This window comes from Nicotiana sylvestris, chromosome 4, assembly GCF_000393655.2.
Source record: "Nicotiana sylvestris chromosome 4, ASM39365v2, whole genome shotgun sequence".
NCBI lineage: Eukaryota > Viridiplantae > Streptophyta > Magnoliopsida > Solanales > Solanaceae > Nicotiana > Nicotiana sylvestris.
Window position 1 is genome coordinate 139,978,596 of NC_091060.1, and position 72,089 is coordinate 140,050,684.

General features: G+C 37.4%; 1 protein-coding gene and 1 long non-coding RNA gene across 25 annotated transcripts; one reads left to right on the forward strand and one right to left on the reverse strand.

Moving 5' to 3' along the window:
* Positions 1–4,400: 4,400 nt before the first annotated feature.
* Positions 4,401–46,483, forward strand: LOC104217711 (uncharacterized). 19 transcript variants are annotated; one of them, XR_011406955.1, is made up of 9 exons: positions 12,958–13,128; positions 13,524–13,598; positions 20,055–20,146; positions 20,635–20,885; positions 34,219–34,574; positions 34,729–35,126; positions 38,026–38,088; positions 40,666–40,747; positions 46,213–46,483. It is a non-coding gene; the product is annotated as an uncharacterized lncRNA (long non-coding RNA). The 19 variants fall into 19 exon arrangements; XR_011406951.1 differs by lacking the exon at positions 12,958–13,128 and adding an exon at positions 37,377–37,517 and having other exon boundaries at positions 13,141–13,598; XR_011406943.1 differs by lacking the exons at positions 12,958–13,128; positions 20,635–20,885; positions 34,219–34,574; positions 34,729–35,126 and adding exons at positions 4,401–4,538; positions 4,970–5,038; positions 10,250–10,353.
* LOC104217712 (MADS-box transcription factor 23-like) lies at positions 8,665–59,939 on the reverse strand. Of its 6 annotated transcripts, XR_011406937.1 has the most exons (12): positions 59,676–59,939; positions 59,344–59,563; positions 37,646–37,724; positions 27,078–27,139; positions 26,140–26,202; positions 21,326–21,425; positions 21,203–21,244; positions 21,068–21,109; positions 20,732–20,883; positions 20,461–20,641; positions 14,153–14,260; positions 8,665–9,588 (listed from the first exon to the last, which is right to left on the reverse strand). XR_011406937.1 is itself a non-coding variant. In XM_009768018.2 (10 exons), exons 2-10 carry the CDS (start codon positions 59,523–59,525, stop codon positions 20,626–20,628), a joined length of 738 nt encoding a protein of 245 aa, XP_009766320.1. In that variant the 5' UTR covers positions 59,526–59,563; positions 59,676–59,939; the 3' UTR covers positions 20,168–20,625. The 6 variants fall into 6 exon arrangements, 4 of the variants coding, with proteins under 4 accessions (XP_009766320.1, XP_070028367.1, XP_070028368.1 ...); XR_011406938.1 differs by lacking the exon at positions 8,665–9,588 and having other exon boundaries at positions 13,940–14,260; XM_009768018.2 differs by lacking the exons at positions 8,665–9,588; positions 14,153–14,260 and having other exon boundaries at positions 20,168–20,641.
* Between the last annotated feature and the right edge of the window lie 12,150 nt (positions 59,940–72,089).

The window sequence follows — 72,089 nt, forward strand, 5'->3', positions numbered from 1 at the left end:
AAATATTAAGCATGTGCCCCAAAGTGACCTCTCGACCGGCGAGCTCCGCGTACTTGAGCAGCATGCGGAAGAGTTTGTACATGTACGATGACAGTTGAGCCAGGCACACTTCGTAGAAGCGGCAGAAGTCTATCACTAGAGAGGGGACAAGAAGTGTGTACCCGACAACAAAAGGGTAAGCGTAGAATGCGCAGTACCTTGGGCGGTGCAAATTTACAATGTCCGTCCCCGTCGCCGACACCATTTTAATGTGGTTTGGAATTTCCCACTTGGTCTTGAGCGCAGCAATCGCCGCTTCATCCATGGTAGAGGGTGTAGGATCCGGTTCTTCTCCGGCAGGAGTGTTGAAGTTAGACCATAATTTCCCCGGGCGGGGCAGTATCTCAGCCGCTGTTGGAACTCTCTCATCTTCCGCCGCCTCCACTCCCTCTCCAAGAACATGTGCGTCATTTTCCAGCACCGGAGCTTCGATGAACCTGTCAGTCTGAGAAGAAGTACCAGCCATTTGTCTGAATTGATCAGAATAAACGAGTATGATGAATGAAAAGAGAGGATGGTAGCATCAAGTTCTGACGTTCAGAAGTATGAAATCAAGAGTATAAAATCAGAAGTATGAAATATTGAAGAAGGTAGAGGTTTGCAAAATTCTTCAGATAAATAGAAAAGTGTAACAGTCAAACGGTAACATAAATGTCCTCAGTGGGAAACCTAAGAGCCGCCAATCAAAACTAATAGGGCACGGGAAACGATACGGTGCCTGGGAAACGTGCGCCATAATAATACATAGTGGCTATTCATGGAGCATCGAATCAATGCAATGATTCAGCTCCGAACTGACGTAATGATCCGATGGTACCATCGAAGCGTCACGTCGCCACCTCGACCCAAAGATCTCGCTCAATGCGTAACATTCAGATTTCTCCTAACTTTTGAATCAACAAAGTCCATCCGCTGAGCCCGCTAAGAGGCGACCTCGACGGAAGGAGGGACTAACTGTATAGGTCAAAATCTAAGTAGGATGGTTGTCCTTAAGAGAAATCATAAGGGATCGACCAAGCCATAATCACGCTCATGGGGCGAGATAGCAAAGAGCACCTCGGCCATCGCCGGGGTCAAATAGTCAGAAAGCTTGCATCACAGAACAAACGTTATGTTCGAGCAAACGACGATTGGTACGGTCGTAAGAAAGTACGTCGGTCAAAGACCATTGGATAAAAGGAAAAGTTGTTAATATATATAGGGGGAGTTGAACCTAGAGAAAAAGGGGGGGGGATTCCAGATAGCTACCATGATAGAGTCAAAAAGAGGAATCTCTTCATCATCAACAATTCCCTCTCTTCCCCTTCCTTGCTCCCATGATTATGGTGCAAATCTGTCCTAGATGTAAGCTTATCTCTCATGTTTGATGTACGATTATTACATTAATAAATATTACGCGTTCTTATTCTTCTATTTTCGCACTTTGTATATTTGGATCTGAAATTAATTATGTTTGGCTAAGATTTACCTTCTATGTTACTAATAATAATTTGTCAAAAGAGTTTTATACTCTTTGGTCAAACAGTTCTGTTGGGTATTTGTGATAGTTTTTAGAACTTATGGGTATAAGTCATGTTTCATGTTTTTTTTTAAAAAATGAAATATATTTTGAAAACTTATGTCCAAACACATTTTCATCTTCAAACCAAACTTTATTCAACTCAAATTTTTCAAAACAAATTTAAAAATTTATGGCCAAACGCCTAGAGTTCCATTCGATTTTATACTGCTTTTGTAAATAATCACATTCTTTTACATTGTAGAACGGATTACAGTTTGCCACATGCCATTATTTAGAGCATTTTCATCCAAAGGAACTTAATGAAATAATAAGAAAAGAAAAAGAAGAAATAAAAACATAAACACAAAAGTTCATCTCAAACTCTAACACGTAATGTTCCCATATCCACTTTGCGAAACCCTATTTCCTTAACACGTAATGTCGTCAAATCCTCCTTTTTAACTAACACGTTAATTGGCAGCAACACACCAATCTCCCCCACTTTTGCCTCATCCTCGGCTTAATCTCCACGAGTCCATTTCTATATTCTCTCCTACGAATTCTACCGTACTTATTTTCAGTCAATCAATATGAACGTAGACTGATTATTATCCATCAAAATCCATGCGACACTTTTCCCATTGGTTTACTTTTTTCACCTGCCTAATTGTGATAGGTACAATGACTTCGTGGCCTTCGTAGGTTTCTTATATTTATTTACTGTCCTAATAACCTTGACATATCCCCTCACCACCCTACAACTTTTAATTATTAGTCCCCCTAGAAAATAAACTGTGACCAAAGATCTTATACTATAAAAAATAATTTATTGTACAAATCGTACAGAATCTTATTTTCCTCGCAACAATAAACAAATCTTAGACCAAATGGGATTCAAACTTCACTTAACATTGTCGCTCGCTTGACATGAAAGAGAAAAAAATATCTTCGTGCTTTGTATTATTTTACTATGTACGTAATTGATTTAGAAGGCCATCGACTTGACACGTCGCACGTGACAGGTGGACAAGGAACCTCTTTTTCTTTTACATTAAATAAATTAAACAAGTAAACAGCTAATGAACCTTTTCTTTTAACTTTTCTGTTTTTGTTTCGTTTCATGTAATGCTTTGTAATAATAATACTACGTGTTGAACTGTGACTTGTTGGAGCTCCTGTGGTCAGAGACCTAAACTTCAGCTTGGGTGTAGAATATAGAGGAGCGTACGTGGTTCTTTGTGATATTTACACGTGGGATTCTTTAATTAAGGGTTTGGTTAATTTACGCAAGAAAAGATTACACGTTAAACGGCTTTGGGTCATTTTATGGTTGTTAAGCACAAAAGAGATGCATGTTGCTGCTTGGTTGCAGACAGAGAAACAGCTGCTAGTGGAGGGGTTACTTTTAGGTTCAGTTAAAATCTTATCTTTCCTTTCGATATAATCGAAAAATTCTAGTGACTTAATTAGTTCAATCATAACTCATTAATTTTGGTCTAAATTATGTATATTTTAATTTTTTTATTAAATATCTATAAATTATTAGTTTAGAATCCAATAACTTAAAACATTTAGAATCCTGAACCAATAAATTTCAAATTCTGGTTCCACTCCTGTCTCTACTCACATTAAAATACTGGTCTGTATATTAGGGGCATAGTTCAAAATCATGATATACGTATATCCGCACATCTCATTGTGGCTTCGAACAACAGTCAGTAATATAGCACTTATTATTCATGTATAACAATGACGTGAAGTTTATATATATATATATTTTAAATTCTATGTATATATTTTGAGTCAAGTACTGAATGCAATCTTGCTGCCTAGCATTCGCCCCGGAGCATACCACTTCCACCACATTTTGTTTTGAAAACTATGAGATCAGAAATATGTGAATTTATTGGGCAAGTTTGAAGTTTCAAATACTGCTAAAATTAAAAGGAAGTACTATCAACCATGAAAAATACATGAGAACTCCGAGATTGACAGTTTTTGCTTCTGACATTGTTTTGAGATAAATGAAGTATATACCTAAAAAAATTCTAAAAATTACTTACTTTTGATTTGGGATATCAAATTAGTAAATTAGTAAAAATTTACTCTTGTGATTGCAATGTGTTATGTTGATGAACCGCACATGGGCACAAAACTCCGAACCATTTGTCTAAAATCTACTTCTATATGAATTTTGCGACTCTCCAAAGTGTTCGTTTATAATTGATGACAAAAAAGTTACTCCACTAAAAATAAAAACTAAAAGAAAAAGGGCTGAATCTGGTTCTAGTCAACAACGTAACCTTGTGACCCGAGATGGAAAGCTCAACTGCCCAAGACTCGTCTAGTTAAGCTAACTCGCCAAATGACAGGACCAAAAGAAAAAAAGAAGAAGAGAAATTGTAATTAAGTTTCATTTATCTATATAACAAATTTTCTTACGCTATTAGTTCTAACAGGCTATGAACTATATTTTCCTTTTATCTATCTGTTATATGGTGAAATACTTGTTCAAGTTACTTTAAAGTAATACGACTCTGTAAATGTTTTTATTTCGGTAATACCCATGTCCAAAATTAAATATTTTGAAGAGTGAGAGTTTAACAAGAAAAGATAGAGACTTGTTTAACTGGAAAATTGTCTACAGTAAGATAGTTCACGTCAAATGAACTCAATAAGAATAAGAAAAAAAAATAGAATACTAATAAGTATTATTTAATACTCACAGCCAGCTGTCCCGGAAGTCATAAAATAATGAGCAGTTGGCCACATTGAAACAGCAGCAGGTCCAAGAGAATCACATCACAGAACCCGTCAAACCCAAACCACAATATACGTCCCAATCTTGTTGGCCGTTCCCTCCCCCCGTTTTGTAGGTGGGGGTTCTTTCCCTATATAAGGTCCTCTATTCTCCACACAGATAGTTTTCATTCTCTTCCATCTATTCCATTCCCCTTCTCTCCTCTCCCGTTCCATCTCCGTTGAACTTGTGTTACAGGTACGTGTTCAATTATGTTATCTCCCTTTTGCATCAAATGCCACATTAATATCTCTCTCTCTCTCTCTTCTTCAATAGTTAATCATCTCCTCTTCTGGATTGTCCGATAAAAAATTTCGATGTTTTTTTCTAAAGATTTTCTACCTTTTTTTTTATGAAATCTCAGTGTTTGTTCTTGCGTTTAATGGCGTTGATTCATTCACCGCTTATCTGTTTGGTTCTTTAGCGAGTCACAAGAAAGAGAACTAAATCTTGTTGCGTCATAGTATGAATTTCCTCTTTAGCTTAATTCTCACTTTTTCTTTGTACAGACTTCGGTTTTTGATACTTTTGCGTCATATTTAATTTTTCTTCCATCGCATAATTTAGTACAGCTTGTTGATCGTAATCATATTTTAATTGCTTTTTCGTTTTTCTATTGGAATTTTCAGATCATAAAAATACATGTCACGTATAATCACGATCCAGCATTGAGGAAAAGCCGTTGCTTGTTTTCTCAGGTGCGCTATGCTGTTTCTTTTGAGCTGAAATCTAGGCTTCAGTTAGTCTTTTGTCCTAAAATTACTTTTGGCTCACAAAGCGTTATTTTGCCAAGTTGTTGGAGTCCCATTCCTTTTTCGCCGATGTCTAGAGACCAGAAGCATCTTAAGTTAAACTTTTTAAATAACGTTGTTAATAAGTTTTGCTTAGTCGAATCTGTGGTGGCTCCATATTTGTTAGGGCATGTACACTTTAATTTTCTTTGTTTATTTGCATCGTCCTTTTGGTTCATCACACTAGTTCAAAGAAAACCAACAACAACAACAATAAACTAAGTAATTTTCTACAAGTGGGATCTGGGGAGGGTAAGAAATACCCAATCTTACCCCAATAAGATAAAAATAAGAACGAAACCAAGAAAATAGATAAACTACACGTAGTAATATCAATCTATCAATAAAAGGATATCATACTAACGCTAATGCTAGCGAATTGAGTAAGACCTAGAGAAACGCTCGACTACCTACTAGCCTTCTACCCTAATCTTCGACGTCCACACTCTCCTATCTAGGTCATGTCCTCAGTCAGCTCCAGCTCCGCCATATCCCGCCTAATCACCTCTCCCCAAGGCTCCTTAGGCCTACATTTACCCCTCTTAATACCCATCATGGCTAATCTTTCCCACCATCTAACTGGGGCTTCTATGCTTTTCCTTTTAACATGCCCGAACCGTCTCAACCTCGCCTCTCGCATCTTATCCTCCACATGGGCCACTCCCACCTTATTCCGATTAACTTCATTCCTAATCTCATCTAACCTGGTATGCCCACACATCCACCTTAACATCCTCATCTCAGCTACTTTCATCTTCTGGACATGAGAGTTTTTGACAGGCCAACACTTTTCTCCATACAACATAGTCGGTCTAATTACTACCTTGTAGAACTTACCTTTAAGTCTCAGTGGTACATTCTTATCGCATAAGACACTGGAAGCAAACCTCCACTTCATCCATCCTGCTCCAATACGATGTGTGACATCCTCATCAATCTCTCTATTACCTTGTATTATCGATCCAAGGTACTTGAAACTTTCTCTCCTTGGGATGACTTGTGTATCAAGCCTCACACCTATGTCCGCTTTCTAAATAACTTCGTTGAACTTGTACTCTAAATGCTCCATCTTGGTCCTGCTCAGCTTAAACTCTTAGACTCAAGAGTCTGTCTCCAAACCTCCAGTCTGTCGTCAACACCTCCTCGTGTCTCGTCAATCAGAACTATATCATCCGTAAATAACATACACCATGACACCTCCTGTCGAATGTGTCGCTCAATGTGTCCATCGCCAAAGAAAACAAAAAAAGGCTAAGAGTTGATCCCTGATGCAACCCCATCATAATCGGAAAGTGTTCTGAGTCTCCTCCCGCTATCCTCACCCATGACTTAGCTCCATCATACATTTCCTTAATTACTCTAATATAGGCTATAGGCACACCTTTAACCTCTAAACACCTCCATAGAACCTCTCTTGGGACTTTGTCGTATGCTTTCTCTAAGTTTATGAACACCATATGCAAGTCCTTCTTCATTGTCCTATACTGCTCCACCAATCTCCTTACCAAATAAATTGCTTCTGTAGTCGAATGATCTGGCATGAACCGAACTTGTTCTCGAAAATATACACACTCTTCTTCATCCTCCCTTCCACCACCCTCTCCCAAACTTTCATCGTATGACTTAGCAGTTTGATACCTCTATAGTTATTGCAATTCTGGATATCACCCTTATTCTTGTGCAACAGAATCACCGTACTCCACCTTCATTCTTCAGGCATCCGCTTTGTTCTAAAATTGATGTTGAACAACCTACAGAGTTATTCTAAGCATGTCTTACCCGCGCTCTTCCAGAATTCTACCGGGATCTCGTATGGTCTGGTCGCTCTACCCTTGCTCATCCTACGCACCGTCCCCTCGACCTCCCCCACACTTATGCGACTACAGTACCCAAAGTCCCGATGAATCCCGACGTACTCCAGATCACCCAACACATATCCCTATCCCCCATCATTCAAGAGTTTACAGAAGTATGATTGTCACCTCCGTCTAATCTGAGCCTCATCTATCAGCACTCTACCCTCCTCGTCTTTTATGTACTTTACTTGATCTAGATCAGCGGCCTTCCTTTTTCTCACTTTGGCCAGCCTGTACAGCTTCTTATCCCCGCTTATCTCCCCAAGCTCGTCATACAAACGTCCAAACATTGCAGTCCTAGCCACAGTGATCGCTAACTTTGTCTCCTTTTTAGCCTTCTTATACCACTCTCTATTGGTCCTCTTCTCCACCTCGTTTATGCTCTCTTCTAGATTTTATATTAAATTTTTTAATTATTCCCATTGCTAACACAAATATTCTTATTCATATTTAATATCGCCACTCAAACAATACATAAAGTTATACATGTATTTTCTTTTTTCTTATAGCACCAACCAAATGCTTCATAAGTTATCCAGTAATTACTTGTAGCTTCTTCAAGGAGCTGGTCTTGGATGTTAAAGATAAGTTAAAGGACAATACCTAGTTTGAAATACAAGTTGTAGTTTTCAAAGAATAGGTAACTTAACCTTTTAAAATATCTTTCGAAATTCAAACTCTAATTAACTTGTTTGTCGTTCTACATAGATGTATTTATTGAGGGAAAAACTCCTCAATAAGAATATGCAAGTAGTTAGATTCGTTAGCTTCCAAGAATTTCATGTCAACAACAACAACAACAACAAACTCAGTGTAATTCCACAAGTGGGGTCTGAAAAAGGTAGAGTGTAGACCTTACCCCTACCTTAAGAAGGTAGAGAAACTGTTTCCGGTAGACCCTCAGCTCAAGAATGATAGAGAGGAAGGAGTAACAGCAAGCAACAACACCAGCAAACCAATCATAAAACCGAAGCGAAAGAAATAATAAATAATAACAAAAATCTAATAATATGAAAATACAAGACTAACACTAAGGAATGTATTAGAACTACTGGAACGAGCAAGGACAACGCACTACTACCTAGCCATCTATTTTAACTAGTTACTAGTACGCGCGTTGCGCTTGTACCTTGTCTAAATGAGTAAAAAAATATTTTGAAAAAGAAAAAATCATCTGTCAATATATAAAGATTAAACTATACTAATTTATCACAATTAAGTGACAAAAAAGTTAAAAATATATATATATTAATTAACTATGATTCAGTAATACTATTAAATACAAAGACAAATATCATAAATATAATATGTGTTCTAATATTATAAAGCATATTATTTTTATGCTTAGTTACCAGATTTTATAGTAACTACGTAAAAGGAAGTTCTTGTATACATAGACTAACGTAGAATATATGAATAATACTGTTTTAAAACAAAAGGGATCCTTTTCTTATTTGAGGTAAATTATCAAGTGAATTTAAACTTCTAAATATTAGGATCTAATTCAATAAGGAAAGATATAATAATTAAAATTTAGTTGATTTTAAATTCTTAAATATTAGGAAAATAATTTAAATGACAATTTTGTCTAGTGTGAAATCTAATTTTAAAGGGTAAAAAAAGCGAATGACATTTCGCTAAGGCCTTCGTGCTTTTAATATAGTATAGATTATCATCTTCCACACCTTCTTATCCAGGGTTATGTCCTTGGTAAGCTGGAGAATCGACATGTCTTTTAATAACTTCTCCCCAATATTTCTTCGACCTGCCTCTATCTCTCCTTATAGGCCCTTCAATACCAACTTCTCATACCTCCTTACTGAGGCATTTGTGGCTCTCCATTTTACATGCCCGAACCATCTGAGCCTCGCGTCCCGCATGTTGTCCTCTACAAGGGTCATGCCCACCATGTCACGAATAACTTTATTCCTAATTTTATCTAACCCGGTATGCCCGCATATCCATCTCAACATCTTCATTTCTGCTACCTTCATCTTTTGGACATGTGAGTTCTTGATTGGCTAACACTCAGCCCCATATAATAGTTGGTCTAACCGCCACTCTATAGAATCTACCTTTAATTTTTGGTGGTATATTCTTAATACACAAAATACCTGAAGCGAGTTTTTGTTATATCCATCCCGCCTTAATACGATGTGTGACGTCCTCGTCAATCTGCCCATTTCTTTGTATAACTAACCTAAGCTACTTGAAACTTTCTCTCCTAGGGATGACTTATGAATCAATCCTCACAGCTTCGTCCATTTCCTGAATCGCTCTACTTAACTTGCACTCCAAACATTATATCTTGGTCCTTCTCAACTTGAAACCTTTAAACTCCAGGGTCTGCCTCCAAACCTCTAACCTCGCGTTCGAGTGATGAATCACTACTTAAGTTTTTTTGAACCCACTTTACTTAACATGGAAGAAACATGTCACTACTCTTAAGCTGGCTCCTTTCCTCATTTGATGATAATAATTCGTTGTGTAGATTGTGGGTTGTGTGAGTGTTTACCTCTCAATCTTGTATGAGCTATGCTAATGCAACTCGGGATACAATTGCAAAACACCAAAAGTGTAACCTCTTCCATGGTGGATTACCTGCAAAAATGGACATACAATTATAACCTTGCTGCAGCTACTCAACCAGTCTCTGATGGAGGTTTGATTCTCTACATTTTTAGAGGTTTATACCCTTATTATGATGGATTAGTCGCGTCCGCCACTTTGACCGTGTCTCTGTATTGGGAAAATCGAGTTTACATATTAAAGTAATTGGAAGATGACGTGTCATGACACGAAGGCTGGTCAAAGAGTGATGATTGACAAAGAGGCACGAGTTGCAATAGATACGAGCAGAAGGTACAAGTAGAGGCACGAACAGTTATTCAAAATATTCAACGCTCGTACCTATTTATACTCAAAAGTCAAGGAGAATGAATCTAACAGCATAAGAGAGTACAGATACAATATTTAATAAGCAGTAAATACTAAAAACATTATAGAATATAAATTACAATGATTATGTAACGTAGGAGGAGGATGTGGTTAAGGTACACATATAGGGAATGCCTCCCACCGCCAAATATTCACTACCGCCTCCCGCACTCCTCCTTTAACCAACCTATTTTTCTCAAGCAAGTAAGATTGCAAATTAAAGACATGCTATGCAAGAGGAATATATTGCATTCATTTTGTAATGCTTTCATCTAACTTGTACTTTGGTACCTTCCTCGGGTGCTAAACACCTTGTTGGGTGTAGGTGATCACTTCAAGTTGAAACTCAATGTCGATGGTTCCATTGAAAGCTACAGAGCGAGAGTTGCATCAAAGGATTTCAATCAAGAAGTTGGACTAGACTGTCAGGTCACATTTAGTGTTGTTAAACCTACCACAATAAGAATTGTCCTCACTTTTTTAAAAAAAATGAAGAAGGGTCCATACGGAATCATTGACGAGACGAAAAAACTGGTTGGGGGGTACTAACTTGTGGTCTAATCTATAACAATGTGGGGACTTATGAAAGGAGCAAAGGAAGATCATGGCAGGTGAGGCTAGAAGAGACGCAATTACCAAAATCAGTAGGGAAGGAAACTTCGGGTTAAGACAAATTTTGGAGCTATCTTTCCATGGTTTAAGGAGGCATCAATGAAATGTGCTTAAATATGATATTATGATGATGGAAAGTGAGTCGTGAAGAGGATATAAATAGAAAAAATTGAGAGATTAAAGAAATTTAGAGATACAAGTTATGATCCATAGCCCTACGGTGCTGATTCAATTACAAAAGTATTATAACGCAAGATGTGTGTAAGGCACATGTCATGAGTTTGAGTTTGAATGAAGGATGATGTTTGGTGTTTAAGTGAAGAAGGATAGAAAAAGAGGGAGGCAGCTAAACTAGGTAAAAGAGAGACGAACACGTTTCTTATCTCAATTGGGTGAGAAGGAATTTTGTTTAAATTTCTCCTACTCAACTAGTATCACCCATTTGTCCCAATTCATGTGAGGGTGGTTGACAGGACACAACAAAGTTTAAAAGACAAAAATGATTTCTAAAACTTTTAGTCTAAATAAAGAGATAAAAAAATTTGTAGCTAAAAGCAATATTCTAAAAGGCAGGGACGTGAGGCGATGCGTTTTACCTCTGACGAGGCGAGGCGTAAGTTCTGAGACATGGGGCGTAAGTCCCACGGATCTTTAAATTTTATTAATTTTAAGATAGTATAAAACAAAAAAACAATTATAAAATTACATTAAAATCACAAAAATATAACAAATAATATATTTAAAATATTTATGAATTATAATTCAACTATGAATAATATGAAAAGTATGACATATATCACAATATGCAGATTAGCTGCAACGTCGTTACAACTCAAATGTATTCGATATGAAATCTCATATGTATCTCTCAAGGAGTAATGAATCTTGAAAGAATTTCGATATTATAATTTGATATTTTTTTTTAAAAAAAATACTCCGTTTATTAAATATGCTTTCTATTTGAAAGAGAATTTATTTAAAAACATAATTCACAATTTAAATACGATTCTCTAGCATCCTTTATTTTTAAGTTTCAACAAGTTAATAAAGTGACACATAATTCATCATATAATAGCGTGATAACTAATTATTTGTAAATAGTTACTAGCTAATACTGAGATATTAAAATAATAAGTATTGTATCTCGTAAACGTGAAAAAAATAATATTTAGTAAAATAATTATAAAAAATTATGGACTATTATATAATAAAGACATAACAAAAGTTAATAAATAAATACTTTTTAAATGAAAGATTTATTTAAAATTTACTATCATAGTAGTCTTAGTTGAGAACGTGCAATAATTTTTATTTTAATTATGACATAAAATACTCTCAACTTAATGATTTATGATTAAAAATAAGTAATTTTTGAATAGTCAGCGATTTATTAAGAAAATTTGAGGATTTACAAGGTTAGTTACACACAATTGCATTAAGTTCTATTAGACAAACCCAGTATACTGGGTGTTGGGCGTGTCCAGGACGTAAGCCCCGACGGCCGAGACATAAGTCTCACGGAACTAAGCCCCACAATAAGCCTAGGGGCGCTTTACGAGTGCTTCGCCCTGGGCCGAGCCTCGATCGAGTCCCAATTCTACCTTTTAAAATAGAGGCTAAAAGTTATCTCGTTAAGAGTAAAATGAGAAACGTAAAGTTAATTATTTTTTCTAGACGTACTGATGGAGTACTAATTTGTAAACTATAGTAGAAGGAGGTGAGCGATCAATTTCTGCTCGGCCAAGAAATTGAAGCTGCTAAATGTTTCACGTAATATGTAACACTTACATACAATTGGTCTTTAATTGACTTGATTTCATATTTTTTATGCTATCCGTGGAAAACAACTCAAATAAAAAATAAGATGAATTATGTTAATATGCTATTTTAAAAAATATACACTTTATTTTGTTTTATTTTCTGTTTTAGCAGTCTATATTTATAATTACGATTTTTTGAGTAAATTGTTAAATGTATATATAAAAAAAATTAGATTCAAATAAAATTAATACTCACCAGATAGTCACAGACTCACAGTAAAACAGCAGCAGATCCCGAGAGCTTTAGTGAATTTTTTTTTCATTATTTTCGAAAAAATTTACTTTTTTTTTTTAAATCAATGTTTGACCATAAAATTTTTAATTTTTTCACTTGAAGATGAATTTTGAAATTTTTCGAAAACTTCAAAAAGTTGTTTTTCAAATTTTTCATTCAGATCACTCATAAAAATTAAAAAACAATCTAAAATTATATTTATGTCCAAACACAACTCTAATTTTCAAATACCATTTCCATTTGGAAAAAAAAATTTACAATTAATTCTTATGTCCAAACGCCCTCTCCGAGAAGCACAAGAACATGGTTTTCTCAATAAAATAATCACCAGTTGGGCCACCGTGAAATAAACAGCTGCAGTCCCCAGAGAATCAAAACCAGTTTCCTGAATGAAAATACCCAAACCAAATATAGTGGGGGCACCCCCTACCCACCCCCAATTTCTCATCTCAAGCCCCTGCCCCACTCTCTACTCCGGGTTCACGCAGATATTTTTCATTGTTCTCTCCTCTCTTTCCGTTTCCATAAACTTATCTGGTAGGTATCTATTCTCCCGTTTCTCTTTCTGCTGAAAACGCCATTGAAATGACTCTTATTTTTCTTTCAATTCTCAGTGCATCTTCATTCATCTTCTCCTCAAATTGTCCGATTAACTTTTCGATCACTCACAACACTATGAAATTGCAATCATTTTGGCCATTAATGGCGGCGGTTCATTCACTTCTTTTCTGTTTTGTTCCTAAGAAAGATAGAAAAAAATCTTTTTTTAATATCATATGCTAAACGCATTTTCACCTTTGCTTATAGACTGGTTGCGTTTTGCGACACTTTTGCTATATACATTTCATGTTTTTTTTTCATCATATAATTTTGTTCAACTTGCTGATCGGAATCATTTTTCGTTTTGCTTTTTCATCTGGAACTTCTTTCAGATCATCAAGTTTTCGAATGATACGATATGTAATCACTCCCAGCCATTGCGAACATGCCGTTGCTTGGTTTTTCAGGTGGGCAATGCTGTTTCTTTCATATTTATTTCGTATTTAAATTAAATATACGTTTCAATTAGTTTCTTCTTTCTTCTTTGCAATTTATTTTGGTTCATAAAGTTTTTCCTTGCCGAGTTATTGAAGTTTCGTTTCTTTACGAGGTCCATAAGCATCTTATGTTGGTTTTAATGTCACATTTGATGTACTGTTGCTGATTAATTTCGCTTTGGAATTTCATAAAAAGAAGGGATTTTAACACAAATAGCCAAAGATTCACTGTTTACTTTTTCTAGTTGGTATACATAGATTATACAGTAATTATACACAGTTATGCACATATGATACATGAATTATACATATATTCTATATCTGTCTGGCTAGTTTTAGTTTAAGCGATTAGGTGGAGGCTATTTGGGTTAATTCTTCTAAAAAGAATCACTTTACTGTTTCTCGGTCGAATCTGTGGTGGCTCCATATTTGTTATTGCATGTACCCTTGTTTTTTGGTTTCTGCTGCATTTTCTTTTTTGGCACTAATTCATCCCAAGAAATAATACTAGTAGTTACTTTTACCTTATGGCATGTGAAATATGCTTCCGACCTCTGTGATATACTCTTAGTGCTGCTGTCTTATGGCTTCTCCTGGGAATTGTGTTATGATCTGCATTCCATTTTGCCTTCCTGTTAATGTTGACATAAATTTTGGTGTTATTGATCTAAAGTGTATCCACGCCACATTATTTAAAATACAGATAGCTAAACACTATCAACAAGAAATTGACCATTTTACCAGTATAATGGCCTACAGTAGAAGTTGAACTGAAATACCACTTGGCAATCTAAATAAAATCTAGTAACACCATGTTAATTTTTACCCATTACTCTAGGAAAATAATGTTTAACATTAACTAGCTTTGTTCCTCTAGAATTGTTTAGAGATCATATTCAAAGCGATTTTCCTCGTGAAATGGCTTGGCAACCTACTTTTTTGTATTTAAACACATGTTCTAACATAAATTAAGGTTCTTAAAAAAAAAATTAGGGTTTTCATTTTACATTTCAATGAGAGACCAATAAACTCATATTCCCTCCGTTCCAATTTTATTTTCTTTTTAGTCATTCCAAAAAGACTGACCTCTTTCTAAATTAAATGTGACTTCTCATTTTTACCCTTTTTGAGAAGCTTATGTTGCCACAAAAATGCTCCGGCATATTTAAGATCAAAAGTTTCAAAAGTATTATAGCCACACAAATGTTATGACATATTTACGATCGGAAGTTTCAAAAATCGTCTTTTCTTTCTTAAGCTATGTGGTTGAAAAGGAGGAAGTATTTGACATGAGCCTACAAAAACAGAAGTGAGTAGTTGAGGAGCATATGAGAGAATTGAGCAGGGCAAATGAAAAAGTTTAAAGAGAGCAAAGTATTTAGAATGCAATATATTATGATCCAAAAAGTATAAGTTGTTAATTCTAATTATAAAAATATAAGTTATGGATCCATGTGGGATTCATAGGGATGGCTAATAGGAGAAGTAAGAGATAGATAGAGCGGGGTGAGAGGAGTGAATGCCTAAGTATAAGGGCCATTATCAAGGTGGGGTTAAAGGAGAGATGTGTGATTAGTGTGCTCGCAAGAAATGAAAACGAAAAAATACCAGAGTCAATTATCATAAGTGTGTGAAAACATAAGAGTGAGAAGTGAAATGATATGCTTAGGAGGAGATAAGAAGGGATTGTGGTGTTATAAGACATGTCGATGTTGAAGTTTCAAGATGTGAGGAAGGAGATTCCACAATTATTGTAATCTTTGAAAGTGTGGATAGTTCAGTCGAGTGAGATTGATGGGTCGGCAAGTGAGGGGTCAAAATGGAGTTTTGAGAGGAGATCTCATTGGTGATGCTAGGATGGGGTAATGCGAGATAGATCGGGATTTCAGTGCAATAAGACTCCTGAAGGAAAGAGAGGAATGTGAGGCCAGCGTTTAAATCCCAACATAGGCAAAAATAGTAGGTGATTATTCTCCTATACATGTGCTTATAGGAGATGACGGAATGGCAGTTACCTGATGGATTAGTCGAGTGCATGCGAACTGGCTTGAACCTTGATGTTTTAAACGGAAAGAAAGAGATGGTATGACGATCCTTTGGGCAATGGGAAATTCACGATGGTAATCAACTCTCCCATTTTTTGATAGGTCCACAACTGAAAAGTCAATCAAGGCTCGACAAGTTTCTCATTCAACCGTATGGGAGGGGATGTTGCTAATATTTATCCAAATTGCTTCTTCTCTAATATTAAACCCTATACTGATTTTGTAGATTGTAGCAGAATAAGGAGTACCCTTCCTAACAATTAGAAGCGGCCAGTGCTGGATGGATGGAGGGAGTACCATATGCAAAGGGTTCCTCTTTTTCTCCGGCGAAGAAGTTGAAGCGGCTAACAAATTATTTAAGATGGACTGGAGAAGTACTTTAGAGGATAAAAATATAACAAGGGAACTGATGAATGAATTTGGACAATTGGAGAGGAAAGAGAGAGGGTGCTTATTAAGAGGGAAAAATTAGGAAATATGAGGTAAAAGAGTAATTAGCTAAGATGACAGTCACTCAAGCATCAAAAGGAGATAAAATTTGAGGATATTGTGGTTGAAGAAGGGTGATTGCAACATAAATTCTTTTTATCTGTTAGCAATTGCTAGTCGGAGAAGGAATTTTATGGACACAATAAAGGTGAAATAGGTAGAACATGGAGAAAAAGGAAGTAAGAGGAGTTATTGAGTGAAGATAATGTGGGCATAAAACTCTAAATTAAAGAGAGTGGATTTTAGCAACATAGGGAGAGAAGAAGCAATCAGTTTGAGAGGGAGTTCTTACTGTTAGACGTTTGGGGGGCTGTTGTTACTGTTCATGGAAGTGCTCATCAAAGCTACAAATAGAGTTGTGATTGGGGGTTATCTAAGATCCTTGTAGCTAGCATGGAAGGCTGGACCAATGTAGGGATGTTTCATCTTCTCTTGCAGACAGTACTCTTGCATATTGACCCCGAGGCGCATCAACTCGCTACTTGAAAAGCACATAATTATCTAGGTAGCTTTGAGTCTGAAGATAGACATGAAGGCGTTGAGATAAGTCTAGTGGGTAAAGAAGATAACATAGAGCAACTAAATGAGATCCTATTGTATGGTTGGTTCCCCTTCTGTCAAACTACCTGGGACTAAATGCAGCTTATTATCTAGTTCTTATAGCCTTTCTATGGGGTAAATGGTAAAGTTACATGGGTATTGCATGGTATTCTTTCTCCTTATCTTTATAGGATTAGAGCTTTGATTTGATGTGCTTTTTTTTCTTTTTCATTGGACAGTTCTTTTTGGTCCTGATTATGTTGAACTGTCATATTTTCCTATCGTTAAACATAGTCTTATTTTGAAATGGATTTCTACCATACATTTGGTGGCTAGTGGGCTGTATTAGCATTTTGGTAAATGACAAGGCAGTTAGTATTTAGTCCTATTTGAGCTGGTCTGGATTCCATTCCATAGATAGTCCTGGATGTGATGCAAAATCTTTAGTGCATTCGTTTACTCATATCCTTGAATAAAGTTCATCATACAGGTTACTAGTGATTTTAATTGAATAATTCCTCTGTTATAGAGTACAACGGCTAAAGTACCTAATTTTTGGTGTGGATTTAACCATAGGTTCTTCAAGTTTTTGAAAAAATTTACATAGTTGGAAACTACATAAAAGGCACTATAGGTCACAAAAGTTAATAATTCAAAATATTTGAAAGGTTTAAAAAAAGGGGGTTGTGGTCAAAGAACTCCCAGAATATGAAAAGTGGCCTTTTTTCCCCAAAAAAAGAAAAAGAAAAAGAAAAATGTGATAGAGGAAGTAATAGGTTTTAGAGGGATAGAAGAAATAAATTAGATACATTTTTTACTGATATAATTCAGTTACAGTTGCTTTGTTTAATGCAACAAAAGATGACTTTTTACCACATCTTCAATACAATAGATTTCCATGCCTTAATTGTGAAAATATGATTCAAGAATAAATAAAATGGTTATGATAGACATCAAGATGACAAGATCATAATGCTATTGCTATACATTGTTTGTTTCTATGCTTTTGAATAAATGTGTGTGCATCAATGCATGGGTGGAGCTATGGTGGTGGAAGGGGGTTCCCTTCACCGGAAAATTACATTGCATATATAAGGTCAAATATTTTATGTAAACATATTAGGTATTGAATCCCCTTGGCCTCGGTGCATGTCTACTTTTTTTGTTTTTTGAATCTCCTTAGCGGAAATCCTAGCTTCGCCACTTATGTTACCATTTTTTTTTAAAAAAAAATCCTAGCTTCGCCACTTATGTTACCATTTAAAAAAAATAAATCCTAGCTTCGCCACTTATGTTACCATTTAAAAAAAAAAAAATCCTAGCTTCGCCACTTGTATTAGTACTCTCTTACAAACATATCACCATAATACATTTTCTTTTCTCTTTCTTTTCTTTTTGTAGAGTATATATCTGCCTCTCATATTTGTTTGAGTCTGTGCCTCTTATATCAAGATGGTTCAAGTCCCAACTCCTCCCCAATTGTACTTCTCTCCCTTCTTTTTTCTGTCAATCTCCTTTTTTGTGAAAAAGTGAGCTCGTTCACAATAAGCGTTAAGTTTTGGGAAGTAATAAGCTGGGCTAGCTTACGGTCTCTGGTTCACCTACCTTGAGTAATGCCAATTTTTTGGAATGGATGAAGTGGGTTATAACATATATAAAGTTTAAAAAAATTTCTGAAGCTCTTAAAGAAAGGGGAAACAAAGCTTGGTGATTTGACCTCATACTAAATTGTAATGGCGCCTCAAACTGAAACTTTTGGCAGTACAAATGAAGTTCAGGAATAAGGTTACTACACTATTTCCTTGCTTGTCCCGTTAGTAGAATAACATATTAATGCTATTGTCGTAACAGAGCATACTAGTATATTTACTTTTCTGTAGTTTTATTTACTTAGACCCTCTAAATAAGATTGCACAGTTGTTATGTTGCTAAAGTTCTCATTATGACCTAAAAATTTTCATGTTGACCTTCAATTAAACCATGATAGAACTGAAAATAAAGGATTCAAGTGGCTTAACTTAGCTTACTATATATAACTGAAAAAAGTACAATTTGAAAGAATCTCAATATTGGCAACTCCAAGAGAGAACCATGCCATCTTACTGAAATATGGTGTATAGATCCTTGCTCTGTACAAGGGCTATCCTTGTCCGGCCTGTCAGGGAATTCTTAATCTTGTTGCTACATTGATGTAAAGTGTTATTTAGTTGAGATACTGCAGTAACACTAGATGGTCAATTCTTTTTCCTTGAGCCGTGTCAGTTTCCTCTGAATTTACTCGATTCTGCATCTTTATGAACCTTACTGCACTAGCTGTCTTCATTTTTATCCAAGTGCTAAGCCATTATGAAACCTTATCTACGCCTCTTTTGTTTCTATTTGTCTTGAACTGAGAATCTTTGACTAAAAGAGATTGTTTAATTATGTTTTATATTCTCAGTGTTTGAAATTGCTGCTGCTGCCATTATTGAGCTTTGGTTGTAATAAGTTTTCCAACCATTCTTGGTATTGGCATTGTAAAAAGATGCTCGATGTGCTGATTATTCCACTAAAAACTAAGAAGAAACTTCTCCTTTTTGTTTATTTTACACAATTTTCTGGAATGTCCCGAGCAGGTGGGATCATATTCTTTGGTAACATTGCATGCTTGCAGTTTTGCTGTTTGAAGAGAAATTCAAATTTCTAGTTTTAATTCCTTTACCTTGTCAATATGTAGTACCTGTACACACTAAACTTTGATAAGCTCCGTGAAGTTTTTGCCTTTTTTTCAATTCCCTAGTCTTATCCACTACCCAATATTCCTTCATTCACGTTCATGTAAACTACATCCAGATAGCAGTTGAATAGTCTTTTGTGGTTAAGACTCTACACCTTTTAGATGACTGTGTTCTGCCTATGTGTATTTCCTGAAGTAATACAGAAGACTTCTGCCTGAGATGAACTTTATGATCAGACAGTTCATGACCTAAGCATGAATGCTTTCTTGTTAATTTAAGTGTGCAATCCATTGCTGTACAAATAGATAATTTGGCGAGACTGTCTTTTGTATTATAGAAATTGTTTTTGATTGCGCATGCCATTCATGTCGGTTTAGCATTGGGATCCTTGTGATCCAGAAATAACTTGTTTAAGAAGCACTTACCATATTCCTTATTTAAGAAAAAAACAAACGCTTACTGTATTTGGCAGCAAAGAATGTAGTACTCAAAATTGTGAAGCATGTTTCATATATTCTTTCCTGATATAATTCTTTCTATACATATTTAGTCTTCAGGCTCAAGATCATTCATTCTGAAATTCCCGGGAAGAGCATTACTAATATAAATTCGTATTGTGTATTTTTCTTTTCCAGTTGAATGCTGAAATTTGACATTGGTGTGTAATGAACTTAGTTTGTCCTTGCTGAAGACTATTGCATGCAAAGCATATTGATGCAACTTTGAGGTATGTCTTAATGTATTAAGTTGCTTAGCTCAGATCTGTACTGTTTGCATGTGGTGTGTTTCTCAAGGAATTTCTATGAGGAGCTACTGTTTTGTAAAACCTTTTCTGCTTACATTTCTTCGCTCTTGCTCCTGTTTTAAGTTGTCAACTATTTACAATTATTTCAGAAGTGTCAAATCAATTATAATCCTAGCATATATGCATACACATCATAAGCATCAAGTGTCGAGAAAGATAAAGAACTTAGAGATACTGTGCCAATGTATTCTTTTATTTGTTGTTATTTTGACTTAAGTAGCTGTGCTAGGGATTACCTCACACTTGTCTAACTTGCTGACATTAACCATATGAACGGTAGATTTTTCCTGACATCCCTGCTTCTCTACCACTACTACCATTACTAATTGAAACATAACTTTGTAAGCACGGCTGCTTCTTCAACATGAGAACTCAAAACTCTTACGAGTCTGGTTTTCCCGCTAATGCAGCTGTAGCCTGCAGCATGTTCCAGTTAGATGATAGTCAATGATCAAGGTCGTGAGCTACCATTGTGCTTCCAGATAAAGAATATGAATAAGAAATTACCCCAATTCTGTAGTTCCTGATGTGCCATAGTTTTGTTGCTGTGGCTGGCTAAGCTGGAGATGTACAGGAGTGTGGGGGTCTTCATTAATGCTTAAACTGTTCGGAGCAAGGGCTATTCCGCTCACTCCATTTGCATCTCTATTTCCATAAACCTGTAAGTTCAACACAAAATGTAGAAACAATTTGCTAGAGTTCTAAGTAGAATGGTGAAACTTTTTTACTTGGTATATGAATATGGAAGGAAATAATTGTTCTTGAAGCGCAGTGAAAGCTCTTAGTGATGTACATGGATACCCTCTTATACAATTCCATATTTTGTTGACGAATTAGGTTTACCTTCTTATATAGTTCCATGTTTTCTTGATGGATGAGGTTTCCCTGCAAGGAAAAAAAGTTAATTTAGCTTCTTTAAAAGTTATCCTTTTTAGAACAAATTGAAAACAAAAGTCACTGCATTTTATGTTGATTGACCTTTCGGTTTAGTTCTTGTATCTCATCAATCAGAATTTCATCCTGTAGAAATGAGAGGTTGAGTTAGTTCTTCTTTAGTTCATATAAGATAGTGCACATTTGATGGATCTGGAAGTTTCGTACCTTTCTCACACGGACACCACGGAGACTCATTTCCAGTTGGTTCTCCAAGTTCTGTAAATCTTTGACGCTCAGACCAGAAAGCTCTTCACCCATCATTTGTCTATAGTGCAGAAATAAACTGTTAACAAACACGCGACTTCAACAGAAAAGTTGATACCTGACTGACTATGATTTAGATATACATCCATTTCTAACAACTGTTGCTTCTCGCTTCTTGGGGGGGGGGGGGGGGGTTGATGTTAAACAGCTCGAGGGTTTGGGCTTTAGCAGAAATCTATAACACCATTTGAGATGGGCTTATTATTGGATTTTCACTCCCGACATTAAGTGGTTTCTGAGTTTATCTAGTGTAAACACCTCTACAGAAACCTTCAGTAAATTGCATGATTCACTGCAGTATATTTTGCAAAATGTAGTATGCTTTAGAAGTCCATGCTAATACTTCTAATCATGAGAGATAAGAGATACTGGGTGCTGCTTGATACTTTAACGCCTTGATGTGAGGGATGATAGTAAGACATTGTAAGGATTATGCTCACGGTCTTGAATGTCTCATCATTTTGATTGGAATACCAGTAACCTCAAATAATCTCTGAATGTCCTTTCTGTTAGCACTTACAGATATAACCTTCTTATGGAGGATCTAGAGTGGATATCTCTGTTTCATCTGCTATTTTGAAAACTGAAAATGCTACCAGCTATCAAGTGGCACTTCCTAGCAAGGTGGCTGATAGTTTAACCCTTAATTTCTTGCATAGCAAAAGCTTTTTTAGGGAAATTGGTGGTTAACCTAGGGATTGCCTAAAGCAATAAAAAACAGAAATGAGAAAAAGGAACGAGACAAGTTAACCTTTTTAACAATAAAAAAACAAGTCGACTATTTCATTTCCGTAACTATAAACTAAATGACCTTATCAAAAAAAAAAAACTATAAACTAAATGAAATGACAACAAACATTTAGAAAATGACAACAAACATTTAGAATTAGTCAACTATTAACTAATTCAAATGAAAACTTGACTTCTGGGCTCCAAAATGATGAAGTAAGTTGAAATGGAAAGGTCTTCAACATATAATTTAGGAGGCAAAGTACTAATAGAACTTTAGGATTGAAAGATAGATAGAAATGAGAGGAAAGAAGAGAGTACAACAACAACAACATACCCAGTGTAGTCTCACAAGTGGGGTCTAGGGGGTTGTGTGTACGCAGACCTTACCCTTACTCTTAAGAAGACAAGAGGCTGTTTCTGGTAGACCGTCGGCTCAGGAAAGATAAAGGGAAGGGGCAATAACAAGAAAACCAATCGGAAAGCCGAAGCAAAAATACAAAACTAACACTAGGTAATGCAATCAGAAAACCGAAGTGAAGGCAACAACAAGTAATAACAAAAGTCTAGGAAGACGAAAATACACGAAAGACGCTAAGTGATGTACTAGAGCTACTGTAACAAACAAGGACATCGCTCGACTACCTAACCTTTTACCTTTATTCTCAACCTCCACACCTTCCTATCCATGGTCATGTCATCAGTAAGCTGGAGCAATGTCATATCTTGCCTAATCACCTCTTCCCATTACTTCTTTGGCCTGCCTCTACCTCTCCGTTGGCTCTCTAAGGCCAACCTCTCACACCTCCTCACCGGTGCATCTGTGCCTCTCCTCTTCACATGCCTGAACCATCTAAGTCTTGCCTCCCGCATCTTGTACTCCATAGGGCGCATCTTGTACTCCATAGGGGCCACGCCCACCTTGTCCTGGATAACTTCATTTCTAATTTTATCTAACCTGGTATGCCCGCACATCCATCTCGACATTCTCATTTTAGTCACCTTTATCTTTTGGACATGAGAGTTCTTGACTGGCCAACACTCCACCCCATACAACATAATCGGTCTGACCACCGCTCTATAGAACTTACCTTTAAGTCTTGGTGGCACATTCTTATCATATAAAACACCGGAAGCGAGCCTCCATTTCATCTATCCCGCCCCAATACAATGTGTGACATCCTTGTCGATCTCCCCATTCCCTTGTATAACTGACCCATGGTACTTGAAACTTTCTTTCCTAGGGATGACTTGTGAATCAAGCCTCACGCCTTGGCCCACTACCTGTGTCGCACCACTGAACTTACACTCCAAGTATTCTGTTTTGGTCCTGCTCAACTCGAAACCTTTAGATTCCAGGGTCTGCCTCCAAACCTCTAACCTCTCGTTTACATCACCTCGCGTCTCGTCAATCAGTACAATATCATCTGCAAATAACATGCATCACATCACCTCCCTTTGAATGTGGCGCGTCAGTGCGTCGATCGCCAGGTTAAATAGAAATGGGCTGAGGGCTTACCCCTGGTGCAACCCCATCACAACTGGGAAGTGTTTCGAGTCCCCTCCCAGTGTCCTCACACGAGTCTTAGCTCCATCATGCATGTCCTTAATAGCCCTAATGTATGCAACTGGAACCCCTCTAGTCTCCAAACATCTCCACAGAACCTCCCTCGACACTTTATCGTAAGGCTTCTCTAAGTCGATGAACACTATATGTAAATCAGAGGAAAGAAGAGTAGGTAATTTAATTTTTTTGTTTGCTCGGAATGGGTTTTTAGGAATAGGAAGGGAGGAGGGAAGAGGGAATTAAGTTCGTTAACACAATGTTCTGTCCAAAAGTGGGTGAAACCAAGAAAAACAAGACATGCTGTAGTGAAACTTTTGTAGCATTAAAAGAAAACTCAGGATTATTAACAAAATAACTATTAAGGGAATTAGTGTCAATTGATACACATTCCTTTTATATTTCCTTACTCCATCACAGGAAAGTAACAATCTGCTCTCCCTTTCTTTTTCTCTACATCATCTCCATTCTTCTCTTTTCCCTTTTCTCAATTCAAAAGATCAGTGTTAAATAGTTTAAGTAGAGTAATGGAGGAAATAATTCATTTAACCTAGTTACTTTGTTGATGAATTCAATAATATACTGATATTATGGGCAGATTCCCATATGTATCCAAATCCCTGCAAAGAGCATTCGGTCATCAATACTGATTGAGACACCATACATTATCTAAAAACAGTACGTCCCTTATGTAAATACTGCTTATTTGCACATGAAGCACAAAGTGACAGGGATTGTCCATTTTCCTCTCAAATTCTTTGTTGTTAGGATAGCTCCTTGTGTTACTATCGGTTTAAAAGCACGCTTCCCAAATGCTGTAGGGATCCATATTGAAGAGTGAGGGAAGTTACCTTTTCTTTAGCAGTCCATTATAAAATGATTTCACTATGAACATAACATCTTTCTGGCCTTTCCTGTTTCCAGCTACCTTTGTCCATAAATGATATTTTTGCTTGTACGGTAATGTAAGCAAACTATTAAGCTGTTTCATCGTCCAATCCTTCACTCAAATGTAGTTTCTATAGAATTTCCTCATTCTTTATAATTGGGACGAGTGTTAATCTCTGCTGGCTGAAAGTATTGAATATGATCAGAAAACTTAACATAAAAGAATATGACTACATTGTCTCTATTTCCAGAAATTGATTCTGGTTTCATTACCTCCCTTCTAATTTGACACATCCATAGAATCTCTCCACATTTTCACCATATCCTCCATAGAGTTACTCCATATAGCATGGATAATCTGATTGGTCCTAATTATCCCACTTGATCTACATACTTTTTAACTATGATCGCTCTCCACAATGGTTGATTTCCATGCGAAACCCCCAAGTCAACTTCCCTAGTTGAGTTCTATGAACATTCCATCTCCCTATCGTGTCCCATAATAGATTCGTTTACACTTTTTAACCTTTTGCCATGATTCCTGGTACATAGTAAGTTGACAGATTCGAAAAATTACTCTTTGATAATGGTCTCTCTCTCCCTTTTAAGTAAGTATTACTTCTACCGTCCTTTAGTTTCTTTTTGGTTCTCAACATTCTCTTTCATATTGCAGTCTTTGTAAATCGTACTGGTATAGTCAATATGGATACATAGTAAGTTGGCAGATTAAGCAAATTTCTCTTGATCGCTGTGTCTATCTCACTTTTTCAAGAAGTATTTCTTCTACCAGCCTGTTAGTCTCTTTTTGACTCTCTCGACCATCAGTTTTTTTTCTTTGACAATCCTTGAAAGTCGCACCCAGCGGTAGTATTGATAAGTCATCTTATGATGGGACCCATACTGCAACTATGGATCTCCACCAGCTATTTAATGCTCTTCGCTTCATCAATCTTAGAGTTCCCTGAGACCACAATAGTAGAGCTGATTTGCCTCGGTAATAACACAAAATGTCATCTGCATATAGTAAGATATAGTAGATAATACACTTGTAAACTATCTTTCCTTCCCTACAAGCTGTGAAGCCCCATAAATAACCCCTGTCCTTATTCTCCATCTTCTTGTTGAATATTTCAATGATCAGTATGAACAATGTCAGGTGTAGGGTTTTTAAAGTCTTGCTTAAGGCGCAGTTAAGTCTTGAAGCTCAGTGAAATCCAATTTGTGGGATTCACCTCCCATGGTTGGCACTTTAGCGTAGGTACTATAATATGTGCTTCTTCACCTATGAGCTCCATCTTTAAGAGCATTGCACTAGACAATAAATAGAGTTGACAAAGTTATATTAATTGTTAAGAAAGCCTTATGAATGAACTTTTAGCGATTAGCAATAAGAAATTAGAAGCTGCACCAAGGGTGTGGCCTAGTGGTCAATGAAGTGGGTTGAACACCATGAGTTCTCTGGTTCAATTCCCAACAGAGACAAAACATTAGGTGATTTCTTCCCATCTGTTCTAGCCTTGGTGGACAGAGTTACCTGGTATCTGTTGCTGGTGGGAGGTGGCAGGTATCCCGTGGAATTAGTCGAGGTGCACGCAAGCTGGCCCGGACACCACGATTATAAAAAAAAAGCAATAAGAAATTAGAAGTTCAATATAAGAAAATTAGCCATTAAAAACATAAAACTATGTTTTTCATTTAAATAAGAAGTTTAAAATGGTTTCTGAGCTTACTTAACATGACTTTTACTTCATATATACAACCTAATTCCATTCTTTCGTACAAAGAACTAATTTTCTTTTTTGTAGTTACATTTACTTGCTTTACATTTTTTTATTAGCGCTTTTGTACGTTAAAACCCATACTTCGATTGCACTTTAATCTTAAAGCCCAACGAACTTTAGCACTTTTTGCTTTTGACTACTTTGGTAAGGTGATCACCTTGTCATAGACCTCTTGAGCTTCCAAAGAAACCTTTGGGATTCCGTTTACTAGACTGAGAACTTGATAGTGGGCATCAGAAAGTGGATCATTGTTTTCATCTCTCCCATCCCTTATTCTCCATAACGAGGTCCAGAAGTCATGCTTTTTATGGATTACTTTACACAGTACTCGTGTCTCTCTACTCTTCCGTTCTAGCTCAGTCACTATATAAGCTCCTTGTATAACTTAAATAGCAGACAAAATAGATTTAAGGGCCCAAATAATAAAACAATTCTAACAACGAAAATTTCCACTTGTGAAACAATTTGACTCCTATGATGTAGGAACTCAATGAAAATTACTGGGGTACTTTCTTCTAAAATAATTTTGCTCAAACATCTCAAAAGCTACCGTGGACTAACATGAGCTCAATTTAAGAAAATACCTGAATTGCTTAATACACAAAAATATCCTTATTTTTATTCTATAGGTCATTGAACAAGTTATTAGCAGAGAGAAGAAATATATGTGATAAAGAACAAGAAAGTTTACCGATGATTCTCTTGCAAGTTTTGTAGTTGTTGCCTCAGCACTGCCGCTTCCCTTTGCCAAAACTGCTAAGAAGAAAAAATATTTCTTACATTTTGGATTATCAAGAACAAGAACAACATGCCCAGTGTGATCCCACATGTGGGTTTTGGAGAATGTATGGTGTACGCAGACCTTACCCCTACCTTGTGTGAGGTAGAGAGGTTGTTTTCAATACACCCTTGGCTCAAGAAAAGAATTTTCAAAATAGGTTTAAAAAATACAAGAGTAAAAAAGTTATGATGAAAATACTGAAACAAAGAAAATTATTGCCAGCAAAATAGTAAAGATAATCGAAATAAAAGAAACACCAGTTGTATAAAATTGAGGAATAAAATAATAATACTAGGATAATAATACTAATACTGATAAAGAGAAGAGGGTGCTCTAAACTAGAACCACTGCTCTCCCGCAAAAAAAGAGAGAAATCGCTTGACTACCTGCTAATCTTCTACTCTAATCCGCGGCCTCCAAGCTCTCCTATCTAGGGTTATGTCTTCGGTGGGCTGAAGATGTGTCATGTCCTGTCTAATCATCTCTCCCCAGTTCTTCCTCGGTCTACCTCTACCTCTCCTAAGACCTATCATTGCCAACCTTTCGCACCTCCGCATTAGGGCATCTGTGTTCCTCCTATTCACATGCCCGAACCATCTCAACCTCGCTTTAAGGATCTTGTCCATCATGAGGGCCACTCTTACCTTGCCCCACATATCTTCTTTCCTAATCTTATCTTATGCTCACACATCCTTCTAAGCATCTTCATTTCCGCTTCTTGCATTTTCTGAACGTGTGAGTTCTTGACTAGTCAACACTCTGCTCCGCATTTTGGATTATCATAGGAGACATTAATGGATATCGCTGCATGCTTTGAAAACTAGGTGCAATATCAATAGTAAACAAAGCTTAGATGTAATGGGTTCTATTTAGATTAATGTATAGCCGTTCCCTTCCTTGCGGTCCAAGAAATAGATCCATGTATAACCTCAAGATTGTGTATTTTAATTTATTAGCCCTTTTAAATTAGGGGGAAAAACAAAATGAGCTAGGGTTACTTTCTTGAGGTTGCATCCTGTCAATGATGAAAAAAGAAGGAAAAATGAAATACACTAGCTTATGGTTCCGCTCCCCTCTATTTCACTAGCTAACATAAATAAAAATATCATTTCCTTTGTGTTATCCCAAGGATTGGATCTGGTTAAGAATCGTTGTATACTCCTTATGAATGTCACTTCTCTTTTATAAGATTAAAAGGGAAAAGGAAGAACTTGAATTCTTTTGATTTTAGTTTTAAATGTGGAGACACTTCTTGTGGTTAATTTTTTTTCAAGAAGTAAAATTTTTCAAAAAGAAGAATCTGGTATAAATTAGACAAATTCAAAATAATAGATGCATCAAATATGATTAGAGGACGCAGCATATGAAACCTTACTGATCTACTTTGGCTTAGAGACAACTTTATCTTAAAAAAGACTTTGTAGACATGCTGTCAATTCTTGTTTCTTGATTGCCTCATTGATAGGTTTCTCCTCTTTCTCTTACATTGATGAAATGGTAGTGTCGTTTTTAATAACTAAAACTTGAACTTTTTTCTTTTAAGCTAGTTCAGATTAGGATTTTGGAAGTTCTCTGGTTCAGGCGCAAAGTTCGACATTTGGGAATTGAAGGGGATTCGAGTCTCAAACATTAGTAGATAACATTAGAGAGTCAAAAATACACTGACAAAGAGAACATTGTTGCTGTGTCTGTGAATCAGCTGCTTTCCAGAGTGACTCTTTGACCGTTTTCTTCTGTATCTCCTCACATTGATGAAAATGGGTGTAGAAGAGGATTTCTACTTTTGGTACAAAGGTCGACATGTAGGAATAGAAGAGGATTTGAGTCTTAACATGACTAGGACACATCAAGATGTTGACCATGCAACCAAGCCAGGTTGAATTCAATTTTTGTCATTTTCGTGGAAGACATATTGTAGATTTAGCTACAAGACTTCTTCTGCATAGCACTAACAATTTGATGCATCTCTTAGCATGGACCCTATTATTGACTGGTTGCCCTGATTAATACAATGCCTTGATATGGATTTGCTGTAGAGTGGCTTGAGTGATGTTAATTAACAGCTCCTATATTTTGTGGTAAATTACTCCTACAAACTTGTGAAGAATTCTTCAAACCAATGGGTTTGAATGACATTTCATAGGGGATTCAAAGTTTTGAAGTGAAAGAGATAGCCACAAGGCATCTTTTTTATATTTGTTGCTTCCTACCTTCAAAAGTTTTGCTCCACAATATGCCATCAGCGATAGAAATGTAAGTTATAGTTGTTTTGGTAGCCTTGAAGTTGATGGCCATTCTGGTGTGTGGTACTGCATGGAGGATGCAAATTCAACGTTCTGCTTCGTAAATGAGTTCTTACAGTTGCCGCATAGTTACTCTATGCTATACTATCATATGTTATTCAAACCTCGGTCCTAATTGTGCTATAATTTGTTTGTAACTTCCTTCTATGCTTTGCACCATATGTGGGATTTTTACAATTGGATCTAGCTTAATTGACTGAGAATAATCCTACTGAATAGATGAAATAGGACTCCACCATCTAATAGGTCCACAAGACTGAATTTCCCCTCTTTGTATACAGTTTTTAGTTCATAGGAAGAGTTTGTTTCTTCATTTACCATCTCCTCTTGTACCTTTTATTATCAAAGTGAAATATGTGAAAGAAGAATAAAAGATTTGATGCCTAATGTTATTGATGGCTTTTTGGTATAGGTTACAACAACAACAATTACCCCGTAAAACAACAATTGATGGTGTACCTTACCCCTACCCAGGGGAGTAGAGAGGCTATTTCTGATATACCCTCACCAGAAAATAGATGAAAAGCAAAAACAATAATCAGTAAATAAGGCCCGGAATTATGAAAAACGGAAGAATAGTGTGAACACAACATTAACCGCTAGCCGTCTAAGACAAAACTCTATCAGACTAGCCTCACACCTGTTACGGAGTAGAAAAATGCTTGACTACCCCCTAACCTACAATCCTAATGCTCGACATCAAGGGCCATGTCCTCGAAAATCTGAAGCTACGCCATATCCTGCCTGATCACCTCTCTCTAATACTTCTTAGACTGCCCTCTACCTCTTCTCGTACTCGTCAAAGCCAACTGCTCACTCCTTACCGTGGCATCTAGGCTTCTCCTCCGCACGTGCCCGAACCATCTGAGTCTCGCTTCCCGCATCTTGTCATCCATAGGAGCCACACCCACCTTCTCCCGAATATCTTCATTCCTAATTTTATCGATCCTAGTGGACCCGCATATCCACCTCAACATCCTCATTTCTGCTATTTTCATCTGCTGGATATGTGAGTTCTTAACTGGCCAACACTCTGCCCCATACAACATGGGCGGTCTAACCACCGCTCTATAAAACTTGTCTTTGAGTATCGGTGGCACTTTCTTGTCACGCAGGACTTTAGAAGCTAACCTCCATTTCATCCATCCAACCAATATACGGTGTGTGACATCCTCGTCGATCTCCCCATCCCGCTAGATAACCGACCCAAGATACTTGAAACTGCCTCTTTTAGGAATGACCTGCGATTCAAGCCTCACGTCCATGCCCGATTCCCTCAACTCGGCGCTGAACTTGCACTTCAGGTATTTTGTCTTAGTCCTGCTCAACTTGAAACCCTTAGACTCTAGGGCCTGTCTCCAAACCTCCAGCCTCTCGTTAACGCCTCACGTCTCATCAATTAGAACTATGTCGTCAGCAAATAACATACACCATGACACCTCCCCTTGAATATGATGTGTCAGTGCGTTCATCACCAGGGCAAATAAGAACAGGCTAAGCGCAGATCCTTGATGTAACCCGATAACAACCGAAAAATGCTTTGAGTCATCTCCCACTGTCCTAACCAGAGTCTTAGCTCCATCATACATGTCTTTAATCGCCCTAATGTAAGCAACCGGCACACCTTTTGCCTCCAGGCATCTCTAATGAACCTCCCTACGGACCTTGTCATACACTTTCTTCAGGTCAATAAACATCATGTGTAGATCCTTCTTCCTATCCCTGAACTGTTCCACTAACCTCTTATATCTTCCGTAGTTGAACGACCCGGCATGAACCCAAACTGGTTGTCAGATATAGACACCGTCCTCATCACCCTCACTTCCACCACCCTCTCCCAAACTTTCATGGTATGACTTAGTAACTTGATACCCCTATAGCTGTTACAAATCTGGATATCTCCTTTGTTCTTGTACAACGGTACCATCGTACTCCACCTCCACTCATCCGGCATCCTTTTCGTCCTGAAAATAACATTAAACAGTCCAGTCAGCCACTCCAAGCCTGCTCTACCCACACACCTCCAAAATTCTACCTGAATTTTGTTTGGCCCGGTTGCTCTTCCCCTACTCATCTTACGTATAGCCCCCACAACCTCCTCAACCTTAATGCGCCTATAGTACCTAAAGTCTCGGTGACTCTCAAAATGCCCCAATTCACCTAGCACAATATCCCGGTCCCCCTCTTCATTCAGAAGTTTATGAAAGTAAGTCTGTCATCTCCGCTTAATCTGAGCCTCTCCCATCAATACTCTACCGTCATCGTCTTTGATGTACCTCACTTGGTCCAGATCTTGAGCCTTCCTCTCTCTCCCCTTGCCCAGCCGGAATAACTTCTTATCCCCACCTTTGTCTCCCAATTCCTCGTATAGACGCCCAAACGCTATAGTCTTAGCCTCTGTGACCGCCAATTTCTCCTCCTTCTTAGCTACCTTATACCTCTCCATGTTCGCTTCTCTCTCCTCCTCTCCTGTGCTCCCTACTAACTTCAGGTACGCCGCCTTCTTCGCTTCCACTTTACCTTGGATCACTCCATTCCACCACTAGTCGCATTTGTGCCCGCCAGAGTAACCCTTCGAGACCCATAACACCTCTCTTGCCACCTCCCTTGTACAGTTCGCCGTCATCGTCGACATAGCGCTCGCGTCCCACTACTCCTCTAGGCTCGCATAGACGATAACCTCTCTTCCAACTCCTGAGGTTTATCCTTAGTCAAGGCTCCCCACCTGATCATCGTTTATTGCTAGTATTGGTTATGTTGAGGCCGACCTAGACCAACACAAAGTAATGGTACTCATTCTTCGTCTATGCATATGTACGTTGAAGATTTAATCTAATCTTAAATATTAAAAACTTGTTATTTTATTTTTCCAGCTAAATTTTTATTAGAAAACTTACAAAAGTAAGACTCTTGATTTTGTGTTCTAGTATCATTTCATTCTGACGCTCTTGAGATACCTCATGGAGTTTATTATCCTCCTTGCTTCTGAAGATGAGTTGAACACAAGCCTATAACATGATCTAGGTTTTCATGGTTTTGGACTTCAGCTTTGGAACTTCTATTTATTTTCATAATTGAGATTTGGTAGACTTATGGTAAGTGAGAGGAGTTGAAAGCAGTGGCGGATCCAGAATTTTCATCAAGGGGTGTCATAATATAAATAATTAGATATATCGAAAAGTGAAGGAGAGTCAACGTATAGTAAATATACATAAAATAAAAAAAGTTATCTAGCAAAATAGTGTAATTTTCCGGCGAATGGGTGTCGCTTGACATCCCTTGCTTCAATGTGGCTCCGCCACTGGTTGAAAGTTATTTAAAATGCTAAGAGGATCGTGTTAAGGTGGCATTTGACTTATTAGGGGGAGGAAAATTGGAAAACTATTCTGCATGTCTTTAGTATTTTGGCTTGAACATGATGTAATACTGTTGGATTTATTATCTCCTGTATTTCAATGTTGTATTTCTGGGGATTCTGCTGAACTTATCCCATGCTATTATTCATAGAGTTAAGACTGTAATTTATCTGCAATAGAGTTAAAGCACAGGGATAGACAAGTATGTGATCAACACTTTGTTGATATCTATGTAGAATTTACATTTTCATTTTATACCAGAAAGAGATATTTTACATGCTTCAAATTATCTTTGTCTTGTTTCCCAACTTGCAATGAAGCTAATGGTAGACGACCGCTCCTATATGTTGATGGTGGGATTATGTGGAGAGAGGCTACATCTCATCCCACCCATGTTATAATAGTTGGTAGTGCTTGATAACGTGAAGTTTAGCATTAGCACTTTTGACAAAAGGTAAGCAAAAGGTTATGTGATAAGTGAAGAGCTTATCTACATACGGAAAGAAATCATCTAGAGTAGGATTGAACAGAGATATTGGGTCTCTTTGAGGTGGCAAAACTGAACCATGGATACCATTGCCCCACTCTATGGTAACCGAGGCTTCTAGTTGAGGTTTCATGACATTTAGGCAACTATTAGTGGCTTTTGTTAAGAATAATACATAAGTTAGTGTCGTTTAGATGCATGTTGGGGAGGAAGGATATCTGTCAGATTATTATTTAGGCTCTTTAGTTGTTGGTCATATTCAGTTTGCTTCATTTTTGTAGAGTGATAGTATGGCATGTGATGAAAATTGGTTTGTAGAATGGATTCCTTCTGGTCAGAGGTAACTATATAGAGTCTAACCACATCTAAGGCGGAAGGTTTATCTGGTTATAGTTCTTCAATGTTTTAGCCATATCCTTGGTTCTTATGTTGCTGTATTTGCATAATATGTATTGCTTAGGTTTAGGGGTGGCAAATAGGTGGGTCGGATCGGATATGAGCAGGTCGAAAATGGGAATGCAAAAATGGATAAATTATCCGACCTAACCCATATTTAATACGGATAGAAAATGGGTTAACCGGCAGATAATGTGGATATCTATGTTATCCATGGCTTCTTGAATATGATCACTTTTGGGAGAATTCCTAGTCTCCCAAACTTGAGGAACCCTCAGTTTGAATCTTTAGAAATATAAAAAGTTAAACTCATTAGTTATCTATTGGTTATACATTAGTTATTCATTTTCTAAGTGGATAATATGATTTTTATCCATATTTGACCCGTTTTTAAAAAATTCATTATCCAATCCATTTTTTTAGTGAATAATATGGATGGATAACTGTTTTTTAATCCATTACCGCTACTTAGGTTCATGACATATGGGCAACATTTTTTTCTTGTGCAGTAAGAAATTAGCCGTGCCCCAGATGGAGATTATAACACAGCTCTAGATGAGATCTTCTGTTCTTGGATTTTGTGTACCGTAGGAAGTGTGTGCTATGAGCATGAGTGCAATGTCATGATGGCAGTATTAACCCCTCAGCAGAATGCTTAATTATGCCTTAAATTATGTTGACCTATGCAGTCTTATTATTAAAAGGAGTCAAGTTCTGCTTCCGTGATCAATCTTACGAGAAATTACCTTCCAATACCATATCCAAAGTTCCTTGCTGCACCTGAACTGATATGGCTCTCTGTCAGATGAAAATCCCCTGAATGGTAGACTAATCTACACTGCTTCAGTTTCACAGTAGTATCAGGGTGTGTGATTTCTGAACACAGGAAGGCCCAATGTTTCTCCTGTTTCACTTCCCATCACATTTCGTTTACCTATATGCCTGAACTGCATAATTCCTGTAATACTGATATGTGAAGAACGAACTATTTTTTAATGGGAATTTTTATTCCTTTGCAGCATCTTGAAGACATGAAGCATAGCGTCTGACTTCTGTTTTTCCCTTCTGCAATTGCAAAGAAGGATTAGAGATTGATCTCCAAATACTGAACAGATGACATGACAAAGACATGTTATAGAGTTGGATACCTTGAGTGAAGCAGTGGTACCTAGAACCTAGTGCTATCCATGAATGTCATTATCTGCTTAATAACGACAAGAGGGACTGAGTAGAAGTAAGAAGATAAGGTTCAGATTAACACCAACTGTGTCATCTTGGTAGAAAGTTTAGGACCGGTATCCACTTCTCTTTTTTCAAAAAAGGTTTGACTCGTATACTCAGTAGTACCACATTCAAGTCAGACAAGTTAGGAGATGAGTGTGCCCTAGCTGACCATTATCAAGAAATGGACTTCACGGTAAGGAAATCATTACTCCCTCTACCACGAATTGAATTTCCTTGTTGAGTTGGCATGACTCAGATGATGAAAATTCTGAAGATTTTGTTTGAGATTTTGTGGAAACTGGTTAGAAGGGGGCCTGGGGCCTGGGGGGATAAGCAATCTTTGAAGTCTGTCATACTAGAAGTTTTCCCACAATAAAAGAACCTTTACACTGTAAAAGTAATTTCAAAGATGGCCAAACTTTCCTGTACAACAGAATTTGACAGATTGCTAAATCCTTGAAGTCGATTTATTAATGGTGATCATCAGTGAAAAGGTAGCATGTTGCCTTTATTCTAATCATGTGGCCTGTCAGTACCCTCAAGAACATGAAAACCCTAATTATTGTTGTTTTAATCTAGCAGGAATCAGCCTGTGTCCATGTAGAATATTTTTTCACATTAATATGAAGACTGTAGTGGTTAGGTGGAATCTGTTTAGCTGAAGATGTTCTTGTTGATATGATGCAAATCGAAATAATTGTGAACTATAAGACAGTTCTATCCCTAGCTATGCTTTGATTGCTAGACAAATGGGAGTCATAGTCCCTGATCTATTCTTTTATGTGACCCCTCTCCAGTTAAATCCTGAATAGCTGAAGTTGCAGTACGTTCATACAATAGGTAGCTTTTCATGCTGCATCATAATAATGGAATACTTAGTTCCTGTTCTCTGTCAATGTGTTGGATTGCCCCTGGCTGATCGTGTCTTTTATAAAACACATTGGAGAAATCTGCTATTGTCTTGTAAAATATCTTCCTTCCGTTTAAACTATCTGTCTTCAAACTTTAGCCTTCAGTCCAGCATCTTCAACGGTACAGCTGACTGTAACTATGAGAATCTGCATGCTTCTTTCTTGCAGCATTTTGTTTGTTTTTTGCTTTTGCCCCTTTATCCTGCTCTCCATCTCCTAATTCTAATTAATTTGCTAAAACTTGCGGATAGGTGCTAATATCTTTTAAATCCTTTTCACAAAGAGGTGTAAACAACAATGCCCCTCAGGGTTTTGTTCTAGTGGTAAGAGCACAATCGATGATGTGTGGATTAGGCACAGGCCACAGGTTCGAATCTTGCCTCAGACAAAGCCAGATATTTAAGTGGAGATGGGTAGAGCGGCGGGCCCATCATTCACCCAGTTTCGAACCCTTTGGCCACTGGGATCTCTCGGTAGTCAGGAAAAAGTGTTAACGACAATACACCACAATTTATGCATGTTGTGAAAAGAGGAAAGAGGAGAGAAACTCTTACTGAACTTCTCTTGTTAGAAAAGCTCTCGTGTCTTACTGAACTTTTTTGGGTTAACATATATGAGGGCTCTTTTTTAATGGACTGAAGAATCCTAATTATTGGGGTTTTCAATTATGACATAATAGTTTATAGTTCTCTGGTCAATGGCAGAACATTAGGAGTAATTCTCACTAAGATCATTTTGACACACTTTTAGACTTATAGACTCCTTGTATCTTGGATAGGAGTTGAGCAAAAACTTTAGTACAGGTTCAACTCCTGATTGTTGACGGAACAGTGTTCATCACCGAAAGGTCGTATTCTTTCTCACAGACTGTTATCGACACAGCCAAAGAAATGTGCCTTGCAGCACATGGGAAAAATCGTCTTAATTTAGCGGAAAGAGATTTTGGTGACACAAATCTCTATTAAATCATGTAAGCTTGAATTAAAATTGAAGGGTAACAAGAAATTATTGGGGTAATTGCTGGCAAAGCCAGAGAAAAGTGACCGGAAGAGACGATGCCGTCAGGATGGTTGCCTGAAAGAGATCAGCGTGGTGCCTCAAATGTTCTCTGGAAAGAAGTGTGGAGCCTGAAAAGGCACAATGCTGCCTAAATGATGGCTGGAAACAAGAATAGTGCTGCCTAGAACGGTTATCAGAAAGAGGCAAGAGTAGTACTTAGATTTCCACAAATATCGTAGAAGCTTAATACGCCTAATACTACATGGAAGGAGAGAGACGAAGAGAAACTCTTGTTGGAACTGGTTGATAACATCAAGAGTGCTCCTTGTAGAAAAGTTTTGAACTATATATGAGATAAGGAAGTTTCATGTTCCTAAGGTTTCCTATTTATTACATGATATATAATCACTAAGGATATTTTCCATATTATTCTTATTGATCTTGTAACTTTCATTGGTAATATAATCATTACCAAATTCTCTGCTATTTAATTATTCTGTTAACTTTGAACATCTTTTTTTTTCTTATTATAGTGGTGTCCGGGTCAATTTGCTCGCACCTTGAGTATCCCACCGAAAAGCCTGCGGTACACATGGCGCGAAATCAGCTCACCATGGTAGAGCAGATAGGCTTATACCGAGTGTTATAGCTTAGCTTTGAACCTGAGATCTCAGGTTGTTACTCATGTGTCTCAACTGCTCAACCATTTCCTTTTTCAACGACATGAAATGGCTATGATAGAAACCTTAGTATGCATATTTTTCTTTGACTAGTTGACTGCAAATTAACCAGTGAAACTTACCCTAACCTCAGAAGTTGGAGTTGCCAGTTGGTGATTCTCCTCCTTTGTTTTGTTGTATCTTTCAATCACCGACTTCATGCTGTCAAAGTAAATATATTCAGAATTGTCTACGTTGTACTGATTGAGCAAAAATTTTGGATGTATCACAAAGTTGTTCTGTTTGTTTCTAGTCTAGCCTCTACATACATAATAGTTAAATTGTGTGGACTTCCCTTGTCAAAAAAAATTGTGTCGTCTCCATACTAGGTCATTGTAATTAAATACTTTTTTATCTAATAAGAAAGGACTCGAATAAAACAGGGCAGAAAACATCTTTTGCAGCCTCTTATTAACACGATGGCTGCAGTTCTGGTATTTTATTTTCTCTCTTTGGTTTTCAGTTGAATGGAGTCGAGAGTGATGGCACGCAAAACCTTTACAAAGTGAATGGTACTGTCTTGAAGGTAGGTCTCTGAAGTTTGTTTGGCTCCTTTTACTCTAATTTCATGTACCAATCATCAAGGTATGGATTAACTCGTTAGTTGTGGGTGTTCCCTTCATGCTTAGTATTAGAAGCCAAACAAGGGGGGGGGAAGAATATCGAACACGATCTAATGAGCGTAAGAAAGCTTGTTATCTTGAACACCAAGTTATTTCTGTAGGCATTCTCTGTGCTGCTTCTAAATTCTATACTAGTTATTGAATGTTGATTGAGTGATAAGGAATTGTCTAAACATACAACCTGAATTCAGATAAAGAATATAACATGGGGATATTTCAGAATGATAACCCAAATGCATGAGGAAGAGAATTTCCTAAAACATAACTAGCATAATGTAAATGCATGCAAGAGATGCATAATGATAACTGCAACTGTAGTTAAGGAACTATCTGTAGGTTTTTGGGTGAAATAAGGTAAGTTTTAGGATCCCGGATATGATAAAAAGAAAAGAGGTTCAGTCTCTCGGGTCAAACTTTCCTTGCCTTTCTCTTCTGTTTAACATATCTTTATTTCTGTTTCTGACTCCTTTTCTGTTTGTCTGTCTGTCTGATGGAGTATTTCTGAATCATTCATGACATTGAAAGCAATTGTTTAGTGGTAGAATGGTAGTAATAGATAAAATAATTCTAACAACAACAACACATCGGCAGTAGTAATTTCTCAGCCAGTATGGTAGTGGGGTGTTATGGTATACTTCATGAGTAGTTTTAGTGACTCAATGAGAAATGCTTAATGAAATCATGATAAAGATATGTTTAGGCTAGAATAGAAATGCTGGCAATCAGAAGATAGCACGAAATGATTGGAACAACAAATTTATTGGGCCATTTGCAATCAGAAGATAACACGGCTTCTGAAGTCTGATTCGCACTATAACATGCAATGCATCCCCTTCCTCTCTATGTATGTCATAGGGTCTTTCATTTGATTTTGTCAGTAACATGCTTGATGTTATCAAAACCAGAAGCGCAGCGAAAAAGGAACACATTCATGCATGAGACAAAGAATTGCTTGATGTTCCAGAATAATAGTAAGAACAAGATACTAGAATAGATGTCATTTGAGAAAGGAGTGATGTGAAAAACTTAAGCATATATATCTCATTCTGGAGTCCTAACGGAAAAAGCGATCGTCATCTAGAGTTCTTCATTCATGTAACTGCTGGTGTAACTAGTTCTATTAGCAGAAAGCAGCACCAGAAAATAGTATCATTTGTTGAGATACCAGACTTCGTAATACATGCCTTTGTCACCCTTGTAGCAGAGTTCTAACATCGTCTGTATTTCTGCTGGTTTCCACTTTTCAATGTTCCTCCTATATTTTCTTGTGCAATATATTCAGACCCGTCTCCCACTGTTACATTATATGATTAAATGAGGAATCTACCATGATTATAAGTTGAGCTATATGGTGTGACTGCTATTCAGATAGTGTTCCAGTCAAGTTCTCATAATAATTTTGTGGTTAAAGATGTTTTTTTTTTGGTAATTAAACATTTATTAATCACCAAGGAAGATCCGTACAAAGCCATAGTTAGTTAAACTCGACTATCTAAAAACAAGAAACTATCAATTCCTCTATCTACCATCCTAGGAAATTTAAAACGAACAAGATTGAAAATAACTCCTAGTTCTAACAGGGGATCTAGCACAACATGTATAAGCTATCTCTTTTGCAATGGTGACCCAATCTTTTTACTCTTCTGTTCAAAGATCCTTTGGTTCCTTTCTATCCATATTTCTATATATAGCAACTTGAAAATCTGGGCAGTTGGTGATTTTCCTTGGCATTCTCAATAGTCCACTGTTGATATTGCATCCATGCAGTTGGAAAAGTTGTATTCTTCTTCCCCCATAGCAGTACCTTGTCCCATATCTTCCTTGAGAGTCTACATTGGACAAAGAGATGTTCATTTGTCTCATTGTGTTCTTGGCATTGGCTACACTTTAGTTCCACATTGAGTCCCCATTTTACTAGCCTATCCGCAGTGAGTAATCTTTCATGCAAGTGAAGCCACATGGTAAAATGTGCTCTAGGTCTAGCATCCCTTCTCCACGCTCTAGGTCTAGCATCATTGGAGAACATTAGGCATTTCCATGGTATTCTTGGTAGGTCTCCTAGGTAGTGTTGTCAAAAGCGCACTTAAGCCCTGGAGCGAGGCTCAAAATATGTTGAACGCTTCGCCTCGCTTTGTGAGCGCTTTAGTGTTGCATCAAGGCTCTATGGCATACTTTCTCTTGCCAATTAATGTAATCCTGAAAAGGCGATATTGAACAATTGATATTTCGCTTTATCGTAATTCAATTTCTTTGTCCATATTTTTGTTATTCATGTTTGTAATTATTAGTCTTAGACTACATATACATATTTTTACTTTTTCTCCAGTTGCGCCTTTTTTCATTAAAAACCATGCTTTATTTGCGCTTTGCGTTTAAAGCACCAATGGATCTTAAGAGCTTTTTTGTGCTTTTCGCCTTTGATAACACTGCTCCTAAGAGCTGCAAATAAGTCTGCTTAATCAAGCTTTTCCCTGGTGCAGGTTGGTCCAGTAGTTGCATCATGGTAGTTCTTGCATCAAAGATCCTCCTAACCATCCAACATGCACATTGTGGCACCTTCACGTAAGCAAATTGCTGCCCCTTGATGTAATAGCTATGAATCCATCCATAACCTGTCAGTTTTATGTGCTAAGTCCCAACAGGTTTTCAATACTGCTGCTCTATTCCATAGCCTTAAGTTCATGAGGTTGAGTCCACCTGCAGATTTAGGGGAGCAAACCATTTCCCATGCAACCAAAGCCTTCTTACTTATTGTGTTGACTCCTGACCAAACATAACTACGACAGTATGCATCTATGATACCCAATTTCTTGGCAAGGATCATGAAGAGTTGAGGTCAATAGGCTTGGATGCCAAATATGACTGATTTGACCAGTATCCTCCCAGCATAGGACAATTTTCTAGTAGTCCATGAGGAGATTCTTTTTTTTTTTTTTGAGAAGGTAACATAATTGTATATTAATATAAGACTTCACTAAAATTGTGAAGTCACCCATAATTACAAAGAAAGTGCCCTAGCAAAAATAAAAGACACTTTAAATCCTTGGTCTTCTTACAAGGATTCTAGTACATCTAAAATGGATTCAAGATCCTCCAAAAACTTCCCTTTACGCCAAAAATGTCCTATGCTGGGAGATTCTTTTAACTATCTTTTGTACAAGAGGCTGCCATTGTGTTGTGGTCAACTTCTTAATTGACAAAGGTATGCCCATGTATTTGAATGGTAGATTCCCATAGGTGTATCCCAGCCGCTGCAATTTTTAATCCTTTTCTTCCTGTATCACTCCTCCACAATATAATGAACTTTTGCCTAGGTTAGCTTGTAAGCCTGAGGCAGAGGAAAATTGATGAAAGCACTGTTGAAGGTGATATACAGACCCCACATCTCCATGAGCAAAGAGTAAGAGGTCATCTGCAAAGGACAGATGTGTAATCCCCAGCTTAGCACATTTGGGGTGAAATCTGAAGGCCTTCTTATCTTTCAAATTGTTCAATTGTCTGCTAAGATATTCCATTGCTATGGCAAAAAAGGAAAGGGGACACTGGATCCTCTTGTCTCAGGTCCCTTGCAGCATCAAATGGTTCAATTGGCTCACCATTGATCAAGATAGAGTAGTTGACTGTTCTAAGGCATTCCATAATTCATTCAATGAATTTCCTGAGAAAAGCTAATTCCTCGAAAAGCTGTTCTAGATAGCACCATTCAACTATGTCATAAGCTTTTTGTAGATCAATCTTGATCAGACACCTAGGAGACACATGCTTCCTAGCGTAAGCCTGTACTAGCTCATGAGCCAAGATGATGTTATCTGCTATTTTCCTTCCTAGTATGAAGCCTGCTTGTGCTTCACAGATAATGTCAGGTATCACCTTTTGTAATTTTGATGCTAAGATTTTTTAGATAATTTTATATAGAACAGTGCAGCATGCAATTGGTCTATATTATTTCACTGTGAGAGGATTCTCAGACTTAGGGATCAATGTGAGTTTAGTGCAATTACGAGCTCTGTATAGCTTTCCTGTTGTAAAGAATGCTAAAACATCAAGGTTCACTTCTTCCTTGATTATATGCTAGGTCTTTTTAAAAAAGATCGTATTTTACCCATCAACTCCAAGTGCCTTGTCATCTCCGAGCATAGGCTATCATAAATCTCAACAGTGTTAACAGCCTCCCACAATGCCAATTGTTGTTGATGATTTAACTTTGGTCCTTTCTGCATGATCAACCTGTTTATAGCTGTAGTTCCTTGGCTGAGGTCCCCATGAGGCTTTTATAAAAAGTGATGATTTCCTCTATTATACCCTTTAGATCAGTGATCTTATTTCCTGCTATTGTATTGAGTTCCATTATTTGTTTCCTGACTGTTTTCTCCTTGATTACTGTTGTGAAGTACTTGGTGTTGGAATCACCCAATTTGATCCATCTAATTAGATTTCTGTCTCATCACATTCTCCTCTATTAAAGACCACTTTTCCAAGGCTTGAGTTGTCTTTTCTCCAGTATCACCAGCTCATCTGTATACTGCTGAGTTATTTGCTCCTGTACAAGCTTCAGCTGTTGTTTAGTGATGTGAATCTTTTGTGAGATGTAGCTAAATTCTTCTTTATTGAGCTTCTTGCACAAAGGTTTCAAGGCCTTCAGCTTCATCCATATATTCTTCACGGGGTTGTTATCCAACTGTTTTTGCCACACCTCCTCGACTAGTGATTCAAACTGGCTATGTTCAGTCCAAGTGCTAAAGACCTGAAAGAGTATTGGGTGATTTGGATGCAGATTTCAGGTGTAGTAACATTGGAGAATGATCAGAAATGAGTGGAATATCATATTCTGAAGAAATGAGTGGAATATCATATTTTACTTTGATATAGCCCCAACACATCATCCAAATCTCCGTTACCCAAGGCTCTATCAGTTCTACTACATACTCTGTCATTACCCTGTTACTTGTTTGACCATGTATAATACTGTCCACTCCAGTGTAGCTCATTAAGGCCTAGGTTGAGTATACAATCTTCAAAGTCTTTGATCTTAGAGGCACTGATAGGGCTGCCTCCTAATCTGTCTATGGGATACAATACAGCATTAAAGTCCCACCCACCAACCAAGGGAGGTTGATTGAAGGGCCCAATGTAGTCAATGCAGCCCATGAGGATAACCTGCTCCACAGTGTTAAAACCATAGATAATCGTCACCAGTTGTTCAGTTGCAGTAGTTCTATCTGTAACTTTACAGTGGATCATTTGGGCTGCTACAACTAACAGGTTCACGTAAAACCTGTTATCATCCCAGATTAGCCATATTCTTCCATTGTCTGCTTCCTAATAGTTATTGTGAAATCCCCAGCCATGAGCAATGTTTTTAAGTATCTTCATAGCATTGTGTTGCTTGGTTCTTGTCTCCACTAATCCTGCTAAGTTGATTTTGCCAGTTCTGGGGTAGTTCCTTAGTTTCTTTTGCTTATACCTCTTATTAATGCCCCTCACATTCCAGATACACCAAGTTATTGAGAGGTATTTGGACCCTTCCCTTTATCAGGAGGCATTATGTCTTCACTTCTCTGTTATCTCAAAGGTGTTTATGAGTGGAGTAGTCCCCAGTAAAAGAAAGTTATTGTAGTGGAGGGCTTTGGAGGGCTTTGTGGCGTTGGGGCCTTTCCTTTACTCTTTGTAGTTACAGTCACTTGATCCTCTTTGGTTGTTTGAGCACTTTCATCTTGCAGGATAACAGGCTGCTGCTGAGTATGCACCATTAGATCAACTTGTGGTTGCACACTGTTGCCTTGTATTCCTTGGGCTTGCTGCTGTTGCATCTGCACATTTCCTTCAGTAGGTTTATCACTTGGATTCTTAGTTCTCCATACCTGTTCCACTCTTTTTGGACCTCTCCTCTTTCTCTGAACTTCTGGTGGTTGCTGGCCAGTTTGTGATTGGGTTTTACATGAGTGGCCTACTTGGAGACACTGATCACAAACTCAGGGTTTCAGTCATAAGTTACTCTGTTGGATAACCTCCCTATTTGGCTCCATCACAGCCACCTCTTCAGGGAGTGCCTTCGTGGCATTCACCTCTATCAGCATCCTAGCAAATGAAATTCGTGTTTGTTTGGAGGTGCACTCATCTGCATATATTGGAGTACCAATGAGACTTGCAATTCTACTAAGAGAATCACTGCTCCAACATCTCATAGGAAGCTTTGGAAATTTGACGTTGTTAATGGTATAGGGCCCTGCATAGAATATTTCCTTCATGTCCTGTACACTGTGGAATTTCACCACATAGTAGCCCTCCTCATGTAGAAACAAGTAAGGTGTAGCAACACTCGGACCAATTTTTCCTTATGTATCGGCTTATCACATTGAAACCAGGCACCTCTCCTAACACATAAACAATAAGAGCACTCGTCCACTTCTCAGCTTCCTTGTGCAGTTGACTACAGAACCTGCCCTTTACCGTCGTTGCTAAAGCAAACAGCCAAAGCTTTCCTGTTGATTTCACAAGCAGCCGATTTTTCATGCTTTGGTCTCATTATCTCACCTAGTGGGACCGCCCATCTACCTCGGCTGCCTTGTCTTCTTCAGTTGGAACATAACCCAGCCTATAAGTTGCCTTGTGATTCACAAAGTTTGGTGACCCATGTTCCTTATTAACTTCAGATTTAACTAGTTGAGCCATGGGTTGTCCGTTCACTATCTTAGGTGGAATGTAAGAAAGAGACATACCATTAGTAGCACATCTATTTCTAGCAAATAGGCTTGTCCATGGTGCCTTCGCTGGAGCATTCTCTTCAGGACTTGTGCTTGTTCTTTCCAAATCCATGGGCTTCTCGCTATGATTGCCTGAAATTGGTCTCCTCTGAGTTGTTGCTTCCATCAAAGTCCCCACCGAAGAACTCACTCCCACTGGGGTTACTGTTCCATTGGATTTCTTCATTAGGGTTACAGCGCTCGTGGTCAATTCCTTTGGTTTTGCTGCTGCATTTTCCCTTAGATCTAATTGCGTGCTAATTTCTCTTGTTAACATGTCAATCGCATCTCGTCCGGTGCTTGCATGGTCAAAATGGTCCTCTGTAATTTGTGCTTTTGCTTTGGAGGTTTCAGGCTGCATCCTTGCACCAACTGTGCTTCCAAACGAAACAATTGGCACTTTTTTTTGTCATCCCCTTCGCCGTCCTCTGCCTCGTCCAGGCCCCATGGTATTCACAGTGGCGTAGGTTAACTACCATGCGCCGGGAGCATGGTGAGAGAGAAGAGAAGGTTAAAGATGTTTTTACGCCATAGCATATTCAATCCATTGCAAAAGTGGTTGTGATCAATGTAAGATTCTATGCAAGTTCACAAACATCACTATTCTAACAAGGCTCTTCCATATATATCTATACTGAAGAACAACTTCCGTTCCTATACAAGTATAAAGGCACATCAAACTTCTGAAGTCTTGAAAGTTTAACAAACAGAGATTTTTCTGTCTAATTCGAAATGAAGGGAATTGGATCCTATCAATATTGAAGTGTCCTCTTGCTTCCCTAGTTAGCTCTAGTTTTACATTTTCACATATTCCTCAACTTTCCCAACTTACTGCGATTGAACTACATTGATCTACTCCTCCCAAATTACATAGTCTTCAATCAATCACCAAAGTTGAAAGGGAGAGAAATACTTTCTCCTGTTGAAATCAGACCAATTTTGAATGTCAAACAAAGTTGAGCAAGGTAACTGATACTTACCCATCATCCCTGGACAAAATTCATCAAACTAAATTGATTATTGTTATGAAGTACATTTTGTTTTAGCTCAAAATATGACCTTCCCTTAAACAAAGGTAGTCCTGTTATACATCCTTAAACAAAGGTAATCTTGTTATAAATCTTGACAACTGTTAGATAAGATTCTAGTGGAATGCACAAAAGGTTTTCATTGCCCTATTATCAGGAGGCAGTATCGCCCTTCATGCCCTCGGTAATTGGCATAAATAAACTTTTATCCATGGCACAAACTTCTACATTATTCTAGCATTATTCATGATTGCAGGTAAGCTCGACCAGCTGGGGAGAACCTTGGATGAATGCAAACTACAAGGAACAAAACAAGGCGGCAGATCAACTAACAAAGGGTTGATAAATCCAGCCATTTTTAGCAAATTTATTTTGTTATATTGTGTATTTATTCTTTTCATTTAGAGTATATGTTTAGCTGTTTTATTGTTCTATCTTCAATATGTTGGGTCAAGTCCAATAACGACACTATATAACAATGTGTAAACAATTAATAGTTTATCTAATTTACGTTGTAGCTGGCAAAATATTGACCCCAAGAAGAAGGAAAAAAACAAAGGAGAAGTAAAATGGAAAGAAGAAATGACACAGAAATACACAAGAAAGATAATAGGTAAAAATATCCGCAACTTGATCATGAGATTTCACATATTTGAGCTCATCCTCCTTCTTGGCAATGCATTCTCTGATGAAGTGATACCTTGTGCCTATATACTTAATTCGATCATGATATACCGAATTCTTGGCAAGTGCTTGTGAGAATTTATTGTCAATACAAATCTTCGTAGCATCAGTTTGTGGCGAATTGAGCTCCTTCACTAATCTTCTTAGCCAACTAGCATGACAGGCGCAGGATGTTACTGCTACATATTCAGCTTCACAAGTCGAGAGAGTAACAATTTATTGTTTCTTTGAACTCTAAGAAATGAGACAATCACCCAAAAAAAAAAAAGCTAGTTGTGATTTTTCTATCATCAATATCTACTGCATAATCACTCTCACAAAATCCCACAAGGTTGAACTCACTAGAAGAAGAATAAAATATCCCAAAGTCAATCGTACCTTTTAGGTATGGAAGAATTCTTCTAGAGACTTTCAAGTGAGTGGAGGTAGGAGCTTCCATGAAGCGACTTACTACTCAAACTGCAAAGAGTATGTCTGGCCTGGTATAAGTCAAGTACCTCAAACTTCCAACAAGACTCTTGAAAAATATAGGATCCACTTTTTTTCCTTCATCAAACTTTGATAATTTTGTTCCACTCTCCATTGGTGTATTCACGAGGTTGCAATCAAGCTTGTTGAACTTCTTCAAGATCTCCTTTATATAGCTTTCTTGAGAAATGAAAATGCCTTCCTCCATTTTCTTCACTTCTAGGCCAAAGTAGTATGACATGAGCCCAATGTCTGTCATCTCGAACTCAAGGGACATATCTTTTTTGAAAGCTTCAAAAAAACTTGGGTTATTACTCGTGAACATAAGATCATCAATATAAAGACAAACAAGTAAGATATCTCTGTTAGTATAAACTTTAAGATAAAGAGCATAATCATGGAGACAACGAGTAAACCCATTGTCTTGAAAAAATTTGTCGATGCACTATTCCATGTCCGTGGGGCTTGCTTCAATCCATATAAAGCTTTTTCAACCGCAACACTGTATCTTCATAGTTTTAACCACAAATCCTCATGGTTGTTCGACATAGACTTCTTCTTCAAGATAACCAATCAAGAAGGCTGGCGTGATATCTAATTGATAGATCCTCCACTTCATTTGCACCGCCAAATAGATCAATAAATGAATCGTCTCCATGCGGGCAACAGGTGTATAGATTTCTTCATCGTCAGTGCCTTGCCTTTGCTAGTAGCCTTTAGCCACAAGTCGTGCCTTGTACCTCTCCACTTCTCCATCAATATTCTTCTTTGTCTTGTATACCCATTTCACTCCAATTGCTCGATGACCCTTGGGAAGAGTTGTTAATTCTCAAGTATTGTTCTTCTCTATTGACTCAATTTGCTCCTCTATGGCTTGTTTCCGCCTTTTATCTGTAATAGCTTCATTAAAGTTCATTGGTTCACTATAAGCAAAGAGACAATATAAAAAATTAAAATTAGTAACTTCTTTTGTGCCATCATAAAGCTCTTGAATACTCCTCGTCCTATGCGGTTGTGCATTTGAACTTTGTTGAGAAGAAGGAGATGCAACATCGATTGGTGAAGGAGGTGGAGTTGCATCTTGCACAGGTTCCACCGTCTCTGGTTCTACTTCATCTCCAAAGTATGGAAGAAAATCATATGAAGTTTCTTCCTGAGGTTCCCAATTCCATGTCAATTCTTCATCAAATTCAATATCACGACTCACCACCACCTTACCATTGCTTGGGTTGTATAACTTGTGGCCTTTTGAACTCGTGTCATAGCCAACAAACACATTCTTGACACTTCGATCGTCAAGTTTCGCTCTCCCTTGCTGTGGCACATGCGCATATGCTATGCTCCCAAAAATTCTCAAATGCTTGAAACTTGACTTTCTTCCCTGCTATGCTTCTTGGGGAGTTTGATCTCTAACATTTCTTGTTGGAGACATATTGTTCAAACAAATGGCACACGAAGCAGCTTCGACCCAAAATTCCTCGGGCATACATTTAGCTTTCAACATATTTAGCCATATTAAGAGTCGTCCGCAACTCCATTTTGCTGAGGTGAATAAGGTACCATTAGAGGACGACGAATTTCACGAGACTGACAAAAGTTATTAAATTCTTTTAAAGTGAATTCGCCTCTTCTATCGGACTCTAAAGCTTTTATTTTATAGCCACTTTTTTTCACAAGCGCTTTGAAAATTTTAAAAGCAATAAATGCTTCAGATTTTGGTTCAAGAAATAAATTCAAGTCTTTCTACTAAAGCCATCAATGAAAAGCAGAAAATATTTACTTTTACCAAAGGAAGGTGGATTGATTGACCCACATATATCAGTGTGAACAAGCTGAAGCGACTTAGTTGCCCTTGATATGCCCTTCTTTGGAAAACTCCTCCTTGCATGTTTTCCAACAAGACAAGCTTCACACAATTGATTGGGATGGTTGATTGATGGTATCTCATGCACCATGTTCTTTTCTCCCATTGATTTGAGTGCTTCAAAATTCAAGTGCTCAAATCGCATGGGCCAATACCATGATTCATCTTGCACATTAGCCTTCAAACACTTTGCATCAGTTGTTTTAAGATTCAGAGAAAATAATCTATTATTTGCCATATGTACTTTAGCAATTAGAATTTCACTTGAATCTCTAAGTCTAAGATGCATATTTCATATGGATGACATATCCCTTTTCAAGAAGTTGGCCTAAACTCAAAATATTACTTTTTAATTTTGGCACATAATACACATGTTGAATTAACTTGTGGCCACCATTTTTACAGGAGATAAGAATCGTACATATACCTTCTATTTGAATCTTTGAGGTATCTCCAAAGGACATATTACCTCTCACCGTTTTATTTATCTCCATAAACTTATCTTTGCATCCACACATATGATGCTTGTTCTATTGTCCAAATAACACGAGCTACAATCATCCCCGTCTTCTTCTTTTAGTGTCAGCAACAATGTTGACTCATCTTCTTCTTTCTTAATAAGGTTAGCTTTCTCTTCAACATTGCTACGACATTTCCAAGAGTAATTGCCAAATTTATGATAATTATAACACTCAATTTTTGATTTGTCATATTTTTGTCTATTATTTTCTTGATAGTAGTCGCATACTCTTCCTCCTCTTTGTCCGCGACCACGCCCTCTGAATGTTTGCTGGATTTTAACTTCATTGTTGAAGTTGTTACCATTACTTCTTTTTCTTCCATGGCCGCCACAGCCTCGTCCTGGTCCATTCCCTCTATAGCTTTTTTCACATCCATAGTCTTTAATAATGCCTGAGTTTTAAGAAATTGCTCCGGTGGCACTTATTCTCATCTTGATATTTTCTTCATGGGTTTATAAAGAACCCTCAAATTGCTCCGCCGTCATAGAGTCAAAAATTTTAGACTCCTTAATAGCATACACCACAAAATCAAATTTAGGTGTTAAATTGCGAAGGATCTTTTCTACCACACGGACATCTTCTATGTCCTTCCTGTATCGTCTTAATTGATTTCCAAATAGCCTTCATTTTTGAACAATAATCTGATATGTATTTGGATTCTTTTATTTTTAAAACTTCAAAATCAACCCTTAGAGTTTGATGTTTTACCTTCCCCACCTTGTTAATTCCTTAGAGAAAATTTTGTAAAATCTCTCAAGCTTCCTTTGAGGTGGTAGCATCTGCCACTCTCTCAAAAATGGCATCATCCAAACATTGGTGGATGAACGTGATGGCTTGTTGATCCTTCTTCCTTGTATTTGTCAAGACATCTTTTTTTTTTAGACAGAACTTTCTCATTATCGAGTTTTGCTTACCTTCTATTTATGATTTCCTACACATCATGGGAGCCAATAATAACTTTCATAATAAGACACCATTTCTTATAATTATCTTTTTTTGGACAGGGATACTAAAAAGATAGCGGACCATTATTCGTCATGGCTCTGATATCACATTGTTGGAAAAAATAATATTTCACCCATGAATAATATCCATGGTAAATAACAATAACACAATAGAGTAACAAGGATACCAAATCTTTTAATGGGGTAAAATATAATAGTCGGGCAGAGCAATATAATACCACTATAATATTATAGCTTGGCAATGTCAAAAAACTACTACACCTTCAATAGAAATAACACTTTTTATTTTAACACACCTCACTATAAAATTACTTTCATTCTCTATTTATCTCACGAACTACAATCTGTGAATTACTTTCTCTGCTATTTGTTTCTCTCGTTTTTGTATGTATTAAACTGAAACGGAGCACTTCCTTTTATAGGCAAAGTTGCCACCAAAACTAACCAATCAGATTGGCTCATTCAAAAATTTGCTTTGCAAATTGTTCCACTGCCCAACTTGTTTTCAGCAACATGTTTCTAAGCAACTTGTTTCCATTTTTTTATTTATTTCTTTTTATTTAGATGGGTCCCACAATTTCTACTGCATCTTATAATTTTTTTTGGTAATATACTACATCTTATTTGAAAAAAGCTAGAGTTACAATATACACTTGCCCAGTAACCCCCTAATCATACTATATAACAATTAATTAACTTGCAAAAAATGTTTTTGATTTGCCATATTAAATCCTGAACGTTAACTTTGTAATTGTCATCTGTCCATCTAATGAGGCCCCTTAGGTGTAAGACTCCATAAATTTGGACTAGGTATGGATATATTAAATGAGTATTAATGTGACATTTTAGACATGTGGGATGAGCATGGGTGAAAATAGTTATTTTGGAATCAAGACGAAGAGTGAGGTGCATAAGATTCGATAAAATCGACTAAGTTTATGAAAGATCTATCTTCCAGTCTGATTTAGTGAAAATATGTTAAGAATTTGAGAAATCTTAATACATGAAAGTTGTAGTACTTTTGAAATATCTTTCCAATAATATATTGTAAAGACCAAATGGATCTTTGTGCAAAAAGTTATGTACATTTTACTGGACAATACACAGCCTACGCGCTCAACTGCGCACCCAACTGTCTTGTGCGCGGCAATGCACTTGTGGCAGTGCCACTTCCCTTGTTGCGTGTTCAGGTGCGTGGTTGGGCCTTCATCTTCGTGGAAGCGCACCCAAAAAGTCGTTCTAAAAGCCCTACTTCGTCCCCTACACCCCAAACACGTAAACTTCCTCTAGAAAGGAAAGCTCTCAAGAACCCAACTTCCTCCAAGGTCTTTCCATCATCCAAGGTAAGTTCTAATGATGATTCTAAGTTAAATTCAATTCTACAATACCTTATTAACATGGGTAAACCCTTCAAATTATTAGATATTCGATTGAGACATCATTGTTGAGAAAAGAAACCTTAAAACTCGAATTCAAGAGACTTGAACGTCAAAAAGGTAATATCTTTGCCCCTCTAACTGATTATAACATTAGATTAATGATTAGACTCTAAGTTCGTGAGATATGAGTTGATGAGTTTGATAAAAAAGCATGAACGGTTATAGGTTTGGGTTGTTTGATTGTTGATTATTGATTAAAAGTGTTGTTTATATTATGGATGATGAAGAATGGTATTGATTATAGCAAATTAATATTTTAGAATTTTCTAGGAGCAAGAGAATGGATTATTGGTGTAGAAATACCATTAATAGGGGCTATAAATCTTTATGCCCATCAAGTATTTGATAAAATGTGTAAGTAACTAAAACATGAGCATTAGTGCTAATATTGGTTCCTCTTGATATATATATATATATATATATATATATATATATATATATATATATATATATATATATATATATATATATATTGTCATAGATTATCGTTGAAAGAGGCAACGAACATTGCGATACACCTAAAAGGCCAGAGTCAAGGCATGTGAGGCTAACTCTCTATGTTTGGGAATGTTTATGATTCTCCCTATGTCTCATTATTTATGACTATTTCGAATTGCCTCGGAAAGTAGTTATGTCTCAGTTCCATAAATAGTTGTAGAACTTCTATTCTCTAGATGACATAGTTTCATATTTCATTCAATATCCCATGAGCCTCAGTTATGACAGAGCAACTTACTATGAATTAATACATGTCTCAGTCTAGTTCTATTCAATATTCCAGTATCATGTAACTCAATATGATTCAGTATTTTAGTATTATGTATTGCAGTATGATTCTCAGTTCCTGATTTTAAGTCACTAAATACTGAATACCTTTGGGCCTAAGGCAGCAGTTTATGCTTTATGCATCTTTGGGCCTAAGGCAGCAGTTTATGCTTTATGCATCTTTGGGCCTGAGGCTGCAGTTTATGCTTTATGTATTTTTGAGCCTATGGCCGCAATTATGTATACGTATACTTGGGCCCGAGGCCGCAATTTATTTATTCAGATAGACAAGTGGTTCTTTATTCAGAAGAGGGAGTATTCATATTAAGGCTGTATTGTGGTCCGGGCCCAGCCCAGGACCGGCCAAGCCCGCGAGCGCACATGGGCTTTGGGCTAAACGAGCTGGCCCGTATGGTCCGGGCCCAAGCGGTCCAGGAGCCCACTGTGGGTCGGTTCAGCATGGAGAGACCGCGAGCCTGGGACTGGCTGGCGGGCCCAGACCGGTTCAACCGGGCCCAACGGCTATTTTTCAAAAAGGAAAAAAAAATAAAAAATTGGCCAACTGTTGGAAGTTTAAAAACTAGTTGTTGGCCTGTCAATTTAGCCGTTTGCCTTTTTAATAAATAGCCATTTGCCCCCAAATTTTTTATAATTACACCTTTTTTCCTATTCTCAACTATAAATACCCCCTCATTCTTTCATTTTCTCACAAAATCATCAATCTCTCTCTAATTTTCTTCTATAATTGCTTACTTTATTATTGCAATTTGTGAAAAAATGTGAAGTTGGTGAATTGAAGTATTCAAGTCTTCAACGATATACAATTTTCAAGAAGTTGTTCGTCAATTCGGTAAACTCGTTCCAACTCTTAAGTTTTAATATTATAGTTTTTTTTTTTGTTTTAGTTTGTATAATTATAATTAATATGGCCTTTTCTGTGAAAAAAATATTTGGTGGTAAGGGAAAATCTAAAATTGGTGAATCTAGTAGCCAAACTACTACTCCTCCCCCGGCTTCCCGCCCCAGACATGTTAACCGTCCTCCTCCACCTGTTATTCTTGACAGTGATAACCCTTGTTTTCAATTTACCGATAGTCAATTTTACCATGATATTGCATCAGGTCAACAATTAAATGATGAATATATGAGTGCTCTTTATGGTAATTCAACTATCCATGAAAATGATGAGGAAAATGATGATTTAGATGAAACGCAACCGGATTTAGATGATACACCTACTACTCCTGTTGTTAACCCAACTGATAATAATCCAAATGATGCACCTTGTTGTGCTAATTCCATTGGGGGAGGAAGACTAAGAAAGATATTGTCATTTTTTTTAATGTCGTAATAATAAAAATTATAAGGCATTCCCTTGAATATTTTTTTACAATTTGTTTATGTTTAAATTTGAATTAGAAGATTTAAGTCACAATTATATAATATAATTTACAAGAAATTGCCTTAGATAAAAAAATTTCAAAAACAAAAATAACCCGGACCACTTAGGCCCGTTTAGGCCTGTGGGCCCGGCCCCACTTAGCCCGGGACCATGCGGGCTTAAGCCCACAGTGGGCCGGTTCCACCCTCCAGGACCGTTAAGCCCGGGACCGCTTGGGCCCGGCCCGCCAAAGCCCATTTAGGCCCGGGCCCGAACCACATAACATGCTTAATTCATATTTTTACTTTCTTGTTCATTTCAGTTATCAGTTATAAGTTCAGTTTCAATTTCAGTATTTATAGCTTTTTCTCTCAGTTGCTTTACATACCAGTGCAATTCAAATGTACTAACGCCCCTTTCACCCAGGACTTGCATCTCACGATGCAGGTAACAATTTACAGGTTGACGATCAGAGCGTTATTCTCGTACCAGCTATTTGATGAGCCCCAATTCTTTCGGGGCATTATCGTTACTTTACAGTCTTTCAGTATTTGCATACAATCAGTATTTTGAGTACTTCATTAAAGGCTTCATAGACTAGAGTTACAATTAGACAGTGTCACAGGCTTTTCATGTTAAGCAATGTTGGCTACATATATGTTTCAGACTTATATTAGTGTTTTCGAACTTTGATTAATATCATTCATACTTTCAAAATATCAGCATATGTTAGTTTATCTTCCGCATTCAATATGTTATGATATCACATGTTGATTCTGCCAACCAGTTAGTTCACTCGGTCATATGTAGTCAGGCACCGGATATTGTGTTACGTCCAGGCCCAGGTTCAGGGCGTAAAATTAGGGGTTGCTGGTAGATCGTAGTTGTAAGTGTGCCAAACTTGTTGTATACTTAGCTAATCATAAGCTACTTGATTAGCTTCCATGTAAAAATGAAGAGCCTCCACACTATCCTTCATCGTCTAACCAAATTTAAATAACTTAAACTATAATGATAGAAAAATCATTTGTTCCTTTTCTCAAGTAATTAGTAACAGTATATGAGTGAGTCCAATCCAGTACAATATCCGTTATTATTGTTGGATGCACTATAATAATTCAAACTTAACTGGAGAAATCTCATCTGTATAATTACTGTTGCACTATATAGGAACTAAGAAAGCAAGAGCAAATCTCTCAGCATATTCATCACTACTCCTCTAATCCTAGCCTTTCAGTATGCCAAAAAAAATACCATCAGTGTTCAGTTTAATCCACCCAGGGAAGGTTTGATCCACTTCATTTGCTTTCACTTTGTGACTGGCCTCAACTTTTTCACTACCTCACAGATTCTTTTCCAGGTTAAATCCATCTCACATCTAGGGAAGGACATCCTTAAAGTTGCTTTCAGGAAAATATGAAATCCATTATATTATAAGTAAAAAGAGTCGTTCCCATATTTACATAAACATCTGCACTTTCAAATTTTCAACATATGATGGTGGTACAATCTGAAGTAACAACTTGTGGACCTAGTTGTTTATTTTTACCCCACCATGTCGTGAAGATCCTTTTTATGGACAAGAACTGGTGTTGATTGATCAGTGGTCCTAATAATTTCATATATGATGTGCAGCCTCACTTTCAACAAAAACTTGCTGAACAGTTTCACACTTGAAGACTTTACAATAGTTACACTGGGGCACAATTTGATTACCAAATATTGAAATGATTTCATCAAAAGGCAAATTTTGTTGTAGTGGTCTCCAATTAAGAAATGAAATCTTAAAAAGGATGTCTTTATGCCATACCTTGTTGATAAAGTCACATCTCCGACCAAATAATCAACTTTCTACCATGCTGAACTATTAGAATAATGTCCATCAATTGGGGTATCCAAATAGCATAGTCAGGAAGGTTTTGGGTCACCAATGTCAATCTTTGGCATGTATTGCACTAAGTGGTAAGGGAGAACTTCAGAGAGCTTGCAGACATCCCACGTCCCCCTCCCCCTCCATAAATCATTCTATTAACATATTTGATGATGAGCAACATTCTGCCAAAGCACACTTGTTTACTTATCCCACCAAAAACTGCTTTTACCTTCTTCATATGCCATACTATACTGACATCCGCTTCTTGTTTGACCTCCATAAGTTTTCTCTATGAATGTGACTGCCCAATGCACTTTTTTCTGGCCACAAGTTGTATCTTTGTGCAATACTTAGCTCTCAGGAAATCTGTCCAAAGAGAGTGTCTATTCAAAAGTTTTACTCTCTTTATGGAAAAAGAAGACTAAATATCCTCCATTTTCCTAAAGCCAATTCCGCCCTCTTATTTAGAACTTAACTTATTCCAAGAACTCCAACGATATTTAGATTTCTCTGAATCAGCCCCCTAGAAAATCCCGGCAAAATATTTTTCCATTGGGCTGAAGGTGCCCTTTGTGGGTTTATAGCAGCCAATGTATATTTTGGAATGGCAAGAGGCACAATTTGATAAGAATATATCTGCCTCCAAATGAAAGCATCTTCACTAGTCATGCATTTAACCTCTCAATAATCTTGGAAATTAAGCATATCATCAAAGTGTGACAACCATTTCCTCCAACATAGACACGGCATCCCAACCATTTCCTTCCAACATAGACATGGCATCCCAAATATATGAATGAAAATTTCTTATTTAGTAAACCAGTTGTGTTCCTCATTTACTTGGTCGTGGAATTAGAGGTTTTAGGATTTATGAGGAAGAAGCTCTTCTTCATGTTTTTTTTTTACAAGAACCACCATGATTGGTGGGATTGAGTTTGAAGCCCAACTTTCAAATTACTTCAGCAAAATTATTACAGGGAATTGGATATTTGTCCAACCCACCTTGAGTTACTTGAAGGATGAAAACTTCATCCTTATACAAAAACACGCCCCTATGAGCTACTAATAATGTAAACATGAGAACCTTTTTAAAGGTAGAATATCTTCTTAAAAAGGCCTTCCGTTTGGCCTGATGATCTTTTATATCTTTTCACCTGTTTCACAACAAGCCTTATAGACTTGCTATTTCCACCACCGAAAATAACTAGTATATCATTAGCATATGCTTAATGATTCGCCTTAGGGCCATTAGAGTCATGGAGAAAAAAAGTGTAGATGTCGGATTGGTTCAGCTTGTTGAGAAGTCTGGATAGAACTTCAAAGCCCAGTATAAATAGGGAAAGGGAAAGGAGATCCTTGCTTGACAGAGAAGAACCCTTGTGTGGATCAATTATATTAATGCTAATGGAGTACCAAACATCATATATAGAATCCCTCTGAAAAACCAAATATTCTTAACACAGAAGTAAGGAAAAGCCAAGAGATCCTGTCATATGGTTTGCCAATATCCACTTTAATAACTACGTCGCCACCTTTGTTTGGTACATATCTTGGACTATCCTCTTATCCAATAGTACTTTTTCTGTTATGGGTCTATGTTGCCACCTTTGATTGGTTGTGAAATGTCTTGAACTATCCTCTTGTGCCGATAGTATATTTTTTGTTATAAATCTGCCTTGATCAAATCCAATCTAATTCTCATTTACCAACTTAATTACACAGCATGGGAAGCCTTTTAAATAGTATCTTAGTTATCACCTTGCATGTGAAATTGCTGAGTCTGATGAACCGTATCTCAGCAAAACAAGTAGGACATCTACCCCTTATTTCAACTTTTACTTACAAAATGATTTTAAAAATCAAGCCCATTATTTCGGAAGAGCAATTCTACCCTCACAATCTAATCTAAAATCATATTACAACCGTAGAAATTCTCAAGTCCTACCAGCATTCGTTTTTAACATCTGTAGTAGAAGCCATAAACGTAAAACAGCATAATTAATCCATCGAAAGATCACAAAAATACATGCACACAACGAGAGTAGAAAGTTATAGTAGTAAATTCACAAGAAAAACACCCTTATGGCTTATGTATGTATCAGTACAACCAATTAATAATGCTTGACAGACATTAAAAAGGAAACTGTTAGTCCAACTTAGAACTTTTATTGCGAAACTAAAACTAAGAAGCGACGGATAATTTTCGTCTAATATAAGCACTTTTTTCCAAGGATAAAGTATTTAGTTCAATAAAGTTCTTCCTACTTAAGCTTTTTATGATCTTTCATAAAGATGGAGATAAGCAAGATCCACCTAATATTGCAAACACGAAGAAACACATTTAGAGGTATGTAATTAACGGATAAATTAATTAAGATGTCGAAAATGGATGTATAGGTGGTCTTGCTACTAGTAAAGTTTCTTCTTTGAAAAAGACGTTAATCAATGAAAAAGTAATACTGATATTGATGCTGTTATGTACTCGAGTATTATTGTGTATATCATGTCTAACTGAATAATTTAAGGCAAACTTTAATTTACACAAAATCCTAATCCTGTTAAGTCCAATACAGCATTCCTTGGATAGTTATTCATGTAGATATAGTTTATAACTATGGGAGTTCAGCTGTGCATCAAAATGCAAGCAAGAAGAATGTATATTTTGCATTATCCAGTTACTCAATCCGTTTTTGTTATTTCATGAATCTTGTAGCTATAGCATATTTAGTAGGCGTGGCTACAATTATGCTCAGTGTATTAAAACTAAATCGAAGTTTCACCAATTTTACAAGTCCAGCTAACCTCAAATCCTAATTGAGGAAGTCAACATAACCAAGCTCCTCAATAGTAAGCCAATAAACATCAAAAGGTAGGTTTAAGTAGCAATGATATACTCTCTCAAAGTACTACTGACATAACTACTTCCATTATCCACATTAAACGGCCAACGGCAACAATCTCATAATTACACCAGTTATAGCCTCATTCTATACAATCACTTAGCTTAAGCTAGCTCTTCACTCACTACAAGAGCTAGCTTGTAGTGACTTGTCTTGAGCTCCTACAAGACAAGTCATTAAACAAACTGACCGACATTATAACAAACAGAAATCGTGCAATAAAAGGAAGGATCATATCTAAACAAAGCATTTTGAACCATAAACTCTCAAATTATGAGCTCATTCTACTATTTAGATTTGAAATTCACTCGCTATTTGAATTTAATAGGAGTAGTAACTGTATAAGTATTAAACTGTCTATTATGCCACATTATCCAGGTCAAACACGCTAGTAAGATGCAAAATTGGAAGGTGAAAACTATTTGGCACTCAGATCTTGTTAATCTACATACATTAAAAATGAAACTAAATATTTAATAAATTAAATTAGTAAATTTGAAAAAAAAAAAGGTGATAGTGAAAAGCACCTGGTGCTAGAATATTCGTAGAGCCTGCCAGTGCTGGAGAAGATGATGACTCCGACCTCCGCATCGCAAAGGATCGCTAACTCCTTCGCCTTCTTCAGCAATCCATTCCTCCTCTTCGAGAACGTCACTTGCCTGCTCGTCGAATTGTCAATCCTTCTTATCACTATCTTTCCTCTCCCCATCGCCGATCTCACTCTCTCTCTCTATCTACTTTCTCTCTCTACAAATACACACAGTACAATTACACACCTATACGTACACATTTACGAGCCATATATTCAATTTTTCACATAGGCGAAAAAAACAAAAATATGTTTCCTATGAAGACTTACCAGAGAAATTAAATTCGCGAGAAGAAGCAAAAGACGGCGAAGACAAAATCACTGTTTAGATATGAGGAAAACGGAGAGAATTATCCGAGGAAAAAGGAAGAGAAAGTAAGGAAAAACTTGCGGTTGATGGAGACAAAAGGAGGCTTCACAATCGTCGTTTTGGGTCAGTCTTCTGATTGAATTTGCCTATATAAGGAAAGTGTTTCTATATATGAAAATGGCGAAACCCGAGGGGTGGGTAGGTGTAAAGGGGGGTGGGACGTTAGGGCGTTTCCATAAAACCGCTATTCGCATTGGGTTTTGTAAAACCGATACTGGTTTTGTGTGCCTGAATGCCACGTGGAGACATTATATTAGCCAATTGGTTTATTATAGGTCAGACTCGTACGAAACGTTTCCTCATTCGTATAGATTGCTGACGCGTGGTGGCCTTGCAATTAAAAACTAACTTCCCACTTTAGGAAATTGCCTTTTCGAACTAGTGGTTGAATACTGACGGATTTGCCCTTTCTGGATTTGGGTGACTAATTTACCCCTTTAGAGCTAATAATGGAGTGACCACTCCCGAAACCAAAATGGCATGGTTTTGGACTCAAAATACGTTTCTACACTTTTAAAAAAAAGTTACTTGTCTACTTAAAATTGTGTTTTACTTTAACGGAATTTTAGCCGTTAAAGTAAAGCGCAGTATAATACTGCATTTTACAAAGCACAGTATTATACTGTATTTTACCTATTAAAATATAAGTCCCTTCTTCCCCACGATAGAAACCAGAAAGCTTCCAATTAAAAAACACCACAGCGGTCCCCTCCGATTCAAAAAAATTCGAGTGGATCCCACTCGTCACACAAAAAGTGAAGATTGTAGGTCCCGCATACAACCCAAGCCTTCGATTGTTGTGGTTTCCTCTTTTCGGGCTCAAAATTTTAATTTTTCGACTTTTCTTAAAACATAAATCGAGGTATTCCGATTAGTTTATGTTGAAACTCGTATAATAATGCATATTAGTTGTCTTGAATGTGTTTCCACGTTGTTTTGTGTTTTGGTTGCGATTAAATTTGTATGTTATTTTTATCCGGATTAAATTATTAGTGTTTAAAAAAAGAGTTAAAAGTTGAGAAATAATTTTTCTTGTTAATAAAAATGTTCATAAATTTCTTTTAATAGATATGTAATTTCGTGAATGTTATGCTAGTAAAATATGTTTGTTGCTCTTTATTTAGTTTAAATTATTTATTTGGTTAAAGAATAGTGTCATTTTAGCAGAGTAAAATATAGAGCCTTATAGCGTAGTAAAATATAAAGCCCTTTACCGTAGAATCTCTGTAGTTTCAGTATCTACTAACTACAAACTCTATCCAATTACACTTTACAAAAATTAATTATTTAATTTATAAAACAAACACACAGAACTAACAAATTAATATATGCTGTCAAATTAAATATCGGTCGTGGAACTCATAGATATATATCTTGTCCAATTAAAAATTAATTATTTAATTTATAAAACTAACAAAACTGTAAAAGTATTGAAATTGACGCACATAAGAATTCAGGATAGCTTGGTGCTATTGGGCCTCAAATATCGATTCTGGAACCCATAGATATTTACTTTGTCCAATTAAATAATTAAATATTAATTATTATTTCTGAAACAAAATTGTAAAAATATTAAAATTGACACACATAAGAATTCGGTATAGCTTGGTGCTACTGGCCTCAAATATCGAGCCTGGAACCCATAGATATATACTTTGTCCAATTCAAAATTCTAAAAATATTGAAATTGACACACATAAGAATTTAGGATAGCTTGGTGCTACTGGGCCTCAAATATCGAGTCTCGAACCCATAGATATATACTCTGTCCAATTAAATAATTAAATATTTAATTTATAAAACTAACAAAATTCTAAAAATATTGAAATTGACACACATAAGAATTCAGAATAGCTTGGTGCTACTGGGCATCAAATATCAAGTCTCGAACCCATAGATATATACTCTGTCCAATTAAATAATTAAATATTTAATTTATAAAACTAACAAAATTCTAAAAATATTGAAATTGACACACATAAGAATTCAGAATAGCTTGGTGCTACTGGGCATCAAATATCAAGCTTGGAACCCATAGATATATACTCTGTCCGATTAAATATTTAATTTACAAAACTAAAACAAAATTCTAAAAATATTGAAATTGACACACATAAGAATTCAGGATAGTTTGGTGCTACTGGACCTCAAATATCGAGCCTGGAACCAATAGATATATATTATGTCCAATTAAATAATTAAATATTTAATTTATAAACCTAACACATAGCCTGTGCATCCTGGACCTTTCTCGGATAAGATATTAGTGTTACAGGGTGATCATAGGTCCGCCTACGTATGGAAGGGAGAGCTAGTGGAGCAGACTCCCCGCGCTAGGAGAGTGGACGACATGTGGGACTTTATTAGGGAGAGAGGTTTTCATTCCCGCGTAGTCCAGCACCTGCGTGATACGGGCTTCTATAGGATTTTTGAGATTGGGCGGCTGCAGCTTGACTAGTCTCAGATCACGGCGTTGATAGAGCGGTGGCGACCGGAGACGCACACTTTTCACCTGCCTATTGGCGAGGCCACCATCACGCTTCAGGATGTTCATGTTTTATATGGGTTTCCTGCTGATGGACTGGCCATTGCACTACCTCAGTATATGAGATCTATGACGTGCCCAGTATTTGGACTTGCTACAACAGTTCACTGGTTTCAGGCCACAGGGTGAGGCTGTAGCTTTAGGGGCAGTTATATTTCTATGACAACTATTAGACAACATTTGGAGGTATTGCAGCCCGACATCACTGGCGAGACAGAAGATCTACATATTCACTGGTACACGAGGTTAGCACTGCTCCTTTTTTTGGGGGGTATCTTGTTCCTGAACACTTTGAAAAATCTAGTGAGTATGCGATTTCTACATCATCTTCAGCAGCTAGATGAGTTACCCTAGTACAGCTGGGGTGCTGCTACTCTCGCTTACCTATACAAGAGTATGTGCCGAGCTAGCATGGGAACCCAGAGCGACGTATGTGGTTTTCTGCCGCTTCTACAGGTGACAACATATTCGAATAATTTGTTCATTACTTCCAATTTTATATAGTCAAAATGACTCTTAAATTTTCCGTCGACTTTGTATGTTAGGTTTGGGCCTGGGAGCAGTTCCTGTCATTGCAATCACCTTGTTAATTTGTATGAGTCCACCAAACAATAGAGTACTTGGTCCTCTACGAGATTTTGCTAAGAATGCTAATAAACTATAAGTAAATGAAACACGAAATTTTTACGAGGAAAAATCCCACACAAGGGGACCAAAAACCACGACCTACACCAGTAGGCTTTCAACTTCTCTGACTTGTAAAAAACCTATTACAAGCCACTTTGTAATGACTCAATTGCAAAGAATTTACTCAACTAACTTTTGTAATGACTCAATTACAAAGAATTTACTCAACTAACTTGTGATACTCTTACCACAAGCCACTTTGTGATTCCCTAGTTATAAAGACTTTTACTAACTTGTGGTGCTCTCACCACAAGCCACTTTGTCGCTCTACAGTTACAAAGATTTTTGCTTATGACTAAACCTAGACACAACATATACTCAAGGAGTTTACGGATTTTGCAAGAGGATTCCTAATCAACGCTTCTAGCTAAGCAATTTAGGAGATACAATAAGTACAATCACAAAGTTATAACTTAACTAAGGACAACAACATGCTAACTTTAGGAACTGGTCCGTAGTTGCGTCAACTTTGTTCTTCAAGCTCGTGAGGATTGATTTCTCTGTTTTTGCAAAATGCTTGAATGAGAAACTGAAACATTCAATTGATGTTCTAATATAAACTCATTGTTGGTACACCTTGATCACATCACTTGAAATGATGTGAGCACTTTTTTTGGTCAAGGAATGAGTGGGTGCTGGTGACAGTGCAGTGCGGCAGAAACAGTGCAGGTAGTCACTTCATTTCCAGCTGTGTCCAATTGACTTTATACTGCTACGATGGAACCACAAGGGTATCAGTTCCTTGTTTAGTTTCCTAGCTCCTGAAGCTGTAGCAGTTCACCTTTAGCTAGAATTCGTTAAATGGAGTATAGTCCAAGTGAGTCAAGTTCCCTATCTGGTCCTTGACATTAAGTTTGTTAGATCATTAAAACACAAGGCAAAGATATTGAAAACCTATCAATTTACCCCTTTTGATGATGACAAACTTAATATTGATAACATTTAGAGCTAAGAGAACCAGATTAAGTAACAGGAGAACACAAGTTCCCCTGACTTTATGCCCCTTTTACCCCCTGATTTTATTTGTTCCCCCATATGTTCCCCCTGAATTTATGGTCATTGTGAGCACGTGATTTTTGTTTACGCGACAATCACTCCAAAAGAAATCAAAAAATAACAACAAATGGTCTTGTAGTACGTTTTTTGGAACTTACGTGGCATTTTTGGTAGTTATTTGTGGTTTTGTCCATTCTTATTTAGTCTTATCAAACAAAAATACAAAAAAAATATATGTCGTGTGTAATTAAACCATAATTCGGTTATTAAAAGGAAAATCACAAAAAAAATATATGCATCTTTTATTCTATTTGTCGCCATGGTGTGATTTTACCTATTTGAATATTTTAATATGTATGTGATAATTGTGTTAAGTGATAATTAATGGGTGTTTAATTTCACTTTAATTAGGTATTGTGTTTTAAATTAGAAAATAAAAGAAAAGAGTGCAAATTGGTTTTAAAATCGGATTGGGCCTGTTTTTCTTTAAGAAAATTTGAGGCCCAAAAGCAGCCCAAGGCAGCCAGTCCAAGCGACCCATCTCCCAGGCCACCAAACGACGTAGTTTGGCACCAAAACTACGTCGTTTCAAGAACAATCCATCTCAGCCGTCCAAACCAAGTTGATCTGACAGCCCTCATCATATATCCATACCCATTGTTTAAACCCGACCCGTTCAACCCCGGACCAACCCAACCCCTTGCAGTTGAAACGACACCGTTCCTTACCAGTTGAAAGATACTGGCCCTTTATCTCGCTTCATCCAACGGCCAAGATCTGATCACTCACTAACTATATAAACCCAAAACCTTACCCCACGCCCCCATCCAAACACCCCCCCTTCATTGTCCCAAATACAGACCTCCCAAACCCTAGCCGCCCCTGTGCACCTTCACCGTAAACCCGGCGACAACGACGTCGGTGACCACCACCTCAACACCCTAGGACCACTCAACCACCCTGAACACAGATCTGCTAGCCTTAGGTCTCGAATCTTCCCCCACCGTCTCGAATCTTCATTTGAAGATTCGAGCCGGGCCTCGACCTATGCCAAACCACCCCAAATTCGTACCAGGTATCCCCTTGACCTTCCTCGTGACCAAACCAAGCTTGGTTTGGTCCGAATCTACCCACAAATCCCAAAACCCCAAATCTGAAGATTCGAACCCTAGAACACAAGAATTTGTGGAGTCTGTTTAGATTTAAACGGAAGTTTGGGGTCTAATAGACCCTAATCGAAGTGTTCTCGGTCAGAGAACACCTCGATTAAGATCTGTTCGATCTCAAAGGGGCAAATCAAGCTCGGGCCTGGGTCATCTGTGTTTAAGCTTTTCTGGTTTGTTCACTTTTCCCTTTTGTTGTCTATTTTAGTTTAGATTAGTTTATCGGCATGTTTATTTAGTTTGTTTGTTTATTTTGGGATTTCTGTTGTCAGTTGTTCTCTATCTCCATAAAACCTTTTATTTGGTCGATTGTTTATTCTATTATGTTGAATCCGTATAGTGGTATACATATTTCAATTTGATTGATATCGTCGAATCAATAATGCCTGTAGTTTCCCTGTGTCGTGCAAATTGTCGAGAACAGTTTGATGCCCCATTTGTATTATTTGTTTAATCGACCAATTGTTCCACATTATAATTAGTATAGTCGATTAGATAAATGACGTCGATTAGTCTCGTAGGACTGAATGTTCAAATGCCCTGATTCTGATAAGCTTCATATGATTGATCGAACCATTGTCATTTAACTGATTGTTTGAAACTATCTGCGAATGGTTTGTTGGCTGCAGTACAAAGGCTGGAACTTAGTTAGGATAGTTGTGAATTTGAACTCCCATTAGTTTGGATTTTCAGTTTGATAAGCTTAGGGTAATACGGTTAATAATCAGTGGATTCAGGGTTAGTTTAAGGTTGTAAAAGCTGTGAAAAGCTTAAAGGCAAGTGGGCTGACAGTAAAGTATTAAAACATTGATTCAACTAATGGAATTAATTGACCAATAGTGGGATTAATGACATATTGAGTACCTTTAATGGCTGGAAACCAGTAACAACATGTGTTTGTTAAAGTTAGGGAATTAGAGTAGAAATGGACAGCATGTGCTGTCAGGACATGCCCACACTGCCCATGTCTGCTGTTTTTAATAAAGACAGGCCACTTTAGCAGTAAAGAAAGGGCCTTTCAGGGGAATCTCATGGGACGGGGTTTTTATTTTTAATCTGTGAGTGGAAAAACAGAAAGAGAACATGGGAGGGGTGACAGTTGGTTTAGAGGCTGTGGAATGGGCTGAGGCAATAAATAGAGGGTTTTTTCCATCAGTTAAGGGGGAGAGAATTAAGAGGGGAAAATAAGAAGAGAGAGGGACAGAAGCTAAAAAACTGGGAAGAGAGTTGAGGGCATTAGTTCTGAAAATTAGAAAGAGATTAGTTCTGAAAATAGGAGATAGTTCTGAAAAATCAGAAAAGAGAGGGTGCTGAAATCAGAAAGAGAGCAAGAGTTTTAAAAACCATAAAGAAGAATTTTCCAGGGCCTTAGTGTGTTTAAAGTTTAGGTTTCACAACAAAGAACTTCAGTTTTGTCTTCTGCTCAGAAATTCAAAATCAGAAACTACTGTTTTATTGTCTCTGCTTGCAATCTTAGCAATCTTCTTGTACTGTTGGGATTTATCGGGCAGCCTAGTTATCTGTTGACTTTTAAGCACTACTTTTCAAGCTCTTCTTTGGGTTCTATTCTTTCCTAGAGATTCCTGCTGCTGTTGTTATTGGTTTTACTAGTCCTGTTGTACTGTTGCTTTGTGTGTGCTACTACTGCTCTACTAACTTTTCTGCCTCTTCAATTGTAAGCACTTTCCAGGTACACATTTGAATCTCATACTGTTGTAACAGTTAAAAGCATGAAATGAAAGATGCAAATGAGTTTTATCAGTCGCTGCTTTACTTACAGCTTTATAAATGTTGCTAAAATTGTGTAATTATTTAGTCTGTAGCTCAATAGAGAACACATTAGTGAGTTTCGTATCTAATTGAAAGCTCAGTTGGTTTAATTATTGTGATTCACAATGGCTAAGTTTGTTTAGTTGTACGCATGATGTACTTATGTAATTTGTAAAAATGCATGAGTATTTGGTATAGCAATGACTAGACTCCATCTTTGGTTATATTTTGTACATAAGGTACTGTTTCTAATCTTGCCCAAAGTAATATAGTTTTTTTTTCATCATTCGAGCTGACTTTATTAAATCTGATTCCGTTAGGCAGTCTATAGAACCATGTTCGAATCCTATTAGTAGCAGTTTCTAGTAGTTAACTCCGCTAATCTAGTGTAAATAAGTTAGTTTAAATTCGAACTTGAAGAACATGTAGCGTAAGTTTAGCATTTTCATTAATCTTGTACGTTAATCTCCTTTAGCGAATTAAAAGCATGCTCGCTCATGGAATAAGGCTCGAAACGATTCCCCGCCTCGTAAACAATTAATCCAATAACTAACAAGAGGCCCGAATTGGCCAAGCATGTAATTTGATTAGTATATATTTTCTCCTATTTTTTAGAGACAAATGTAATAGAGATGTAGTCGATGTAGGTTTACCCTTTCAAATAATGAGACGAGCCTCGCCAAAAAAATAAAAAAATGCAAATCGCGGGGCCCTCAATAATTGATCATAATAAATACTTGGAATTTGGGAAGGACTGTTTAGTGAATTTCACTGCCTCCCTCGAAGACAATAATGTGTTAGACTCTTTAGGCACGACTTAATTAAATTACATTCCTAAACTCGGGTGCGCATTTTATGTGACCCAAATTCAAATCTCAACGGAGTCGAAATGTGTTAACAACTACGGGTGCATTGATTGTGACGTGGTTCGAGATGCATTTTCACGACGTTGCAATTCTATAAAAAATAAATGATAATAATAAAAGCGGTTTAAACTTAATAAAAGCACATAAGTCATAACATGTATTTAAATCAGATATTTAGCCATTATAACAATTTAAGCGACCGTGCTAGAACCACGGGATTCGAGGGTGCCTAACACCTTCCCTCGGGTCAACAGAATTCCTTACTTAGAATTTCTGGTTCGCAGACTTCATTTGGAAAGTCGAAAATTTCCTCGATTTGGGATTCAAGATAAACCGGTGACTTGGGACACCAAAAGCCAAACCTTTCCCAAGTGGCGACTCTGAAATAAATAAATAATCTCATTTCGAATATTGTCACTTAAATTGGAAAAACTCCCTCGCGCATTTTACCCCTCGGGGCGGGCGCGCAAAAAGGAGGTGTGACAGCTCTGGCGACTCTGCTGGGGATTTAACCCAGAACCTTTGGTTCAGGGTTCAAGAATTCGAGCTTAGAATAATTGTTATATTTGGCTTTATTATCTGATCTTTATTACGTGTTTTGGCATAACGTGCTAAATGTTGTCTTTTACCGCTTTGATATTATTTGACTGTATATATAAACTATGTCGAACCCTTCTCTCTTCACCTCCGGGGATGTGCTTACTGGTTGAGACTCCCTATTCTGTTAGTGTCATACCCTGAAATAAAAAAAGAGGCTCGGACAAGTTACGAAGCCGGATGGCCTTTTTGTTCCCGGTAAGTTGCTCCCTCCTCGACTTGAGTTGTCCGCTCGGGTACACAGTCTAGAACACCGACTCAGATTTTGAACATAAAATAACATGACTTCATGTCGGATCCCTAGTAAGAACGCTTATTTGCATCATGTTGAATTTGACATAGGGGACTCAACACAGGGGTTGAGTCCGTCTAGGACAGGCAACCTGAAATGAAAGACCATCCTGCTGCATCCCGTTTGTTTTGCGCATTTATTTGCTTCAGATCTGCATGCTGACCGGTTTCTAAAAAAAAGAAATAATAGCAGCGCAGGGGAGATAATAACCTATTTTTGGAAAATAAAACCAATGTCCAAGTAGTGTCGAAACCTCGCCGGAATTTTCTAAAAAATGAAAACAAAAATTTGTCTTTTAGTCGATTTATTCCTTTAATCACTTTCAAAATCCAAAAAAAAATATTTATTTAAAAAAAGGGAAAAATTCAAAAAATGTTGTTTCTGTTGTAGTGTCTCTTTTATAAATTCAGACTAATAGTCCAAATGCTTCCCTAAAAAAGATTTTCTTTAGTCTTTATCTCTTTTCAAAAAAAAATAAAATAAATAAATATATAAAAATCCAGAAAATATTTTTTCTTTCTAAAAAAGAGTGTATTCAGGAGGGGTTTAGTTTATTTACTCTACGCTTGATCCAGCCCGAACTACGCCGGTTTGATTCTCACAAGGTGCGAGATACGTAGGCAACCCTCATCGGGTCCAACCTCCCTTTTTTCAGAAATAGCCAAAATATCAGAATTTTTATTTATGAGTCGGGTGATGCCGTTTTGTCAAGAATAGCCAAATGTTCCCGAAAGAGACGCCGGAAGGCTGACTTTGCACAAACAGCCATTTTGGTCATTTTTTTAAATTTTTTTTGACCAAGTGGCTCAATGGCCTTAGGATCCTCGTCCCCGAGGATATGCGAGGCCATGTTCCCAATATCGGGTCATCACTCTAAATAATAAAAAAAAGAAAGAAATAAATAAATAAATCAAGTGATGCTCTTGTTGTCAAAAACAGCCGAATGTTCCCGAAAGGGACGGCGGAAGGCTGACATTGCATAAACGGTCATCTTTGGTCATTGTTTTTTGATTTTGACCGGGTGATCCTTGCAGCCTTAAAATCTTCGTTCCCGAAGTGCTAAAAGGCCGCATTCGAAAACCGAGTCCATCATTTTGAAAACAAAATCTTGAAAAAAAATAGATAGTTTTATTTTTTGAGTCTAATGAAAGTTTTTCGTTGGCATAATCACCTTAATAAATGTGCAGGATGAGCACGATACAAAACAAACCCTTTTCAATAATGACAAAGATCCCTTTTGAGTTGTGATTATGGTGGAATAACTTAGGCAAGGAAGGGCAAGACAAAGTAAAGAAGTATCTGAAAGATCTCCTGGATTTACTAGACATTCAGCCTCGGGGTGATATTATCAGATCATTGGTCACTTGTTGGGATTCAGCACACAATGTATTTCATTTCTCGGACTTTGAGCTCACCCCGACATTGGAAGAAATAGCGGGATACATCGGAAGTGATGAAGCTCCGTTAAGGTTCAAGTACTTGATTGCACCTAGGGCCGTCACGGTACACCGGTTTCTGGATTTCCTAAAAATACACCGAACATTTCACCACCCAGATTTTGCCAAAGGTTTCTGCAGTCTCCACCTCATATATGCTAGATACGGCCACGTGGGCGGGTTCAATAAGCCAGACTTCAAACTATGCAGTAGAGGTAACCAACAAAAGTGGGACGAACACAGGCTGGTAGCTTTTATGACAGCTTTTTTGGGTCTTATAGTGTTCCCAAGGAAATACGGAAACATCGATCTAAAAGTAATTAGGGTCGTCAGTACCTTGCTCACCCAAGATAAAAGTACTCTGGCGCCTATGATTATGGCTGACATCTTCCGGGCTCTCACTGCTTGCCGAGCCAGGGGCGACTTTTTCGAAGGATGTAACTTATTGTTGCAAATGTGGATGACCGATCATTTATTCCACCGCTCCCCGCTCTTGGGTTACGGTTCGCCCGAGAAAACTTGTATTGGAGAATTCTACACAAGAATCAAAGGGTTTAGTCTACCCGAGGGAGTCACAGCTTGGACGTCATTTTTCCGAACTCTCACTGCCAACCAAATCCAGTGGACGCTCGGATGGTTTCCTGTTGAGGAAATCATATACATGCCGACAACCATGCCACACTTTCTGTTGATGGGACTTAAAAGCATCCAACCCTATGCATCGTATCGGGTTTTGAGGCAACTTGGGAGGTATCAAGTAGTGCCGAAAAATGAAGACTTGAGTACCCAAGTGATTGAAATCAGTTCGGACGGTCGTTTCCCCGAAGAAGAAGTTCGCCAAATCTGGAGTGAGTGCCAACATCTGACAGCAAACACTTGTGTGAGGGATATGACTAAAGGGGAAGTTGCTACGGGGTATCACGCTTGGTTTAGAGGTGACACGTCCTGCGAGAGACCAGCTAAAAGACCTCATCTCAAAGATTTCGTTGAGTCATCCCAAGAGCAATGGAACTGGTTAGCAAAGGAAAAGGGGTATCGGGCAGAGATCGGTGATTTGAAGCAACAGGTTGACAGTCTGAAATTCAATAACAGTATGCAAATCGCTGCGGATCGAGGCGAAAAGAATAGATTGACCCAAGAAAATGAAGAACTTAGGGCCCAAATCCATAAATTGAGATTGGCTCTTGATAAACAACCAAGGAGTCGATCAGACGAGCAGTTGATAAAAGGGTTGAAAAGTGAAGTCAGGGAATGGCGAGATGGTTTAGAAGAGTATGAAAACATCATGGCAGAGCTCAAGGTACAGTGGGGTATAAGAGCAGATAAGCATCGCCGATACTTGAATCAATTGAATCGCGACCACGAGAAAACTGTTGCCAAAATGAAGAGAGAGATGGCTACGCTTGAGGTTAAAGCAGTTAAGCAGGCCGAGGATTTCCAAATTGAGAGCAGATACTGTTACGACTTGTTGGCCCAAATGAAGGTAGAAGTGCGGCAACTGAAGAATCAGCATATGCAGGATTCTCAGGTTTTAAAAACGTGCAGTGATCAGATAAAACGCCTGCTCATAGAGAAGAAGTAAACCAGAGATAAGATCAGGACCATTGCCCACGCCATCATCAGACGGTGTCTACGGTGTGAAAACATGACCAGCATTACCGTTCTCTTGGTAGTGATGGGTTATGTCAAGCAGACCATGCATGAGCTGGAACAACTTGAAAGGGATCTCACACCTAGGACCGCGGCGAGGCCGAACGATGCCCCGCGGGCGCCGATTCTCGAAACCTTAATGTATTCATAGGTCTAGTATGTCCGTCTTTTGCATCGAGGTGTATTAGTCTGTTGAGTCTGTACCTTTTTCAGGGCTTGTTATTTTCCTTGTTCGAGAGTGTTTGTTTGTAATCTATCGTTCAGTAATAAAATGTGTGCTTCTTTTACACTCATCTGTTTGAACTACGTAAT

Bases quoted from the DNA above. Each gene is read 5' to 3' on its own strand.
- LOC104217712 (XM_009768018.2), bottom strand. From the start codon at position 59,525: ATGGGGAGAGGAAAGATAGTGATAAGAAGGATTGACAATTCGACGAGC. The intron at 26,203-27,077 runs GTAAACTTTCTT...TGTCCGGGCCAG, and splicing joins AACTTGCAAGAGAATCATCG to CTTGCGTGCACCTCGACTAA. The intron at 21,245-21,325 runs GTACGAAACTTC...TCATTTCTACAG, and splicing joins GTGGTGTCCGTGTGAGAAAG to GATGAAATTCTGATTGATGA.